Here is a 56,445-nt window from a genome sequence, read left to right as displayed (position 1 = left end):
TCTTTAAAGTTACATAGCCATTGTAGACCCAGAATAAATTAGCTGAGATGAAAAAAATAATGTTGTTTTCTGAAGTATATTCTTATATAAGTGCTCTCTGCATTCATCTGGAGTTTATACTAACTATGGCCCCAGTTAGGCCTTACTAAGGTCAGAAGGACTAGTGTATACCTACACAGAGTCTGGAGCTTTGATGAAGAAGTCTGATCAGATGTTATAAATTGAATCACACAGGGCCTATTATTATAGAGATTCTTCCAAATTTGCTCCTCCCCCATAGCCTGTCTGTCTGGACTTACAGTATCTTTCAATTAGCTTGCCAACATTTAAGTAAAATGGCCCATTTGTGGCTAGAATATGAGGACTAATATGCATGTCCAGCCCATTCCATTTCTAATTTGGCATCCTTCTCAGTGGAAAGCTGGGTTTCCTGTAAGAATGCTAATTTTAGCTTTTTTTCCATTTTGAGAAAAGGTCTTTTTCCTTTTAATAGGATTATTTATTCCTTTAACATTCCACAAGCACATTCTAAGTCCTGTATCCCTTATTAATTTCTACAGGCACTTGTTCAGCTGAAGATCATGCATTTGTATATAACAGGCTGACTGTTTTTGCCTGAACACCCTACCCTGTCAGAAGATATTGATCCTGTTGGGAAAGGTTAAGTCAGATCTGCTGATTTAGAGATTCATGTGACTTCTGAATTCACTGGAATATAAGGGCAGCAGGAATGGCTTCCTGGAGAGGAATGGAAAAATTTATACTTCCTGCAACTATTCTTAACTTTTTAAAGCAACACAATGCATAATTATGTGCTGTTTATAGCACTGATTCTAGGCTATGGCCAAGAAGTGCACATCACAACTCAGGAACTATTCCTTGATTTTGTGCCATGTGTCAGTCCTATACCCTATACTCCAGTATCTGGAGGGCTGCTGCAAGGTACACCAGCTTTCAACAACCTGCGGGGCAGCCAAGGTTGCCAATAGGTATAGAACCCCTGGCTACATTCCCAACATCTGGCATAGGAGTTGGGGTGATCCTCCAATGACCTGCTATATCAGTGCTCCAATATGTGCTACAGTAGAGTGCAAAGTTAGCATGCTGCTGGGGAGAACTTGTTCTCTGTTTTATGTGGGAGGTTTCACCTACACAAACATTTACTTTGCATGTCCTAGTAAATCACCATTTACTGATAATACAATGCCTTTCAAAATAAAATTATAAAAAGGCCAGCACAGATGGGTTGTAGACAGAAGTCAATACGGGTGAGTAGACAGTAACTGATTTCATATAGGGCCTTTATAACTAGAATAGTGCTAACTATATTCAATGTTATCTATGTGTTTCTCTTCTGACAAAGTATGAGATAAGCATATGGAACTGTGGGATCGTTAAGTGATTTAAGTTTCCTTATGTTCAACTTCACTGAAGTTACATGACTTAAAGATGGAAATGATCGCATTACATGACACTAGTAACCTATTTTATAAATTATTATCCCAATACAGTACAATAGCCTTGTAGGTTGCAAAATGGAAATCCAAAGGTTATTGTTCTCCTATTGTATCTCTCCAAAGCCTACCTAGAGTTTCTGAATGGAGACGTACTGTTGAGAATACCTTTACACTCTCCTGGGAAAAGAATAGTGAATATCTTGTTGAAGTAAAATATTTGTTGTTTCTGGAAATCAGGTGGCTATTTTTTTTGAGTGAAATACCTTCTTGTGAGGAAAACTATATAGTTATGGGTAGAATTTATTTTGATAATATATGTGTGGCTTCTGTTTGGGGGGCAGAGGCCCTTAAAATAAGTTATGAGTTCATATTAGTTCCTCAGTTACTTGGTAAAAAAGATCCAGAATATTTTAAGAAATGCTGAGAATAGTGGAATAGTTGCCTTGAAAGGGAAGCATGGAGAAAATATTTTTTATCAGGTTGCTAGTTGTTTTCTATATAAGAATATTTTTGCTGGTTATGGATCATTACATTAGACAGAAGTCAACAGAGATCCTTCAAATAATATGGCTATCATATTTCTGGAATAGCATCTAATTTACCATCACCATAACTGACTTGGGGAAGTTAAAAGTACTTCAGGTGATAGAAATTTCTACCATGACCTAAGATAAACAGGGCCTACTCTGAAAAGATTGGACCTTTTTTACTATTTAGAACACTGGCCCTGAAGCCATGACCATAATGTTATTCAGGATCTACTACTGTATATGATTTAATCATCCCTTCATGTTACATCTGTGGAGGGATCCGTATAACTGTATGGGCCAATAGCGGTAAGAACAACCACAACAGTGTATGTATAATAAGAGTGACATTTGTAGACAAAAACAAAGTTATCTTGGCCACTCATGGAGGTGGATCTTCTTAAGGCAAGCCAGGGAACTTCACTGCCTCTATTGGGCATCTTTGGGGCAAGAGTCACAGACCAGATTAGATGATTTTACAGGCCATAGGACACCAATGTCCTTCTATCTAGGCCAGTGTAGTGTCTTGGCTAGAAAACCAGTTAAGATCTCAGATAAATAGGGCCCTGGCAGACATTACATTTAAGATGAGACAAACCTGTTAATCATGCCATAAATAGTAACCCTGCTGCATGTTCAGGGAATTAATGGCATGTGGTGACATAACTTGGGGGGAAAGAGGGGGATGGGGCAGCTGCCTCAGGCACTGATTTGGAGGATGAAAAAAGCAGCTGCTGCTGGTAACCACACATTCATGTTTGCAACTGCAGCAGCAACTGGAAGTTGCTGCTTCTGCTTTGCCCTAGGCATGCAGCCACATCCCTACACTGCTGATTGCATAATGGAAAACCAGTCACAAAAATATTCCACAAAATATGCGTCATATTTTGTGGTTGGTTTCTATCATGCCTTAAATTGAATGTGTGGCAGGGAAATAGCCATGGCATGTGGGGCTTGGTTGGCAGCTCCCAGTGTCAGCTTTGCATGGAGCTGTACCCTGTTGTTTTCAGGGTGAGAACCTGGGGGAATCTCATGAGCTGAGCCAGGGTGCTGAGTCATGGGGAGCCGTGAGGCATTGTTCTTGTCTTGCCCCGCAGTTGTGGTGGGGGCTGAGGAGAAGGTTAGGTTCTGGTGCTGTTACAAAGAGCCCCGTGGTACTCTGCAACCTGGAAGGCTGACTGTCTTGCCCTGAAGTTTCCAGGGAGCTGTGGAGCAAGCACTTGACACATCACAGCAAAGGGGACCCTGGGATAGAGAAGTTCCAATGCCAGGGTTCCCATGTGCTGGGACATTTAAGAATTGTGTGTGCAGTTTCCTGACATCTGGGTACGTTGGGCTCTAGGTTCTGGAACTGGGGCTGATAATCAGCTGATGGTCGGTCTTACCCACAGGACTGCATCAGTCCTGAACTACCTCTGGTCCAATCAACTGACCGTTGGTCTTTGCCCCAGGACCAGGTTGGTTTATGCCAAACTGTGGCAGAATGGGATCTTGGAGTCATTATTGACTCCAGGATGAAAATGAGCCGCCAATGCGAGGAAGTGGTCAGTAAGGCTAACTGCATCTTGTTGTGCATCTACAGATGCATCACAAGCAGGTCCAGGTAGGTGATCATTCCCCTCTATGCGGCATTGGTTAGGCCACAGTTGGAATATTGTGTCCAGTTCTGGGCACCGAACTTCAAGAGGGATGTGGCTAGCACTGAGAGGGTCCAAAGGAGGGCCACTCGCATGGTCAAGGGGCAGCAGGGCAGGCCTTACGAAGAGAGGCTAAAGGGCCTGAACCTGTTCAGCCTCCACAAGAAAAGGCTGAGAGGGGATCTAGTGGCCATTTACAAACTCACCGGGGGGACCAGGGGAATTGGGGGAAGCTCTGTTCCCCTGGGCACCACCTGGGGTTACTAGGAATAATGGCCACAAATTCTTTCATAACAGTTAGGGCTGGAAGGGACCTTGGAAGATCTTCAAGTCCAGTCCTTTGCCCCAGGGGCAGGAAGACAGCAGGGGACGGGACATAGGATCACAGCAAGAAAAATATCCAAATGTCTCTTGAAGGCATTCAAGGTAGATGCTTGAACCCCCTCCGGCGGCAGTCTATTCCAGACCTTGGGGGCTTGGACAGTAAAGAAATTCTTCCTTATGTCCAGCCTGAAAAGGTCACGGAGGAGTTTGTGACTGTTCAACCTTGTCATCCCTTGGGGGGCTCTGGTGAACAAATGTTCCCCCAGATCCTAATGGTCATCCCTGATAAACCTATAGGCAGCCACCAGATCACCCCTGAGCCTGCGCTTTTCTAGGCTGAAGAGTCCCGTGGCTCTCAGCTTCTCATTGTAAGGTTTGTCTTCCTGACCTTTGATCATGCATATGGCTCTTTTCTAGACTCTCTCAAGCTTCTTCGCATCCTCTTTGAATTGTGGAGCCCCAAACTGGACGCAGTACTCCAGCTGCGGCCTCATCACGGCTGAGTACAACGGGAGAACGATGTCCTGGGATTTGCTTGAGAAGCATCTATGGATGCAAGCCAGCGTTTTGCTTGCTTTACTACCTGCAGCATCACATTGATGGAGAGAAAGTTCAGGCTGGATATCAGGAGACATTAGTTTACAGGCTCTACCAGGCTCTGGAATGGGCTCCCAAGTGAGGTAGTAGTCTCTCCTACCTTGGGGGTCTTCAAGAGGAGGCTGGACAGATATTTGGCTGGGTTGATATGACCCTGGCACCAATTCTTGCCTAGGGCAGAGGGTCAGGCCTGATGATCTGTTTAGGTCCCTTCCGACCCTAAGCACTGTGATTCTATGAAACTAAAGGCACCCGGTTTTCAACTCACTGGTGCAGGGGATGCCCAGGATCCTAAGCTCTTCCTGTACTGATAAGTTATAATGGTTCAATTTGGATCTTATCCCTGATGTCAGAATTGTGCATCCTGCCATGCACATCAGACATGTAACTGAGGGCACAAGTAATCTCAGATCAGAAATGTATAGGCCATGTGGCTGTGCTTCCAAATTAATACATAAGTCATGGTTTCATAGTTTCTAGGGTCGGAACGGACCTGAGTAGATCATCTAGTCTGACCCCCTGCCATGGCAGGAAAGATTACTGGGGTCAAATGACCCCAGCAAGGTGTTCGTCTAGCCTCCTCCTAAAGACCCCCAGCGTAGGAGCCTGCACCACTTCTCTTGGAAGTTGGTTCCAGATCCTAGCTGCCCTGACCGTGAAGTAGCGGCTCCTGATATCTAGCCTAAATCTACCCTCTGCCAGCTTGTGACCGTTATTCCTGGTCACTCCTGGCAGTGCTCAGGAGAACAAGGACTCCCCCATTGCCTGCTGGTCCCCCCTGACTAGTTTGTAACAGGCCACTAGATCCCCCCTGAGCCTTCTCTTCTGGAGGCTGAACAGGTTCAGGTCCCGTAGCCTCTCCTCATAGGGCCTGTCCTGCTGCCCCCTGATCATGTGAGTGGCCCTGCTCTGGACCCTCTCCATGTTGTCCACATCCCTCTTGAAGTGCGGCGCCCAGAACTGGACGCAGTACTCCAGCTGCGGCCTGACCGGTGTCACATAGAGGGAGAGGATCACCTCCCTGGACCTGCTTGAAATGCATCTGTGGATGCATGACAAGGTACGGTTGGCCTTCCTGACTGCATCCCCACGCTGCCGGCCTATGTTCATCTTCGAGTCAATGATGACTCCAAGATCCTTTTCCACCTGTGTACTGACAAGAAGGGAGTTCCCCAGCCTGTAGGTAATGTGCCGGTTGTTCCTCCCCAGGTGCATCACTTTGCACTTGTCAGTGTTGAATCCCATCCTAGTCTTATCCGCCCACCCCTGTAGCTTGTCTAGGTCTGATTGGAGCCTATTCCTCCCTTCTAGCTTGTCCATATCCCCCCACATCTTAGTGTCATCAGCAAATTTGAACAGGGTGCTTTTTACCCCCTTGTCCAAGCCCTTCACACTTTTGACCTTTGTGAACAGCTAGACACTGTTAGCATAATCTTATTTAATTATTAATGTTGTGGTACTGCAGAATTAGAGTAAATTAGAGTCAGTTAGAGTAAATCACTGTGCCCGACGCTTTTCAAACACCCACCTAACCAAGCGCACGTCCCTACTGGGGAGCACTGACGTTATTACTTAAGAATGTATGGGGCTTATACCCCCATTTCTTTGTATAGGCCAATATCTCTGGATAAGCTACATCTCCTCTACTTTATGAAAGACAATTTTTTACAAGTTTGCCCTCCCATGGGAAGAAACTTGGTCAAAAGAAGTTCTCTAAGCAGGTTTGATAAAATGCATTTATTTATTAAGAACATGAAATCTAACAGTATATCTTTAGTATCAGACACTATAGGAAGAGTGGCCAAACTGCATCCAGCTCCTGGGTAGTTTAGAAGTGATTCCAGAAGAACAAGAATTAATTAAATAAATTCTTTTTCACTGTTTCTGTCCATTTATATCCTATTTTTGATTTTCTTCGGTTTTTGCTTATTATTTGTTCTAGGAATTCGTTAAACAACAAATTATTCTATGAGCTGTGGTGCTGTGCACAGATTATTGACTCTGGGATATGGGTAGGGTGGCCATTTGTCTGGTTTTATAGAGGACAGCCCAGTTTTCTGCTACTCTGTCCTATTGATACAAAACCAGATGCCTTTATGATACGAAACTGGACAGCTTTATGTCCTCTATTTTCCTATGCAGATTTCCACCAGTCTGACATAAAGGTGTCTGGTTTCATATGATGAGGACAGAGTAGCAAAAAACTGGACTGTTCTCTATGAAACTGGATGAATGGCCACCCCAGATATGGATACCTTGAAAGTTCTTCATCTTGTTGCTCCTGGCCATGCCAGACATGTTCACCTATGTTGTCATGTTCAATTCACTAAGGTTCTCTACCTAGCAGCATTCATTTCTGCAACCATTTAACCATGTAGAACAACTTCCTACAACTACTATAAACAGTGAGCAAACATGCCTACTAAACATACTGGTAATTAGCTGCTTTCCCAAGACCACTTTTCCTTGGTGCTAAAGGAGTCTCTGTCAAGTGTGGCCTCGTCAAGGCTCTTCAGCCCTTCTTACAGTTTCTTCAGATTTACAGTATCTGGGGTGTCAGTGATTGCTGTGACAAAATCAGAGCCTTAATCATTATTCCTTGAAGTTCTGCTGACATCAACTTGTCTCTCCAAATGAAGAGTACAAGGGGAGAAATAAAATGGTGTTAGCTTCTCACCACAGCATACATCACCTTCCCACTTAGTCTAAATTAGAAATGTTTTAAAGTCACAATAGTTCATTCACAAAATTTGATTTGAAACAGTTTCATGTAAGAGACTTCAAAGGCAGAAAGGAGGGCCCACAATTTTGGACATCAACTTGGAGATTAGACTTCTTAGGATTCAGTTTCCTACCTCACCACAGATTTCTTTTGGGTCTTTTGTCAGATCATGTAATCTTTCTCTGCCTTACTTTCTCATCTCTATAATGGGGTTAAACTGTTGTTCCTACCTCACAAAGTAAATACTTTAAAGATGGCGAGGGATTCATGTCTATAGAAATAGGGGCCCTATAAATTCCTTAGATAAATCTTCACACAATTTTCAGCAGTGATTCATATTTATGACTGAGGCTGACTTTATAAAGTCTATTCTATATCTGTACTGTGGATTTTAGGTTTTGTGTTCCGTGTGTGTTGTTAACTCCTATGTTCATGTTTTAGTGAATCTATATGGTAACTGGGCTTCCAAATAACATAATTTTACTATAAAAATAAGTATTTTGTAATATACACCTATTTTTCTAGCTTTAAAAATGTGTTTCAACTATGCTGCATGTTGAAATATTGTACAATAGTATTAAAATATTTTGTGGCAACAAAACTTGGAGTTCAATAAATATGACATGGTGAAAAAACCACCAGGTCTTGATTGTAAGTTTTTACCTTGCAAGCTGTCACAGCTGAGCATTTCTCACTACCTTCACCACTGAACTTAATCCTGACCTGAAGGGCTCAATATCAGCTTGTCATAGCTGACAAAGTCCCACAATGATGTTGGCAGTTGTGCTAATATGTATATTTTTATTTGCAGCTTTAACGCTTTTTTTAGAAGTATCTTGCAAGGTGTAGTGATCCGTGAGCGCACTGCTTCAATCCATGAGCACACCATTTGTTGTTAAATTCTCACTGGGTCTGAAAAAGGAGCCTACCACATAGACTTAATTTAGAGTTAGGTTTTCTCTGAGATGGCCTCAAACAAAGGGCCAAAGGGCCATCACTATTCTGAAGACTGACCCCAGATTGAAGCAGGAAGGCAAAGCAGCAGGAAAATACTCCAAGATGAACATGGGCTGGCAGTGTGGAGAGGCAGTAAGGAAGGCCAACTGCACCTTGGCATGCATCCACAGATGCATCTCGAGCAGGTCCAAGGAGGTGATCCTCCCCCTCTATGCGGCACTGGTCAGGCTGCAGCTGGAGTACTGCATCCAGTTCTGGGCGCCGTACTTCAAGAGGGATGTCAACAGCATGGAGAGGGGTCAGGGGAGGGCCACTCATATGATCAGGGGACAACAGGGCAGGCCCTATGAGGACAGGCTACGGGACCTGAACCTGTTCAGCCTCCACAAGAGAAGGCTGAGGGGGATCTAGTGGCCTGTTATAAACCAGTCAGGGGGGATCAGCGGGCATTGGGGGAGTCACTGTTCCCCCGAGCAGCACCAGGAGTGACCAGGAATAACGGTCACAAGCTGGCAGAGGGTAGATTTAGGCTAGATATCAGGAGGCGCTACTTCACGGTCAGGGCGGCTAGGGTCTGGAACCAGCTTCCAAGAGAAGTGATGCAGGCTCCTACCCTGGGGGTCTTTAAGAGGAGGTTTGATGCACATCTTGCTGGGGTCATTTGACCCCAGTAATCTTTCCTGCCATGGCAGGGGGTCGGACTAGATGATCTGCTCAGGTCCCTTCCGACCCTACAAACTATGAAACTATGAAACTATGGAACCTGGCCTGGATTTACAAAGAGTGTACAGGCTGGTGGGGCCAACCTGACAATGCACCCTGCCCCCAGGCACCAGCTTTCCCAGCAGGGGCCAGGCCCCCACCCTTCTCCCAGGTTGGGAGGAAAGCTCCTTTGGAAGGTGTATATATGCTGAGGTCACTCTCGCCATGATTCAAAAATGTGTGAGTGGCTCTGAGTGATTCCGCCGCATCGGAGGTGCTCAGACAAGTCGAGGGAGTGTGCTCCTGGCTGAGGTGCGCAGGCCAAAGCCTCCTGAATGCTTGGGGGGTCAAAGATCCCATGCCAAAATATATATATTCCCCCCACTACTTTGCAAATGAACTCCACCTCTGAACGAATTCCAAAGCAGGCAATTGCTTTCAACCCGCCTCAGGTTGAATTTACCTCAACCCCCATCCCTGTCTTGCCTCGGGGAAGAGCTGCTGCCTGCCCTGCACCCTCTCCCTCCCCATGGAGATGCTGGCACAGTGAGGAGCAGAGCAGAGTGGCCCCCGCGCAGCTGAGCAGTAACTTACTGCCAGAACGGTGTCCCGCGCTGGCTCCAGTGCCTCCACCACACTCCACACCCAAAGTTTACAGGAAGCCGCAGCCCAGCTCCTCTCCAGGTGGGTGTGCGGCATTAAAAAGTTTGTGCGCAGCAAGATTTTTTTATTGTGCGTGGCCACTCATGTGTGCAGCTTAGAGAGAACTTTGGTATCTTGATAGTCCCATGAAATTTCTTTGTCCCTAATCTATGTATAAAAACACTAATTTAACCATTATAGAATGATAAAATGTTTTGTACACACACGGGTCAAGTAGTATTAGGTGACTGTTCTGATAACTCAAAACTGAGATCAGACCTTGCATGTTTATAAGTGACAATATTCACTAGAATGAAATTGCACCCAGGCATTAAGGATTTGTTTCCTAAAGCAATAATTACATTAGCAGCACATAACTTCTTAAGGAAAGAGAGCCTTGTAATTGAAGTACATGATCATAGGACAGGAGACCTAGACCAAGATAATCAAAGGAAACATGTTATTTCTACCTTTCTAGAGCCACCATAAGATATCAGAAATAACCTCATTTTCTGAAAGTCAGACACTAAAATGATGCATTTAAAACTAAGGTACCCAAATCACTAGTCTTTTTCTGAATATTTTGTCTCTAGGGGTTATTCCTAGCTCTGCTTCTGACATCTTGTTTGGTCACTCAGCTTCTCTGTGACTGGGTTTCCTCATTTATAAAATGAGGATTAAGAACACTGATGGTTGGAGACTGTAAGTTATTAAAGCTTGTAACCTGCTTTGAGAATACTAATGGAAGTATAAAGTGTTTTTTACTTATTAAATATACTAGTGTTTTCATTAAGTAAAAATTGTATTGCAGATCTTTGTGACTAGGACTTATCGCTGAAAAAACTACTGGTTGGCAAAAATCAATTTAGAAACAGATCTAGTTACACCATTTTATTAGAAACAGATCAGTGGAACACCATTTTATTTTGGCTTAAGCACCCCTTATTGATTAAGTTTGCATTGGCAAGTAATCAACTTTTAAACTGAAACTGGCGTGGCATACTGATTTAACCAGAACAGTATCTAACTTGATTTAGTTGGATATGGTGTATTTTTTTCATGTTGTTAATGCCTTAAACCCCTTATTGCAAAAGTGGTACATTTCAACAGAAAAAAAGTGCAATGGGAGTAGCAAAGTGGAACTGGCAAAAACTTCTCAATATTAAACTTGTGATGATTGTGATATTTCTTCAGTGTGTAGGTGTTAATGGTTCATATGGAAACCAAGTCCTATGGGAGTTTTTAAGGAATGAAGCAAAATTAAAATAACGTGAGAATGAGGCTCAGAGCAGTTCCATTATGGATAGAGTACAATTGTGAAATATTTGCATTATGCAATCTGGAGGCAGTAAACCTAACCTTTGTGGGAAGGAGGTAAAAGTGCCTCATGAGGGAGATCAGTGAACCCCTTCAGCCAATGTGAGGGCAACACTGACAGAGTTCAGAGTGACCCACTGCTAGCACTACCCTGCCCAGAGGAATATTTAGACCTTTAACTCTTACACTGTCAGTCAAATGAATGTGTAGAAGGGTGCACAATTAAATTTTCACTCTAGAATAGCAAAGCAAAAGAGAATAATGAGAATTAGGGATCAAATAAAATCTATCCTGTAGCTGCATGGAATAATATGGTGTTTCTTTAGAATCACTTTACTGCCAATCACAGGCTATTAAAAATACATATTTTAAAATAACATGTTATTCCAAAATAACACAGTCTGGGCATGTCTACATGCAAGCTTTAATGTGCATTAGCCTATTTTAACATGTATTGAAGTGTCACCAAAAAACCATGCTCTTTAGCTAATGTGCATTAAAACATGCTAATACGCTCTTTCCTAGTACCTCAGAATAGAGGGTGCCTATACATGCACAGCAGAGGAAGTCCAGCACCTCAGAGCAAACTCAATTAATCAAGTGTGCTGGAGCCTGACAATTGCCATGCTACAGCAGCCTCCTGCCTATTGTGTATCAGTGTCCCTGCACTTAAAAATGGTGGTGGGCATGCTTGAACTACCTTCAGAGCGTGTGTAAAAGTTCCTGGAGGTACTAAATTTAATGTGCATTACCTAAAATGCATTAATGAAAATGTAGATATGCCCACTGACTAACAATAATCTGAATTTTAAATAGCCAAGATATATTTAAATAAGCTGAATTGGGAAAAGTAAGTAAATCTACCCTTGTGGAGAAGAGTATTGCAGAAAGACGATTTTTCCACTCTACTTCTTTAGCTACAAGGCCTCCAAATAAAGACACCATTTTCAGGTTGTCTCTTCTACTTTTCAGATGGTCAGAGCAGAAGGTCTAGAATGGCAAAGTACTGGATAATATACAACCCAAGCTACAATATGCTTCCAGAGTTTTAACAGAGTGCTGCATCACAAATTTATTGCCTTAGCTTGCACTATATGCAACATCTTTGTGTAAAACCCTCTTTGCCCTTGCCCAAAAAAAATTACAGTATTATTATGGAAAGAAATGGGCTTGGCATTTGCCCAGAAAGTGCTCTGGTCTGTGATCATCCCAATACTCGGTTCATGGGCTGGTGCTAAAGTGTTTGTCTCTTGTATAAGAGTTTATTCCTGTCCATCTGTTGGGGTGTGCTTGTTTGTCAGATTATTTGGTTTAATTCCATTAAGGCTTCAAAGGTGAGACACAAAACCTTGATTTGGGCCCAATATTTAATAGGAGCCATTGAAGAAACAGCATTGGGATAATATATTTTCAGTAGCCTGTGCTGCCACACAAATGGTCTTCTGTGCTATGTAGTGTCTAAACAGCAACCTTCTTAAGGTCAGCAACTCCACACCTAAATAGGGCAAGTGAAAATAATCAAACCTACAGGTAATGAATTAGTGGCTCTGTATGGCAAATCCAAATCTAGTAAAAGATTATACAGTTTTCTTAGTATTTACAATGAAAAAAAAAGGAATCTGCATGGCTGTGGCTAATTGTATATCCAAAAGGGAATAGTTCAGGTGAACATAAAAGCTGAAAACTATCTTAATGATCTTTTAACCGGGTGTGGATTCAGGGTGGGGGTGCAGTGCTGCTGTTGTAGCCCTACCTCTTTGATTTCTGCTTCACCCAAACTTTAGAAACAAGTGCCTCAGAGGGACAGTGGTATTTCTATTCAGGCAGAGTTGGGGAGAGGTAAGATGACTCCATGGCTCATTATAAACTACCTAGTTCCTGATAATTGCTCTTCACTCTGCAGGTGTTAACAACTGTTTCTTCCTTTGAATGGTCTTGATGTTTGATTAATTAAACTATCCCTACTTCTGCAAATTTACCCATTCCTATTTCACCACCCTGAAGACTTTTTAAGTTTGACTTAATACCTTAACTCAATTTTAATCAGGTGAATTTTAATTACAATGACAGGCTGAGAGCCATGGGACTCTTTAGCTTGGAAAAGCGTAGGCTCAGGGGTGATCTGATGGCCACCTATAAGTTTATCAAGGGTGACCACCAGGATCTGGGGGCGCGTTTGTTCACCAGAGCGCCCCAAGGGATGACGAGGTCGAATGGTCACAAACTCCTGCAAGACCGTTTCAGGCTGGACATAAGGAAGAATTTCTTTACTGTCCGAGCCCCCAAGGTCTGGAACAGTGTGCCAGCGGAGGTGGTTCAAGCACCTACATTGAACACCTTCAAGAGTAAATTGGATGCTTATCTTGCTGGGATCCTATGACCCCAGTTGACTTCCTGCCCTTTGGGCAGGGGGCTGGACTCGATGATCTCCCGAGGTCCCTTCCAGCCCTAATGTCTATGAAATCTATGAAACTTTAACTCAGGTGTGGAAATGAATAACAGTGAAGGGTTGGATGCTCAAAAAGGTCAGATTTTATATTACAAATCTGAATGAGAGATGTACATTCAATGATTGTGACTACTGGAACAGATTACCCCAAGACAGGGTGCAATCTCCATCTCTGGAGGTTTACAAGACCCAGCTACACAAAGCTTTGTCCGGGATGATCTAGTGGGTGATGGTCCTACTTTGAGCAGGAGGTTGGACTAGATGACCTCCTGAGGTCCCTTCCAAACCTTAATTTTTACAAGTGCACTGATACATTGCTCTGATATTGAATCAGCAACGATATAAAGAAAACAGACTGTATCAGAAATCAGCCTGATGTGGCTGATAATTGGTGATAAATGCCTGTGCATGTGTGCAGTTGCAGCGCAGCATGTAGGCAGCAAGGAGCACAGCCTGGCAGCTTGGAGAGCTGGGTGCAGCTGGTAAGTCTGTTGTGGTGGAAGGGGAGGGGTGTGGGAAGAGGTGTGTGTGGGAGGGAAATCAAGGCCCCTGCAGTGCAGGAGGGAGTGGGGCTGGGGCAGAGGCTGGGCCAGGTACTGTCCTCCCAGGGTGGGGCACAGGATGGAGCCATGACTCATTGGTGGGTGCAGGAAGTGGGGGCCTGCTCCCACCGCTGTGCGCAACCTGGGAGGGTATGGGGGGGCTTGTGTCCCCACATCTGTGCAGGGTGCAGGTGGGGTGGGCTGCCACTGTGGGCTGGGGGCTGTGCCAGGCTTTTCCTGGTGCATGGGGGAGGTGGGATAGGGCTGTGCCTGGGGCAGGCAGCAGTAGCACTGCGAGGTGGGTGAATAGGGGAACTACGGCAAATTCTGGGGTGCCTCTAGTCCCCTCTCCTACAATGCCCCTCCAAGCACTGCTGCCACTGCCATCCTGAGTGCAGCCCAGTCCAGCCCAGCCCCCGCCGGGAAGAGCCCAGCCTGAACCCGGGCCACAGCTGCAGCCTGCCCTGCTCTGTCCCACACAGATCCTGGGGCACACCTCCCCTGTGCCCTCCCAGGGTGTGTGCGGCAGCGGGAGCCCCTCCTCATGCCCCCCAGCTGAGCCGTGGCTCTGTCCCTCACACTGCCCCACACCACTCCGCCTGGGCAGCCCCTGCCCCAGCCCCACCCCCTCCCTCACCTCAGGGGCCTTGATCTGCCCCCGCCACTTCCCTTTCCTCCCTCCCCCCGACAACAGACTTACCAGCTCTTCAAGCTGCCAGGATTTGTATCAGAAATTGGATTGGTATTGGAAGATATGCCTCCTTAAAAATTGACTATTGGTATTGGCCCCCAAAATCTCTATTGGTGCACCCCTATTCATTTTCTATCATTCTACAGGAGTAATGAAACCATATCTTTTGACTAATTTTGTCTAGTTCGTTATATTTCTTAATATGTAAGATGTAATCTAGCAAATTTGTACACATTCCAATAAACTTATATTTAGTTTTGATTTGATCTTAAACTGAATAATATAGCACTGGGCTCCTAGCATATTAATAAAGCTAGTTTCTCCTTAACTGAAGAAAAACATGTTGTGTTGATGTACCATGCTATTTACACCTCCCTTTTCAAACTCCTAGATCTGCCCATGGATCTGAGGTCAGAGACTTTCAGTGGAGGACAGTGATACAGAGGTGGTAAAAAATGTGGTTGTTTTAGGAAAGGAATGTTATTCTGTGGATGTCTATAATAGTGGGTGACTGAACCAGATGACCCCAGAGGTCACTTCCTGCCCTATGTTCATTTGGGTTTTTTAAAGTGTTTCCCTTTCCCTCCCATGCTGTTGAAGCAGTTGTTAGTTTGGGAATGATGAGAGGATGCGTTCATTTCCACAAGCACTATTACAGCTGCTGGTGGAGGAAACATAATGGATGAATGTTGCCTAATATCCTCAAGTTATTATTCATACTGTCATCTTGAAGATTCTGGGAAGCTCTAGCAAGGAGGTTATTTGGCCTACAACCCAAGCTCAAGAAACATGTCTTACATGAAGTGTGTGTCTTATGTCACAATGATATAAGTGAAGAAATCATTAGAAGTAGATCACAGCGGCTCATTCCAGTCAGGCCACCTAGTCAACCGGCTGTTTGCACTTGTTTATATTTTCAAAACTCTCTTTGCCAGGACAAGGGCTGAAAATTTCTTTTTAAAAAATCTCCTTAGTAAGGACTAATCCACATTCTGTTAACAGTGACATCTACTAGTTCATGAAGTGTCTCCTTTAGTACATAAATAAATCTGATTTTGTCCCAGATGAGATATTGGGACTATATTTGCATACACCCCCCCCCAGCTCCTTCCCTCTGCAACTTTTTTTATACTTTGGCATTACAGTTCAGAGAACATGATCTTAATTTTGTTTACATCTGTAAATAAGGAGTAAGTCCACTGAAGTCAATAACTTTACACCAAGTAGAATCAGTGTGAGATTAGGAGCAGTGTCAGCTTTACCTGTCAATCAATTTCTTGCTCTATCCCACAGCCTGACAAAGCTTCACCGTTGTTTCAGTTACAAAGCACTTCCTTTGTTTCAGTTAAATCAATAGGTATAGTCAGGGAAGTCAGGATTCCAGAATCAGGCCTTAAATGCAGCATCTGTATGTTAAAAGAACAATAAAATAAATGGTCGTTTTGAGGCTCTCTATATAGTCCTAAAAAATTAACTTAAAATAGAGGATGAAAAGGAAAGAGAACAAAATGCATGTTTCCTTCCAAACAAAGTGAACTGTGAACTGCAATTGCCCTTTTAAGAATCCTGAGTTCTTCTTGTTCTCCAGAAAACTTCTTCCAGCACAGGAATGATTACAGTCCTAGCTTCTCTCTCATCCAATCAAAGATTGCACTGGAAAGCACAGGCAGCATAAGGCTTTAATTTACAAGGGATCGTCTACATTTCTTCCAAAAAGAAAACAAAACAAAATAAAACCTTCCTCACAGTCAATACATATTGCATTTAGTTCAGACTACTCTATAAACATTATTAAGCAAAAATGTTGTGGGTACTGTGATGAAGAGATTTTCCAGAGTTAGCTTTAAATGTGCATAACATTTTTCCTTCTCTCTTTCTGAAGTATGGGATATAAAAAGCAGTATAATAATGTTTGACTTTCAGGAGTGCTAGGAAAAAGTTTGATCTTTATTCCTGACCTAAATTACATGATGAAGGACAGGATTACAATAGGTGTTACATGGCATGGGTAAACTCCCTTTGACTTGAAGGGACTGGAGTTGAATCTTCACTTTTTTTTTCAAACCAAAGAGAAATAAAAGATTATTTCCACAAACATGACAAATTCATGCATCCAACAGCTATGGTAAAATACACTGAGGCATCTAATAGATAATAGAGAACTAGTTTGCATCTATTGAATGCCTGTTAATAAATACTGTCTGTGACCCTTAATGGCTTTCTGATTGCTGCAGCTTTTTCTGGAGTGGTTTGGCTGTTGGCGGTACCATCACCTGGGCCTCATGTTTTCTGCTTTCGGTGATTATTTTGTTGTCAGGGACCGGGTGACAGTATCAGAGCATTTACCAGGTGCATTCTGGTTGTTTCAAAATTCAGAGAGTCAGGATCAAACTTAAGCTTTTAGATTTTTCCTTTCTCTGGTCCAAACAACCTCTTTGGAGTATTATGACATACATCATAGATGCAAATGGCTAGTACTTTTGCAGGTTTCCAAGCATCTTTTCTGTTTGAAGTCTCTTGTACTTTGCAGTGAGTGTGACTATTTGGGATCTCTTAATAGTGTATTTTCCATTCCGTTTTTCACATATAGATCTTCTGGACCTACCTCAGGGTTAACTAACTGTCTTTGGCTCAAGACAGTTGTCTTTTAACATGTTAACATGTTTGCTACATGTGGACTAAGGTTTTTGTCCTTCTCATAAGTCTATGACTAGTCTAATAAAGTATGGTGTACTGTGAGTATCCTACTATTATTAGATTATATTGCAATGCTAGGTGAAGAATCCCTAAAACAGCCAGGTTGTATTTTATCATGTTTTGCTTTTTGAATAGACTTTTCTACTAACCATTTGACATGAGTAAGAGCTTGATATGATTACAAGGGAAGTGTTTATGTCAGCAAGAATTGGCACTGAATTGTGGGGCACTATCTGCTAGGAGTTCATCTGGAATCCCATGGTGAGTAATTGCAGGTTTACAATAGGTTCACAGCATAGTGTTCTGTGATGCAAATTTCATACTTAGATGCTTTATCTTTGATGGCCGTATTTATGGATTCCCACAATAGGACATATCAAGATCAGTCCTTACACTATGGATGGACACAGGCTTATTTGCCATTTCTGACCTCATATACTGTTCTTTGTGTAGAACTCCATTACGTGAAGCAATTTAATCTCCATGATCCCAGTACATTTTAATGTTTATTTTCCATCCTGCTGTATTGTCCATTCAAAACTCTTTGCATCTGAAACTGAAAAATATTTAACTGGTTGTCAGGCACCACTAGTTTTTAACAGTAGTCAAGATTTATTCAGTTGTTTAACTTGTTTCATTTTATTATAGTGTTAGCATGTCTATCTACTGACGGCTGAATTCATTGAACTCTGACTCCATTAAACACTGTATCAAATTATTTGAGAGTACTTTGCTCTTGTTGGTCATGTCTACACAAGATGTTTACTGCACAATAAACTAATTAGTTGCACAGTAAACTTCTGGGCATCTACATGTGCGCCCCTATTAAGTTGGAGTAAACTAATTTACTCCACAGCAAGACAGTTCTTCTAATTACAAGGACTATCTTGCGAAGGAGTAAAAAACGTGTAAATACTATCCCAGCTGGCTGGGGCATGAGGGTACTGCAGTGCAGGGGCTGCCTGCCAGTTAGCCCTGCACTGAAGCACCCTCATTTCCCAGTGAGTCTCTCTGCAGCACACTGAGCCAAGGCGAACAGCCCCAGGTGGACAGCCTGACTCCTGGGGCCTCCTGGCAGCCGGGCTTATCCAACCCAGCTCAATATGCTGCTATCCCAGACGCACACTCTGGAATTAATTGTTTTGCATTAATTGCACGTGTAGACTTGCCACCAAGTCAATGCATTTGTATATGCATATGATAAACTCAGTGGAGAAGTTATATTTTATTTCAGCATTGATCAATCACTTATCTTCTTACATATACTGGCTATGGTTACTTTATAGTATCTATTTTTTGCCTTTACTTATTATTTTGTTACAGACAATCTGGGGAGCATTTCAAGGGTTAGTATCTACTTAATCATTCCTGTTACAAGTAACAAACATATATTTTGGGTGAAGGGTTGAACTGTCTTTTAAAAATCTGATTTCTCTACTGTTACATTTGTCAGTTTTTCTATTTCTTTCTCACAGGCTATAAACTATGCTTTCATTGTAAGGAAAGAAAAGTTTGTTAATGTGTGTTGTTTTTTAAATCCTTTTCCCTTTATCTCCCACTGGGCCTTGTACAAATGTAAACATATATGCCTACCCCTCAAAACACACTGTAACATAGATCAAACTCACCTTTATAGCGTAATAATGTGCAACACGTCTACATACTTGAAGATTTCATAATTAAAGGCCATTTTTAAAAAATGCTTTCATAAAACCAATAGCAAAATAATTATTTTAGTAATATTGTTGTTTAGGATAAGTGAGCTTTGTGTTCCTTAAAGAAATCGTAAGAATACTTTTGACTAGAGGTATACTGCTAGGGAGGAAGATGGGTAACTACTAAATATACCCATTTTAACATTTGTGCTAAATATCTAAATAGGATACAGGAAAGATTCAGCATAAACTCAGTTTGAAAACATTTTTTAACAGCAGAAGATTGAGGATGATTTAGCTCATGCAAAATTTCCTGAACTGAAATGTTTTGAGAAGAGGATTCTTGAGAGATACTATTAAGTCTTGATGAACTTTTCCAGCCTGGGGAAAGGCAACTGATGTGGGAGGCTGTGCTATTTCTAATCATGCTTTTGCTCCTATAGTCATTATCTGCTGTATATATTGCCGCTAACTTTGTTTGAATGTGGGACAGCACTGCTGGGAGAAAAAAAAATGTGGCCTAAATATTAAGTCAAAATTATCTATAACCACCACAGGTAAAATATGCTACCTGCAGCTCCACATAACTGCACAGATTGAAGGATCCATATGTCTCACTAATACTTTTTTTTTGTTAATAATTGTCACCTGAAACACTTATAAACATCTTAGAGTAGTCCCTTTCCAAGTATCTCTTGTGCACAAAGTAAAACTGGCCATAGCACACTGAGTCATCAAGAAATTAAGAAAAGAGAGGCCATGTACTAAGAAGTCAGAGCAACAGACGAGGAGTCAGGATACCTGGTTTATGTTCTACAGGGCCACTGAGTTTGAAAGCTGGTCTGAGTCTATCCCAATTGTGCAGGTGGTCCAATAAAAGATATCACCCATGAAGATCCTTACCTCTCCTGCATAGTATGGACTATCATGGCTACAACATAGCTCCAACACTTGACTTTATTTTGGCATCCACACACGAGGATTTTAATTGCCAGTGCATAGAGGTGTGCTGAGGCATGGGAGTTTGTAAAACGTGCTGCAGTTCCCCTCGTTAAAAGATTTGACAAAAATATAATTTATTATGATTATTACTAAATTCTAGTGAGTAGAGCTAGTTCCTCACCCAGCCTTCCTTATGTGGGGGGAGAACTTTGCAAATGCATTTTGAAAGAACCAACAGGATTTCCACTGCAATTACCCTCTTCATTCTTCAGAAAGTAGTGAATGTTTTTGAGAAACCATTTTGAAATACTCAAGATACTTGTAAGTAAGGTGGTATTCATCTTAAACTGATCCAAAGTTGCTACCTATTGTAAAGAAACAAAACTGTTGTAAATAGTACTTTAATATTTCAGGTTATTACTGTGGTCTTGGCTTCTATTTACACATTTGTCTAATATCATTAACTTAACATTGTAAAGAAAACAATGTCCTTTTCAATAAACTTATGGGTTGTTTTATTGTGCTCCCGTTAGATCAGCACTAGACTCGTTTCTATGCCATTTCTATCCCCCCTGTCACAAACAAGATGAGTACAAAAATCTTTAGTTAATATTCATGTTTTTTTACTGTACGCTCCATTTTTTGTATTCATCTTTTGGAAACCAGTCAGTAATATTGTCTTCCTCCCCAGGCCTCTTTCTCTCCCACCCCTATGATTGTATCCTTTTCTATTTGGCCAATATTGATTTCCCCCTCCCCATCCCCTGCTGTGTTGTGAATAGAGCTGAAATTAACACAGCTGCCTTTCTTTAAAGGGCTGCTGTCACATTTGATGGCCCTAAAATGTAACATACATTAACAATTCAGGGTTTTTAAAACTGTCCTAATCACAGGGAATCCATTATTTCCCCCCAACCCCCAAACAGCTACAACACTCCTAGAATCTTAATTTCTCCGGTGGCCCCGACATCACTGAGTCTTCAGTCTGTTACCACCTTCTTTTTTGGGGTTTTTTTTTTTTTGGGGGGGGGGGCTTGATTTGATTTACTTTCATCTTTGTTGCTTGTTGTGGTGAGGAAGCTGAGTGCCAACATGTGCTGCACTTCACCAGAGCCGGCTGGCAAAGCAGAGGAAGAAGACTGCGGATGAGCATTATACACCCAGGGGGTAGATCTCGTGTCTGGCCTGTGTGCTTAGCAAACAGGAGCCCGGCAGCCTACAGCACGGCTGGGGGTTTCCCTTTTTCTCTTCGGTTACTGAAGCCGGTGGGCCAAATTCATCTGACGTGCGAAGGGCGCCAGGGAGGGCTCCGAGCCCTTCTGTTTTTTTGAAGCCCTGAGACAAGTAGCTGGTGAAGGGGACAGTGGTTTTCTTGCTTGGGTTTGGAGTTTGGCTCCTGGTGTTCAGCGGTGTGCTGAGTCCGGGGTTTTGTGCCGGGACCTCGGGCGGCTGGCACCAGGGGAGCCCCCTCGCGGGAAGCGGGCGGTCGTGTTCAGTGGCAGAGCCTCGCCTGGCTCCCGCCTCGCTCGGCGGAAACCCGAGGAGGACCGCGCTGCCCCGCTCTCGCCAGGATCCCTGCCAGCTTACGGGGCTCTTCTCCCTCCGCATTCAAAGCGGACCTCAGCGAGCCCGGACTCCTCCGCGGCAAGCCTCCACCCCCCCTGCCGCCTTTGTCCCTCGGCGAGGCGGCCCCGGGCGCCCCGTCCTCGCCGTGCGCCCGGCAGCGGAGTGCGGCGTTGGGCGACGCTCCCTTACGCAGGCCACTCCGGCGTCGGTTTCAAGGCCCCTCCCTCCCGGTGAAAGGCAGACTGCGGGGCGCCTGGAAACCGGTCCGAGGGAGCGAGGCGAGGGGGAGAGGGCTTGAGGGATTGACACAAATGGTCAGGCGGCGGCGGCGGCGCAGGAGGCGGCGGCGGTAGCGGCAGCAGCAGCAGCAGCAGCTGCCCGGGCTGCCGCTCGCGAGGGGGAGCAGCGCGGTGCCTCCCTCCGGGCTCCGGCGGCCCCAGCGCGGCGGGCAGCGGCGCCCGTGCCCCCCGCCCTGCCCTGCCCTGTCCCGCCCTGCCCTGCCCTTCATGAGGCTGCGAGCGGCAGGCGGCGGCGGGCGCCCGCGGAGCCATGGCTGAGCGCGGGCAAGTCCGCTCCGCGCGGCGGCTGCTGCTGGCGCTGGCGCTGGCGGTGGCGGCGCGGGGCCAGGCGCCGGCGCAGCAGCAGTACAACGGCGAGCGCGGCATCTCCATCCCGGACCACGGCTACTGCCAGCCCATCTCCATCCCGCTCTGCACGGACATCGCCTACAACCAGACCATCATGCCCAACCTGCTGGGCCACACCAACCAGGAGGACGCGGGGCTGGAGGTGCACCAGTTCTACCCGCTGGTCAAGGTGCAGTGCTCGGCCGAGCTCAAGTTCTTCCTGTGCTCCATGTACGCGCCCGTGTGCACGGTGCTGGAGCAGGCGCTGCCGCCCTGCCGCTCCCTGTGCGAGCGGGCGCGCCAGGGCTGCGAGGCGCTCATGAACAAGTTCGGCTTCCAGTGGCCCGACACGCTGCGCTGCGAGAAGTTCCCGGTGCACGGCGCGGGCGAGCTGTGCGTGGGGCAGAACACGTCGGAGCGCGGCACCCCCACGCCCTCGCTGCTGCCCGAGCTCTGGACCAGCAACCCCCAGCAGCGCGGCGCGGGCGGCGGCGCGGGAGCGCCGGGGGCCGGGGCCGGGGCTGCGGCCGCGGGGGGCGGCAAGTTCTCCTGCCCGCGGGCCCTCAAGGTGCCCGCCTACCTCAACTACCGCTTCCTGGGCGAGAAGGACTGCGGCGCCCCCTGCGAGCCCGGCCGCCTCTACGGCCTCATGTACTTCGGGCCCGAGGAGCTGCGTTTCGCCCGCACCTGGATCGGCATCTGGTCGGTGCTGTGCTGCGCCTCCACGCTCTTCACCGTGCTCACCTACCTGGTGGACATGAAGCGCTTCAGCTACCCCGAGCGGCCCATCATCTTCCTGTCGGGCTGCTACACGGCCGTGGCCGTGGCCTACATCGCCGGCTTCCTGCTGGAGGAGCGCGTGGTGTGCAACGAGCGCTTCGCTGAGGACGGCTCGCGCACGGTGGCGCAGGGCACCAAGCGGGAGGGCTGCACCATCCTCTTCATGATGCTTTACTTCTTCGGCATGGCCAGCTCCATCTGGTGGGTCATCCTCTCGCTCACCTGGTTCCTGGCAGCTGGCATGAAGTGGGGCCACGAGGCCATCGAGGCCAACTCGCAGTACTTCCACCTGGCCGCCTGGGCTGTGCCTGCCATCAAGACCATCACCATCCTGGCCTTGGGGCAGGTGGACGGCGACGTGCTCAGCGGTGTCTGCTTTGTGGGCATCAATAACGTGGATGCCCTGCGCGGCTTCGTCCTGGCCCCCTTGTTCGTCTACCTGTTCATCGGCACCTCCTTCCTGCTGGCTGGCTTTGTGTCGCTCTTCCGCATCCGGACCATCATGAAGCATGATGGCACCAAGACAGAGAAGCTGGAGAAGCTGATGGTGAGGATTGGGATCTTCAGTGTCCTCTACACGGTGCCTGCCACCATCGTCATCGCCTGCTATTTTTATGAGCAAGCCTTTAGGGAACAGTGGGAAAGGAGCTGGGTCACCCAGAGCTGTAAGAGCTATGCCATTCCCTGCCCCAACAACCACAGCAGCCACCACCCGCCCATGAGTCCTGACTTCACTGTCTTCATGATCAAGTATCTCATGACCTTAATCGTGGGCATCACCTCAGGCTTCTGGATCTGGTCTGGCAAAACGCTCAATTCCTGGAGGAAGTTCTATACTAGACTCACCAACAGCAAGCAGGGGGAAACCACCGTGTGAAGCCCAGCCCCACCCGGCTGAGGGAAACCTTGTGCCTCAAAGGTGGGTGAGGGACCTGTATCCAGCTTGCCATGTGGCCACCATCCTAGCTGGGATGGGGGGAAATGCTTGCACAACAGTCAGACTTTCTGGACTGCTAACGGCATTTCCAGCCTACAGGGAACTGAGAGAAGAGAGGCAGGTGGGGAAACCCCTAAGCTGGGACAGACTCTCTCTTTCTCTTTCTCCCTCTCTCTCTTTTTCTGTCTCCTGTTGGAACTGAACATACTGTGTCCTTTGGGGAGAGGGTTGTAAATAGTCTCTGTAAGATTTTGTAAGTATATTTGTACTGTATTTAAATTGCAAAGATCTCTCACTTTTTTTAATTATTTAGGACATTTTAAAGCCATTTACAGATCCCCCCCCCACACCCCCAAATCTACACACACTTTAAAAAAAAAATGGTATTGGATTTTATTTTCTAGTGCAGGATTGAATTCTTTTTTTAAAAAAAAATCCCTCTCTTCGCCCCCAAACAGGTTGGCTGATTTGCTTGGAGTTTTAGTTGCATGAACAGCAGGGCCTGCACTGAGGTTGCTGCAGCTGTGCAAAGGCCCCTCCAGACCCAGGCAACATCCTGATCCCAACCTGCTACCTAGGTATGGGGAGGTGGAGAAGATCACCTGTCATGATCCTGCCCCACATGCAGGGGGACAGTTGTCTATCTCTTATCAATTGTGTCCTGAGGGAAGAGAGGAGAAAGCAGCGATTTGCTGCTTTTCTACCAGCTCTGCATGGTAGAAGAGAGGATGAGAGCAGAGGAGCTGATCCCTGCTGCCCATGAATAACTGTATGGTCTCCTTGTCTTGCTGACTCCCCAAAGACATTCAGTACCAGTCACCCAACTGTCAGGGGAAGGGGCGGGAGAAGTGGGAGGACCATTTTGGTTCTGTCCCAAACCATGCCTCACCTCTGGGGCCACAGCAGCAGAATAAACAACTTTCTGCCAAGGTTTTGGATTAGGTGTGTTTGGAGTGGGGAGGGGGTTGGCTGCCTTCTGTTTTGGGGGGGTGGGGTTTCTCTCTTTTAAAAAAAAATTATTTAACTGTAGCTAAAGGAGAATTGTGGCTTTTTAATGGTCAAGATCAGAGGTCTTAACGCCACCTGAACCTGTAGCAGGTCTGGCTTAAAAATGAGGACATGGACATTAAACTTTCCCTATAAAGTTATATTTTAACCCCCACCCCCCCAAAAGGTAAAAGCAAGAGGTGACTGGTCTGGGTGATCTGTTGGCTGTCACCGTCACAAAAAGTTTAGCATTGTGTGGAAGAAAGAGGCTGAGAATAGTTCTACTCTTGATTCTAATTGTGTGCTCAGTTTTAGCCATCTGCTTCGGCAGTGGGTAAGCTTGTGTATGTTTATGATAATATTATTCTGGTAATGAAACCGCTGAGGGAGAACTACCTGGAATGCTTTGTTGAGATGCTGATATTTGCTTAGATTAACAGACAGCTCAATATAAACAGGATCAGGAAATATGAGCTGAGTAAAAATAGTTCTATCAGAATGAAATGCAGCATTCAGATTTTTAAGAATTAAAACTATAAATTGACTTTCCAGTTTCAAAATGTTTAAAAACATTAACTCTCCCTCGAATTCTGGTTTGTTATGTGTTTGTTGTTATGAAGGAAGGAAGGAAGGATGCTTTAGATTACTCGGAGGGAAAAATGGTTAAACAATCTGGTGGGCTATGAGACCTTAAGGGACCTCTACCTTTTTTTAGCACAGTAATTACACTGCATACTGTGGAGGTAAGAAGGCATGCGTGCAATATGTCTACTATCTCATATTGCTCCTGGATAAGTGTGAGGGGACAGGGTTAAACGGGTTTAAACAAGATGCATCAAATATAACTCTTGACAGATTCATTTTAATATTTAGTCCTCTGTATGAAAAACAGCAGAATGCTACATGCTACACTCCTGACTGTATTGTTATAACTTTTTATATAACAAGCACCTGTATTAGGTTCATAAATGTTATCTATGGCTCCCATACCCTGAAATGCAAAGTTATTTGAATTCGGTATGCATTTATTTCTGTTCATTATCACAAGATCATCTATATTTATAGAGGAATAGAAATTTATATATATTAAATACCATATTTTTAATTTCTCTGAAATAAATTGAGGTTTTGTACAAAACCATCTTGTCCTTTTGCATATTCCTGACAGTGATTCAGTGTATGTAGTATGAAAGCAACACACACACATTTACAGAACATATGGTTTTTTTAACCGGGTTTACGGTACAAGACTATTCAGTTTAGGAATGCATTATGCAGTTTGATTTTTATGTCTATGCCAGTTCAGATTAATCCTTCAAAAGAAGTAATGTAAACTATTTAAGATGCATGATAGGATATGGTTGGTGGTCTGAAATCCAAGAAGAGATCTGCTGTGTGGCAAATATACCTGCTATGTTGCAATTTTTTTTCTTTTGCAAAGGAAAGGTTAAATTGGAAAAACGCCTTCAATATTGCTGTGGGGGAAAAGGAATGTTTCTTGATGCCTAATCATATTTCAGTTATGTTTCTAAAATATGAGCAGAATTCTTTTTTTTCAGAAAAATTAAGAAAGGAAATATTTTTGTTTTGCCTGAAATTTTTAAATTTTTTACTAACCCAGGTTATTTCATATGTTAATGGAAAATATGTCAATTAGATTTATGATAAACTATATACATGCTACAGTTTCTTACCAAAATATACTTTCTCACCCAAAGTATCTTTTTTGAGGCATGGTTTTGGAATAATTCTGAGTTTTTGATTTTTCATGTTTTCTAGGATGGCAAACTAGTATTGTGTTCCATTATATCAAATTCATTATAAATAAGGGATATATAGATACTTTTTGCCTGATTTCCCCCTCCCCAACAAAATAACATGTAATATGAAGGAAGCAAGACTTGGAAAATTATAGGAAAAATTTGACCTCATTTAGACCTAAAGATATGAGAATAGAATTTAAGCATGTTTCCTTTAATTTTAACAAGTATACTCTTCATTTTCTTAAACATGGCCTATATGCAATTCGAGTCTCTATTCTACCAATTAAAATTATACTGTTCAGTGTTCTGCCTTAATGGTCTAACCCAGAAACCATTCAACTTCACTTACAGTGCAGTGATTTAAGCCATTTTAACTAAAGCTGCATTTATTTATCTGTGATCTGTAGAAATTAGTGACAATGCAATTGTAATTTCTAGCTGAAATTAGAATTTTACTAATTCACATATTTAATGTGTACCTAAAATGGGTCTCACTACTTCTCAGATTTAATTGTTTAATTGTAGCACAGATGTTTTCACGTTTCATCATTCTTTGACAAAACATTCTGTAGTGTGTGCTTTAATTATTAGAACTCAAATTGTTTACCTAATACAAATGAGCAAGGCCCATTTTATTTATGCATTCCTGTTTTTGTTCTTCATCTGCATGCTCATTTGCAAAATTCAGTTATTCACAGTGGCCAGTCATTAGTGTTTTATTCATACTTTGGATATTTCAACTGTACTTATTGTCTGAAGTATTTAAGACTTCATAAAAAGTAATGTGTAATCTAGATTAAAGAGATATGAAGGTGCCTTTTGCATGAGCATATTAAAATAATAGCTAATACTGCACTGTAGTATAAAAACAAACACATCTGCTGTTCCATGGCTCTAGGGAATTCAGATAGGATTTCTGACGATACATTTTGTATAATTGGCATGTGATATTTATGAGGGGACCATATCGGGCAATAGAACAGTGTTGCAAAATTCTTATTTGTGCTTCAAAAAGAAGAAGATATAACAAATGCTTTGGTATGACAAAGTTTGATAACAAAATTTAACAGTATTTGTAAATGGCATTCTGTAATCAATAGCAATGCTTTTTCTTTTGGAAAGTAGCTGATTTAAAATGACAAGGCCCACACAAATGCACATATTCCTCTATATAGGGCAATATCACAATAACCCAGAAAACTGGGGATTACATCTTTTGCACATTGCAGTACCTAAGTTAAACCATTTCCTGTTTTCCTATCAAATCTAAGGACTTCTAACATGTTCATGTAAATTTTTCCCATAGTTATCAGTATAGGGTTAAGTTTAAAACAAATCAGTAAAAGGTTAATTTTAAAAGCTGCATTCATGTAGGCCTGAATTCTCTTGTAACACTGGGTTGTGCACTTCCGTTGTCTCTGTCATGATACCTGCTGCTGGGTGCAATTACAAGTTTCCTTCTCCAGATAAATGGCAATTGACATCTTTGACTTCTGGTTTAAATGTGCATTGGTGATTTTTTTCCCCCCCCTTGTATATTCCACATATTGAGAAGCTAACTCTGAAAGAGGCTGTTTTCTGCACTATCTACTCCTTTTTGAAAATAAATCCTGGCATATGCCACTCCTCCTGTCCTTAAATGGCAACATGAGGTACTTGCTCATACTGAGTAATAGTTTACTTTCCAGGGAAGCTCACTTGTCCTCTTGGAATATGGCACCATCTGCTATAAAAAAAATCTATATCTGTATCTGTCCATAAATATGATATCTACAGCACAGTTTTATCCAAGACTGTGTAAGCCTGCTCATCTTGAACTACCATACTTTTTAACTAACTTCATGCTGTTTGAAAGAGCTCTTACATTACTGATGGCTCTGTCTAAGAATGTTTGAACTTGAGAACATAACTTTCCCTTCACAATATTGTATGGGACCTGAAATAGATACTTGAAGACTTCAATTCGTCTGAAGAAGTATTAAAAGTCTAAAAAAAGTAAGCTAGAAAAGTAGAGAAACGAAGGTGTGGCTATCATTTCATCCTTAACTCACCCTCTAGTGTTCAGATACTGTAACTGCAGTATGCTTAGTAGGTAACATCACTTAATATGCTAAGACTGCTGTGATGATAGCTGGTGATTGCTGATCAATGCACGCTGATGCAATGCATTGGCATGATATAGTCTTGACTATGAATATCTTCACTTTGGGGTTTTAAAACTATTAATTTTGTACCGTTTATTATTTGTACCCACAGCTCCAATTAGGATTAGAACCCCATTGAGCTGAATACCATGCAAGCACAGAAAGACCCTCCGCTTCTTAGAGATTACAGTGTAAAACCATGCCTTGCCTGCCTATGATCCTTGTGAAGATACTTGTGCACATTTCTTTCAGGAACTTGTTCTTCTCCCCTGGAACCATCTCACAGGCAAAGTTCATCAGTCAAGTTTATGCGTAAATGATCTAAATAAAAGAAAGGACAGAAATCTTTCTCTCTCAAAGACTGTCCCTTCCTATCTTACAAGTGTTTACAGTACAGAAGTGTGACTACAGTAAAACATTTTTTGATGTTCTTTATCAGTTTAAGTATGCTAACATTTGTTTTATAAATGGATAAACAAATGTAAGAAACAAAGCTAGTGACTTAATGGATAGAGATTCCTCCCCCCCCCCCCGCCCACCTCTCCAGACTGCTTTCTTTTTAAAGCTGAGCTAAATTTGGGGAAATTAAATGAGCTTTCAGAATGTCTAATACTTTGTGGGATTGAGCCCTTGATGTTTTATCTTTATGCACAAGATGCCTTGGGTTATCCCAACAACTGTATCATATCAGCCTAGATAACACTGACAGGAATGTCTTGTAGGTAAACAAAGAACAAATTCTTCCATCCTTAATTGCATTTATCTACAACAAACATTCATATTTTATACTCACTTGGAGCCCTGTCAGTTGGTGAAGCTATGTTAACTTGTAACCTGATAACTTTTAAATGAAGGTTTGAATAGCAAAACTTTAAAAGGAAGAGCAAGCTAGATTTGTGTCTTGCCCACAAGAAAGATTTGAAGAGACCAGTAAAACAAGTCTTAAGCAATATAACTCTATAGGTGTTAATTCTTAGCTAAAAGAAGACTAAAAGCAAAAACATTTTGAGAGTTTGATTGTAAGGACTGTTTTTTAAAAAGTACTTAGGGATTTTAGAAAAATGTTCTGATTCTGAAACATTGAGTTGCTTGTGAATTAGATCTCCACATGGTTAAATGTAATTTCCAGTGCAACCACATCAGAGAATCTTCCTCCACAGAGGGTCTAGCCCTTTTTTTCATTCAAATCAGCAGTATTAACTTGCTTATCCTGAGACTAAACAAATAAACTATGTATTCTTGTCCTCCAGTCAGACAGCTTTTAAGAAGACTCACGTGCAAATAAATACCAGCAGAGAAGAATAGAATGCTGATGATTCAGTCACAGATGAGTCTTGGCATTTTTCAACCCATTTCAAGGTTTGGTTGCAGTGAGAGGAAGTGAAAAAATAATACAACTGCTATTATGTTTGAGTTTCTAAAGCACTACTGCAATTGGAATATAATTAAAAATCACTCTCCATATTAAGAATTTCACTTTTATGTAACGACTGAATATAGTAAAATAGTACACTGTTAACAAATACACAAACTATTTAATGGTGTAAAACTTAAAAATAACTGTTGTAGACATTTTACCTATCTGATTGCCCTTGTCAGTTGTGCTGAAATTAACTGCCTAGTGAATAGTTTCATTGATAATAAACTGCAAGGGCAAACAAGGCTCTATCTCTGTATACTTTGATAGTATTGTAAATTATGTAATCTTTTTTCTTGTTACCATGATGTCATTATGCTCATTAGTGATTGCAAATAGTCTGTCAGTTCTAGCACAGATTTATTCACGCACATTACCTTATTGCATTTTAGATTTCAGATGTTGCACATATTGTAGGATGTCTTGATGACGGTCATAGAACAAGTCCAAGAGACCCTAAACTGATATGCCTTTATATTGTTGCAGGTATTATCTTTAAAAAGAAAATATAACATCCTAACTATATATTGTACCTATTTGCATCTTAAATTGCAATGGCATATACACTAGTCACAGTACTGTGCCTTAGTGAGAGTGATATTAGGATTTGGAGGATAAGATTAGGATTTAAAATGACCTTGATAAACTAAAAAACTAGTATGGAATTAATTGCATGAAACTGAGTAAGGGACAGGGATGGAATAATCAAATGCTCAGATACAAACTGGGAAATGATAGCTGTACTACAGAAAAGGATTGGGGGTTACAGTGAATCACAAGCATAATAGGAGCCAATGGTGTTGTATTGCTAATGGTAATAGCCTACTGCATTGTATTAACAGGAGTGCCACATGCAAATCAGGGCAAGTGATTGGCCTGTATGAACTTAAAAAGCAGAGTCAATATATCTGAGGAGTTTATGTACAGGTTTAGACAGACAAGATCAGATCTGTCCTCCCTGACAACTTTCATATGATTGATTCATTGAGTGCTTCTACATCCTGGGGAATGGAAGATTTATAACCTCTAAAGGAGGGTATACCAATATTCCTGGAACAGTTTAGGGATGTGCTTTTGACAGAAACTACTCTGGAGGTATAGTGATCTAGCACATGTCACTGCCTGTCCTAGTTACATACTGTTTTTTTTTCCTCACCCACATAGGAAGGAGGGTATCCTGGCTGCTTTCATGCTCTGCGTTCCATTAAGAGAAGTCACAGCTGGCCTGTCTTGTAGACCAAGGGTGGCCAGCCTGGGGAAACACCATGTATCTGGGTCCATGAAGGCAGTTTTCCTTAAGAGCCCGGGGGACAATTGTTCTGGTGTGCTTTTCCCTAGCTTGTCGCTGCAGCCATATGGCTCCCTAGCTTGCTCCTGAGGTGAAAGTTGGGGCATCTGAACCCCAAGTCTCTGGGCTTAGGCCTGCAGTAGGATGCCTGCCAAACAACGTTGGAAATATCTGAAGCCCCTGGTGGGGGTGGAGGATGTTTGCCAGTTGTAGGGTCACTTATAGTTCTGGACTGACTCATGGATTTGGACTTGATTTGGTTGATTTGGCTTAGAACATGAAAAATTTCTTTAAAAAAAAAGGGTGGCCAACCTGTGGCACAGGCAGCCTCCCTGTGTGGCATGCAATAGGTCAGGGAGGGGACAGGTAGCAGATAGTGCAGAAAGCAGAGGAGGAGAATGGGTGGGGAGCACAGAATAGTGAGTAGAAAGCAGAGCAGCAGATTGGGCAAAGGAAGGAAATCAGAGTGGCTTTTTGGAAAAGTGGGGCTAATTGCTAGCATGCCCACCAAAAAGCTTGGCCCCCACTGCTGCTTTGGAGGAGCAATATTTCTAGAATAGCTTATGGCTGCTTCTTGTGGTTAATTACATGAATGTGAGAGAGGATGGCAATCTTTATTTTCATTTGGGCAGAGAAATTGCCAGGGCCAGCTCTGGAGGAAGCTGCAATCAGCTTGTGCCACCACAGCATATTTGGCAGACTTTTGGTTGCTAATGGCCCCTTGGGAAACTTACTGCTGTTAGTTGTACCCACTAACCCCTATTATCTGTAGTTAAAGTTTCACTATTATAACCATTGGAAGAGTGTGATCCATCAGATGCCAATACAAGGCTGAAGAAGTAGACTAGTCTTACTGTGAGGTCATTAAAGCACTTTGAAAATGGGTTGAGGAAAGGAGACTTTTTGGCAGCTCCATTTGAACCAGCATGAAAAATAAGTGACTTAATCTGGAAATGAAATGTTCTGACAGCTCCTGCCACTCGCATCTTCTTAGTTTTAAATACAAGCACAAATACTTTCCTAAAACAACTGATCTTGAGTTAATACTAATTAAAGTAGAGGGATCAAATCAGCATTATCCACTTGCTCAGAATCAAAAAAGACTTATAAAGAGCTGATATATCAGTAATACTGGCATGATTTAAGAGCAAAAAGAAACATCAACTTCTACCTGATTTTGCTTTGGGAAACATGAGAATTTTATTTATTTATTTATATCATACAGCAGTATAAAAGCACCTAAAATAACATGACTATGAGTAGGCTTCTCAAAATACTAATTTAGGTGTGCAAGTCTCATTGATGAGTAATCGGTTTCATGATCCTAAGTTGCAAAAATGGTTTTGAAAAATTTCACTATATGCTCTTTCCAGTGTGAACTGAACAAATTTGCTTCTGGTCTGCCCCTGGACCAGCGGGCCACAGGGGTGGGGATCTCCCCCAGTCCTGGTGCTGCTCAGTTCCCGGCTCCCTCCAGGAGCCAAGCAGCTCTAGGACAGGGTAGTTCTCTGCCCCAGCCTGTCCTGGCACTGCTCACTTTCTGCCTCTCCACAGGAGCTGGGAGCTGAGCAGTACCGGGACTGGGGAGCTCTCTACTTTCCTGCACTGTCAGGGGCTGGTCAGAAGCTGTCCTGCTTCTGGGGCTGCTCCCAGCCAGTCCCTGGCTGGGCAGGGAAATCCTCAAGTAGCCCAGGACTGGTCAGGAACTGTCCTGCTGGGCATGGGCCTTCTCCTCAGGTGCACAGGGCTGGGACAGCTCTGCAGTGGCAGCTGTCTCCTGGCCCCATGCACATCAGGGCCCCTCCCAATGTCCATGGGGCTAAGAGACAGCTGAAGCTGCAGCCAGCAAAGCTGCCCTGGCCCCATGTGCATCAGGGTCCTTCTCCCTGCCAGCCCCTGGGTTAGCCCTCTGGGGGAGCCTGGAGCTCCCCCTGGTTGCTGCAGGAGACCAGAGCAGGGTGGGAGCAGCCCTGTACCAGGCTGCTTCCTTTGGGAAGGCGTTCTGTACAGTTTCCTGAACAGGCTCCCAGGGAAGGCTTACTGCACAGTAAAATACTGCATGTGCTATTAGTGCTATAAAGGCTTGATGCGCAATAAAATACTGCACAGTAAGCCTTTATAGCATTAATAGCACGTATGGATGTGCCCTTAGAATAGAGAAACTAAAGTGGGCCTTTACCTTTTATCCTTCAGAACAAGGGCCTAGCTGATCCAATCCACTTCTGTTCATGGAAGGAGAGAGTACCATCTGACCAATATGAAAAGAGCAGCTGCTTTTTGAAGTATCTTGGGCTGCTCCTGAAGAAGTCCTCATAGTAGCTAATATAGTTTAATACAGAATTAATTCCTCCACTGTGCCTGTTGTCCCAAGTAGGGCAAGGGTCAGTTAAAGATCAGAGTTTGTGGTTGAGCTTGCTCTGGCTGCATGACAACCATAAGATTTCAGTCTGGTTCCCCATGTCACATTCAGTCTGGTATTAGAAATCCCTCTCTTCAGAGGTGAACAGGAGGCAAACTCTGAAGTGAACTTTGCTGCTTTCCAGCTCACATTTTCTATGAAGAGTAGATAACTGAGCCTGCTGTGATTTAAGATCTTTGACATCAGGAGTGATGCTCTGGCCCCACTGAAGATAGTAGCAGAATTCCCACTGACTTCAGCGGGTAATGATCTCAGGCTCAAGATATACTAAAAATAGTATTTTTAAGTTTTTAAAAAATAGGTAGGGTCAAGGGTAACTTACATACCTCTCTTGTGAAAACAAATCCCAAGTCTAGTTAATTTAATTAAGCCCTAAAAGCCTCTCTAATGTTCTTTGGGTCCAATTTATTCAGAATATGTGGTTGTCTTTCACTGGCAGACCATTTATCTAAACATCTGGGAATCTTCAGTACTACTGTCCTCCTACTTCCAAACAGAAAAAGGAGTTCAGCATTAGTATCTCTGAGACTATCAGCCTTAGGAAGAACATATTAAACTTGTGTCTGAAGCACTAACCATAATTTATTTATCTGAATTCACAGCCTTCCTAAGGTAAGCTGTCAAACCTAATTGATATGGGGCTACTTTTGTTCCTATACTGACCAATGACTAGAATGCAAAGAAGGGTCCCTCTGTCATTATGTATTGTTCCAGCTCTCTGTAAAAACAAAACAAAAAAAAGCCACATTTAATACTCAGAATATGAAAAGCTACTTTTCTTCCAGCAGGTCTGGAAATAACCTTCTGTTGCAGTCATTAACAAAACCGGTTGCTTCCATTAAGCCAATTTGGGAAGTGGGTGAGGTTGAGCTAATAAAGGCAACATGACTCGTGGAATTAATGCTTCAGGTTGACACCCATTTGAAATATTCATAAAGAATGACTCAGCTTGCCAGTGTGACACCAATGGTGTGACTTGGCCCTGACAAACATTCAAGATACTGAGCCTTAGTGCAGGTTCATATGAAGGGCCCACTCTTGTCACTGAACTCAAAAGGAGCTTTGCTGCTAATTTCAAGGGGAGCAGAATGAGCTGCAATCTGAATGGAAGTATGTCCAGTGGGAAATCTTTTGCAAAATTAAAAAAAAGAGAAAAAAGCCAAAAAAATACTGTTGTATGTTGCCTCCCTCTGCTGCTTGACATTCTTGAATGGAACTGGAATGTAGAAACCAGGAATAATTATTGGGATTGTTAAGGTCCTGAATTTGTTTGTTCACAAATGCCCTCAGTGTCCATTGGCTTTGAAAGGCATCATGAATAATTGACATTTCCAGGTGCTCATCAGGATGAGGGTATTTATAAATGTTTTTCTTAAGAGTGTAGAACCCTGCCAAAAAGATTTGATTGAGCAATCATGGTTAGTAAGTATTATTAAAAAATGACATAAACAACAATGAAAACTGAAAATGGTATCATTAGCAGTGGTTATCTAACCCTATAATGATGTAACAGTAATCTCCCTCAATTATCTGTCGGAAGGAAAGAAGTTTGTGCATGAGTTTATATGGAAAAGAACCATTTATTATTCTTCATGTTTTAGGTTGTCATTTCTTTTGCAAAGTGCCATTTTTCACTCTTCATAACTCAGCTGTCTTTCAGTTTCACAGTGTAAATAATGAGGAGTCATTTCTGTTTATGTCTTGTAATCTAATTTTTTTTTAAATCATTAATTTATGAATTCTATGGTCATGGTTCTACAGACTGCAGTAATTCAGGAGGCTGCAGAAGGGGTGCTGTGAGTGGAAGGGAGCGGGGTGCATGGGTTGCTAAAGCAGAGGCGGGGATGACCACGGATTCCAAGAGCTGAGGAGCGGGGTGTACCAATCTTACCTATGATGGGAAGCCCTAAACAGTGCTGGCTGTGCTGCTGCCACCACACACTCTTTTTTGGAGTTTTTGGCATGAGTATGTTTCTGGAGCATGGACTCCATAGGGTTTGGGGAAGAAAGAGATCATTCCAGTTTGATACTTGTGTATCTGTTTCCTTTATGCCTTTGCTGGGAGTGGAGGTGATTTCTTATGAAGAAAGGCCCATATAATAAAAATGGATATCATACAACCAACTATTATCACTTGACAGCAAATGTTAAACAGATTAAACCTTTGGCTTAGAATGGGAAATGTCTTGACTAATCTTTTGATCGGTGACTGAACCTACAGCTGGGGGTGAGAAATCCCTTGTATGTTCTTTTTGTGGTTTCTTATATTGGGAGGTCAGTGATCCAGGTTCAGTTTTCTATTTCAGTGCTTTAGACCTAAGCTTTCCACACTCTAAGTATGTGGAATAATCATCAAGCTATTGGCTATTTTGGATTCTCTCTCTCTCATTTTTCATGAAAAATGTCAAGCTACCCTGTGTTCCTCCTGATACCGAAAAAAAGAAAAAGAAAAAAAAGAAATGCTGTTTTCCTGGGGTGGAAGGCCAATTTCCCTCCTATCTCCAGTTTCAACACCTGACAGCTTAGACCTTTGGTTCATCTCTGTGTCTATGCACTCTATTCTAATTTTATCCCAGTGTCAACAGGAAGTCATAGATACTTGTGAAAGTTATGGAGATAAGCTATACATTTTCAGATAGTAAGTGACTGAAAGAACAAGCAAAAGATTTGGAGTCTTTAAATTAATACTAAATGTCTTTCCAAAGGATAAATTCTTGTACCACCACAAATTATTGTGTTTGATGCAGGAATTACTGGTGACATTCTCAGGCTTATTGTAGGCAGAAGGTCACATTAGATAACTCTAAATGTCCCTGCTGGTATTAAACTCTATCTATGAATTGCAGCTGCACTAATTTATCTGGGCCTCCAAATGCATTACCTGACGATTGGGAATTATCCCCGAAGTTTTTGCTTCTAACATGAGTGCCATTCCAGAATGTATAGCTGTACAGTTGTATAATGTACACTAACATCACTAGTGTTACCATGACAGGAGACTACACTATCACAAGGCTCAGGAAAGTAACAAAACAACACATTTCATTCAAGCAATGTTTCTCTCTTGGAATGCTGAGCGTCAAGAGGTAAGTTTGTCTGTCACACAAATACTGTGACAATTCGTTAAGAAAGAAATGTGCTCTTCCAACATGCTTCTGCTTGAAAAGAATGATCTTAAACAGCCATTAAAAATCATTGGCAAGCTCTACTGCATAACAAAATTCTTCATCCTTGCGTGTATTTCCTAGACCATTTTTTTATTGCAACTATCCTAATAGCTACTGAAATGCCCAGTTCAAGTTAACAATCTAGCCAGTAAGCTGCAGGGTCCTATTTTTTTTATTCATTGAAAAACACTGACAAAACTGCAAACATATGTTTTTGCTGCTAAAGCTTAGTCTTATCACAGTTGGAAAATGTGGAAAATCAATTACATGCTTTGAATTACTCCCTTTACTGTTATAAAAGAATTTCTTCATTCTTTTAGGGTAGTGTACACTTCGTAACATCTACCACTAACAGGCTGTTAGGACTTTCTGCTAAATGAATACACTACAAGTAAACTAAACAGAAAGCCTGTGGAATGCTAAACATCTACTTTCTCTTCTGTTGTGGCTGTGCTGCAGCTTGGGAACTCTCAGCCTTGTTGCTACAACATCTGGACAACATTTGGGGCTGTCTCTTAAGTACACGGGTGTGCACCTCCGGTGAATTTTAACTTTCAACATCTCTCTGCCTCTAATCTATATTTAATGTTTCATGACTAGTAGTCAAAGAAACTTCAACTAAATATCAGGTTGGAATGAAAATGATCCTTGGGAAAACATTCATTTTCAGCATTCGCCAGCAAAGTATCTGCGACAGAGATGTTCCCTGGAGATTTGTAGCCCATTCTCTTGCAGTAATAATAATTAAGACTCATGATTACTGTGCCCACATAATCAAAGATCGCTTCATAAAATGTACTTCCTAAGGGGAAGAATTCTCTGTTCCTAACTGGATGTCAGTCATAGGGATCAGCACCCCCAGGGATCCTGAGTCTTTTGCTTGCCCTTTTCATTACAGTGTTGTTAGCATTGTGTTACTTCATATTCTTCTCAATGCAAATGAGTAGGTAATCATGTGTAAATCGTGCCCTCCAGAAGGCACATGTGGTGAGTTTTTTTCCCCAAATCTACCACAGGGATTTCTCACATGGAACATAATTACATCTCTGCCATATGGGCTCATTTATATTCTATTACAGGTTAAGCTAATACGACTCAGAAATATGCTAAAAATACCTCAAAGTATTATGAGCACTGTCAAAACACTTGTCATTTCTTGCTCGCCTGTTTGATTGCTAGTGACTTTATATTTATTTAGGAATCTGTAGAGCCAAGAAACTCTCGAAAAAGCAAAATAAGGTCAGTGCTGTGGTGTCCAGTTTGCAATCAGGATAGTAATTCTCTCCAATGCTGTGCTCCTCAGATTTGTGGCATATGATGATAAAAATGAAAAATCTCTAAGACATATTTACCTGAAGCACTGCCTTTGTAGATATTAGGTTTCCCTGGAGGAGCAGAATACAGGTTTCAGATGTGTAGTTTTGTCATTATCAGACTCTATCATGTCTCTGTTTGATGCAATTACTTTGTCTTGAAAAAGAAATATCTACAGTTTATACAGAGTAAAAATACAACTAACATATTTGTTCACCTCAGAAAAGCTTTTTCAGAAGCAATGGTAAATTGTCACTTCTTAAAAGCACTGTGTTAATATAGGACTAGGTCAGTAGTAAATACTTAAATAATGTAATATAGAAAAATTTAAGTATTATTTTTTAAAATCACGTTCTATCTCATCTATTTCTTTCTGAAAACATTTTCTCACTGATTTCTAAAAATTATGTCACAGATGTACAGGGGTGAAATGGTAGTCCACTGAAGTCAACATTAGTAGGTCCAGTATTTCACTGCTAATTTTATCTTTATCATTGAAAGTTAGTAGCATGAATCTGAGCTCATATACTAGCTTCATTCCACTCTGATTTCAACAGTGTTATACCACTACATGTAAAAACGTTAATGCATTAATTTCCAGCAGCTGTGCACTGATGCAACCTCTGAAACCAAGTACAAGTGGAAGCCATCACCATCATACAAACACCTCCCTAGCCTGCATGCAGATGTTACAGAAATGAAAAAAACATGCTTTACGCTGAGCCCAGTGCATGCCCAGATGAGGCCATGGATTAGTTGGATCTGGCTCACCTGCCAGCTATATAGAGTGGGTGCTCTAGTGGGGCTTTTTGGGTGCTCTTATCTAATAGCTGATTAAATCAGCTTTAGCTAAAAGCACCAACAAACCGTGCTGAAATGCCTGATCTATACAGACACTGCAGAGCTGGGTTGAAGTAACACGCTGCTTCTTCCAGTAAAGTGCAGTTTTAGAGGGGGGGCAGTGTTTAATGACTGCAAGCAGCCAAAGTTTCTAGGCTCTGACAGAGACTGAAACTCAATATGTTCTCTCCATTTTAAAAACTGAATACTGACTTCATTTTCAAGCTTCTTGGATTTTTACAGAGGGCTAGCTAGATATTTATAGTCCTTCACAAATATTTGGGTGGGGAAACAAACAGCCACACCTAAATGATGCCCTAGGCTTTCAAGATTTCATAAATAAGGCAGGAGAGGAAGTGGCAGACTGTTGTGCAAATTTAGGAGGAGTAAGTCAAAGAATGGTGGAGGACTAGATTGGGCTCTTTACTTTCTCCTTCACCCAAAGCCTTGCAAAACCAGTGTTTGGCTTTAGTTGCTAAAGAGATATGCCCTGAGAACTGTGGAGAGGATGTGAGTACAGCAAGTGATTGAGGGTTGCCAAGGACTGTAAGGTAGGTTGCGGCTGACATTTTGTAAAGTGTTTAGAGGTTCTCCCCAAGCGAAAAGTTCTATATGGATGTAAAATAGTATTACTAGAACTAGTCAAATACTTGACAACATTTTGATGTTTTCTTGGTTTTTAAAATAGGGTGGTCAATGTTTTCTAAAAATTCAGTTCAACAACAAAAACTAGTTGTGAAAACCTTTTTGCATTTTTCAACTAGTGCTTCTTACTACTGACTTGAGGTTTCCTTTCCAGGACCTCCACTCAGCATAGAACTTAGGCAGCTAGCTGACATTGGTCACATCTACACCCACACTTTACTGTGGAGTAGACTAATTAGCTGTGAAGTAAAGCATCACCATCTACATGTGTTGGGGACAGTACTATTTTACACAAGGGTAATTTACTGCGATTAAATACACCTGTAGACATTGACCACAGGCATAAATGTCAGCCCAGGCAGCCAGGGGCCAGACTCATTCCTGGTACCTAGCCACATAGCTCTGCACTTTCAGCACCCTTGTGCTTCAGACAACCCCTCTGCTGCCCAACGCTGCCACCTGGAGCCTGAGGCTGATCCCCCATGATCCCTGCCAGTCTGGGCCTGTTTTACCTCGGCTCAAACTGCTGCTTTCCAAGGTGCATGTGTAGATACTGTGCCTGGGAGTAGTTTACCCTGGTTTAGAGTGTTTCAGAGTTTATTGTTTTGTATTAATTGCTCATATAGATACATCCATTAAGTACAATAACAATCTCTTGAAGTAAAATACCTAAGTATTTTGTTGAATCCTGACCTGTGATTGAGCAATAGACTCAGACATATACCTGCAGTGCAAGCACCTTCAACTCCCATTCACTTCAAATGATTCCTGAACATACAGCTGTGGGAGTTCAGAATGCCTGGCACCTTGAGGAATTAGCTGAAGCTCTAGGTTTTTTTGGTCAGAGTAGAGCATTCAAGCAGTGATTAACTCTAGACATGAAGAGTTTTCAGCTTTGTCCTTTCTAAAATAAATGGACTTTTCAGGTCGGATACATACTTCTTATCTAAGAAAAATATTATTCCAGTCCTGTCTTTTCTTGCAGACAGCAGCCGAATTGATGGCTAAGCAAATTTTGTCATAAAGAAGACATTAAGAAAAATAGGCTGTCTTCTGAAAAATTTCTGCTCCAGAAAAGCAGTTACTGGAAAACAGGGAAACAAAGAAAAACAAATCTCTGAATTGCTTTGCTGAAGCTATTTGATTTTTTTTATTCAGTTCCAAATATATTTGATAATAGAAAAAGTTGATATGATTTCTTCTGCAGTCTATCAGCCCGAAGCTGAAGTATTCCCAACCAGCTCCCAGATAGCAAATCCGAGCTTAGGTGTGCAAATGCCAGTTGTGATATGTTTATATTTGGCAGAAGTAAATTCTGTGCCCTTGTGTGAAAATTTGCCACTCAATAGTTACATTAATATTTTTGAATGATTCACCTATGAGAGACATATCTGAGCTCATAAATACCTTGGATCTTCTTCATTTGTTGTTGTCACGCAGTTGTTGTCATTTTAATTCTTATTGCTACATAAATCTAAAAGCCTTTGCTGTGTAATGATAATATCAAGCTATGTGAAATACCATGTAAACAATTACAATTTATGTAATTGGTTTGGCTAATACAGGACATCTGGTTTTCAAGCTGGTATAGATGATCTCTGCTTTAGTTCCTATACAAATCAGTTCAGAATATCATGTTCACTGTCTATTAAATGTCAGATGGGTTAATAATACTGCAGGACTTAACAATGATGCTGGACTTAACATAATCATAAACCAGAGGAACTTTGAAATATGAGAGGACACCTTTGGGTTTAGTTCCCCATTTCACTTCTGTTTATTTTAAAATAATATTGTCTCAAAGCAGGGCTGTCCAGCTTCTAAGCAGCCAAGGGCTGCATGCTGCCTGGGCTGCATCAGTGTGAACCATGAACTTCTAGGCCACATGCCCACCCTAGCTTCATCCTCAACTCCCCACCTTGGGCTTCCCCACAGCACCATACCATACAGGCACCCAGGGGTGCAGGCTCCCCAGCTACCATGGGTTGTGCTGCGTTGTTTTTCCATGCACCACCCCTTGGCACAGGAGCAAAAAGTGCAAGCCAAAGGAGGGGTGGTGGGGCTGGAAACTCCAGCTGCTCCTGTAGCCAAATTGATGGTGGGAGTGGCATATGGGTGGGATCACAGGCTGCCATTTGGACAGCCCTGTCCTAAAAAAAAGCATATTGCCTAACAGTGGAAGGCCTACTCATTTTGGTGAGTACTTACCTACAGGAATAATTCCACTGAAACTAATAATAAAAGATCCATGGTGTGCACAGGGATACAGTCTGCTGGAGAGTACTTTGATACTTTATCTCAGTGGTGTTCATCCTCTAACCCCACAGATGGGATCTGGCCCATGGACTGGCACCACAGCACTCATCCAGCCTGTGGGGACAGATAGGTTTACTACCACTGCTTTATCTGTGTTTGCAATAGCTACCTGAGGGATATGGACATCCAGATCCCAGTAGAAACTTAGCAATGGTTTCTGATTCTGATTTCTGATTTATAGTGGTATAAATCAGGAATGGTTAAATCACTGGAGTTTGTGACAGGCTTCATAACCACAATACCAGCCTATGGGTGTGACCTGTGGCTGGTAACCATAGGTAAGCTCAAAAGGTGAAAATCCTGTGGAGGCTTGGAGGTTTTTACCTCAGATAGTGAACATCAAGGGTACCAGCGTCTGGTCCCACTTCTTGGGGTTCCCCTGTATGCATTACTTAGCATCAGCTTTAAGGTGCAGTTGAACTGCTCATCCAACCTGTTAGTCTAGGGATGATAGACTGACATCTTGAGGTGCTTTATCCAGAGTACCTTTCAAACTCCCATTGCCCTGGCCATAAAATTTGTGCCTTGATCTGTCAGAATTTCTTTAGGTATCCCCACCCTTGCTATCCATTTAAGCAGTTCATCTATGATCTTTGGGGCCATCATTGAGCAGAATGGTATGCCTTCTGGGAAATGGATTGCGTAGAACATACTGATAACCTGTGCTGCTCTTTGGAAAGGGGCCAGTGATATCCATAGTGATTCATTCAAATGGCTTTTCCACAATGGGCATGGGAATCATGGGAGCTATGGGGGGTATATATCAATTATGGACACCTGGCACACTGAGAATGTTTCACAGTAGTGCTGGACCTCCTTATAATCCTCCGGTGAAAAGAACTGCTGCAACAGGTGGGCCTCCTTTTGGCCCTGCCTAGGTGGCTGCTCATGGGCCCGTTGTGTGCCGTCTGACTAGGAGGGCCCTGTAATATTGTGGCACTAGGAATTGGGATCTCCTGTCCTGGCCCTTTCCCCTTAGCAATAAAGTACAAGAGGTCATTTTTTACCCCAAAATGTGAGACCTGGGTGGCCCGGGCTGGTCATAGCTGTTTGTCATTATACCACGCTAAGCCTTCATCATACGTATGCTGGAATGCAGGGTTGTTAAGCTGGTCTACCTGAAATGGTCAAGAGCCAATGACGTCCTTCAGGTTGAGGGGGTCCCACACATCTTCTGTGAATCCATCTAGCAGTCCTGTATCTTTGTCCTGAGTAATCTGTGTGAGGGTGGTCTACAGCACCTCTGCTAAGTACAGCCAGTTGCAGCCAAGTAGCACGCGGAACGTAGGTCACGTGAGATTCCGATGGGTATTTTTGTAAGTCCTACCAAGAACTATAACTGGCAACTGACATCGTTCATAGGTCTGCTGCCTGCCGTGCACGCAGACCAGTGTTTTGCCTGTGGTTGGAGTGCCTGCCTGTGCGGGTAAGGGAGTCATATGGACTAGGGTCTGCACACATCCAGTGTCTACCATGGCTATAAGAGTGCACCCCCCAATCTAGGTGTCCATGATGGGCCTAGCATGGTACAGTTTGGGGCAAGCATAACTGAAGCTACAATCCATATTTTCAATCCCACTCTTGCCCACCCTTGGCTCCGTATAGCAGTGTGGGAACCCCTGGCCTGTGCTATGATGAGGGAATCTGGTGGGGAGCACCAGGTTAGGTGTCCAATGGTGTCACACCAGTTATACCTGTAGTCATGGGAGGCCATCCCTGGCTTGGTGTCCTGTCCTGTCTTACCAGATGGTCTGCAGCCCTTGGCCATGGGCTGGTTCCTCAACTGTTCCCCCATAAGCCTCAGCAATCTAGACAACCTAGACAAGGGATGAGGCCTGATGTTGCCACACCCACTTCTGGGCCTTTTCATCTAAGTCCCAGATGAACTGCTTAAGAATGACCATCTCAAACAGCATTTTGATATCTTTTAACCTCAATATCTTTTAACAATTGTGCCAACAGCCGGGGTCACTGATGATTTTTGATCTTTTTTGGCTTGGAGCTGTTGCCAGTAATGCTCCAGGGATATCTCCAGTCAGTACAATATGGCATCTTTGACTGTTTGATAGTCCATGACCTCTGTGTGCAAGAGCATGCAGGATGTGGCTTAGGCCCAGCCTGTTAGGAGTGGCCCCAGCTGAGTGGCCCACCAGCCCATGTCCCAGCTTGCCACCATGTCCAGGCATTCAAACAATTGTAGGTAGCCTTCAGGGTCATCCTCTTTGACCATCCTGGGCATATGGAAACGCTTTGGTGCCTGCCTCCAGCCACTTGGGCTTTGGCTAGCTGCTCTTCCAAGTCTTGCTGCTAGGAGAACAAGGTGCCATGGGCCTCCATGTCCCAGAACTTCACTTGTGTGAGCTTCTGTAACAGCTGCAGGATCATCCCCTGTATTGCTGCCAAGTTTCGTCTGGCCTCATAGCTTCCGTCTCATCCATGGCTGATCAGTTCATGGTTCACAGTCACCGGTAACCACCATTTGCCTTGTTTTCCCAGCCAATGCACCAGTGTGATAGGCTCATGACCTATGGGTGTGTCCCACCTCCTGGGCCATGTTGCACCTAGGTCTATTTACCTGCCATAACTTGTTGTTATACTTGGTTTTACCCCCCAGAAATGATGCTCAGTGGTTCCTGTAGGGACCCAGGGCAACTCTGTTGGCATATCTTCTGTGGGCCTCCTCCTCCCCAATAACCCACCCCTTTCTGCTTGGGTGTTTAGAATCAGCCTGGATGATGTGGTGACGAGGCCTTCTCTTGCGTTAAGGCCCGGTGATGATGATAGCTGCAGGGGGTCTGGCTGCGGTTCTGTAGGTTTGTGACAATTACAACATAATGGTAATTCAACTAAAATAGCTCAGATGACACAGTGGGCGGGGCAGTGATGCTCCTGTGTTGAGTGCTTTCCTTCAGTGTGTGGGTGTCCAAATGCCCAGCACACCCTTCTCCCACAGACTATTAAGTTAGTGATGCCCCTGGTCTGGATTCTACCCAGCTAGTTATGCTAATGCTGTGACACATGCCACACTGGTCCTGCATTATACTCATGGTTCCACAAATCCCTCATTGGGGCACTCTGGGTTAATGGACACTTGGCTGGGACTCCGTGCAAGGGGGACTCTGTGTCAGGTTTTCTCCTTGGTAGGCTCTGGCGGTGCCCAGTGGGCTGCCCTCTCTCAGTTCTAGCTTAACTGCATATTCCTGTGGGGGTCATTGTGGATACTGGAGAGTGGTGTTGGGCCTGGGCTGCGTGGCCCACTATCTGTGGAAATCAAGCTGGCACCTGGTCAGATCCCCAGTGCCCCATGGCTGATCAGGGCTTCCAGGGTTTTTCCAGGGAACCTAGACATGGGAAGAACAACCAGCTTCTTGCCAGCTATGTAGCACACATCTGGGTCCTCCCCAGATGCTTCAACAGCAGGATAGGCATGTGTTGCCCCTCTGGGTGTGCTGGCCCTGAAAAGATGTGCCAGGTCCTTTCCAGCCACAGGGAGAGCTTCCAGCTCTGTTGCTGGCACTCCCATGTGTTCCACCCCCAGCTCCACTTCTGGGCTTGCTTTAAGCCTGGAGTCTTTGGGTGCTGGACCAACTGGTGGAGCTCCTTGTGGCTACATAGTGCCAGCCAGCTTACCTGCAAATGGGCCATGTGGTTGCCAGCACCGTGGTGAGTAGGGCTGGAGCCTGTCACAGAGTTGTTCAACTTTAAAACTGATATGAAATCAAATCTGAGTCAATTGATTTCACTGGAGTAAGCTCCTTCAGTACTCCTATTCAAGGTGTACATAAGAGAGACAAGATTTTTTCGTATTATCTTTTACAAGTTGGACTAAGTGTTTTATTGCACTAAGTGGGAGAATTGTTAGACAAGCTTTCAGGTATTGAATGCCCTTCCTCAGGTCACTTTATACGTAACATTAATTTTAAGCTGCACAAATATCATCCATTGCAAATATTAACGTAATTAAACAAGCATTTAGAAAATAAGAGTATTCATCATGTTTACCTTGGGTCCAACTTTGGATAGTATAATACGTATCTTGTAAAATGTCATAGGCTTCTACTACACTTATGTTTATAATTGCAGTGTGCTCCTTTTAAAGTTGATGGTTATTAACACACTTCATTGTAATCTTCCGTATATAAGTCTATAATGAATATTGCTGCATATATATTTCAGTATAAACTGTTTAGGTGCATTTCAAAAAACAGTTATAATAACAAAGTTTCTTGATAAGGAAACTACTGTTAGGCAATGTGAATGTCAAAGATATATTGCTAAAATTGTATGGCATAAAGCGCATATTGTATGGCAAAGATCACTGTCAGAGACAGGATGGAAATAAAACCAGAATCATCATGGTAGCACAACAGCAGAGTTGTGATCTGGAGCTTGCAACTACCTGAGGGCAGTTCTGTGTTTGGAGACTGAATTCCTGCTTTTCTTGGTGGGTGAAAAGTAGGATTTTTTCCTCCTCTGGCCATATTTAGAATCAATGTTAAAATATGCAATGCTACTAACCTCCTTTGGGAGGAGAGAACACCGGGCAGAGTTGGTGTTTAAAATAAATATTTTAAAGAAAATTCCTCTCAAATGAGGAGTTGTTCTGTGATTTCAGCATTCAGGTTTTGTAGTAGAGGAAGGATCTTCTGGTGATTTCCCAGGAATGGGAGACAGATGATCTGAATTTTGTGTATGGTAAGAATAAAGACCTCAAGTATGACCTCTCACACATCACATAACTTCTCTTTACTTCAGATTTTGTAGAACAATGGTTATGAAATATAACTAACATTTGTAAGGTTCTTTGAGACCCTCTGGGGAAGGATGCGACAGAAATGCAAAGTGATACCGTAATATTAGTGCATATATTTATATAATATATGCACAGAAAATATATGTGACAATAAACACACATAAAATATTATATTACATTTAAAATAACTGTTAGTATTAAGATTCCAAATGAAGCACTCAGATGTTAGGAAAGGCTCCCTTGTGACTGGCATAATGATAAAGTGCTTATGCTTTTAAATTACATGTGCATGTGCTGTTTTTAACACCAATCCTAGTACAAAGGGGACAGATTCTTGTGTTTTCTTCTCATAGCTCAAGGTGTGAACATAAGGCCGTCCTTATTTCCTGTACACTATTCTAAAGATGGAATTACTTTTCTCATATACTACTGTTGTAGTAAAGTCCTTCACAATTATTATGGTAGTGTAAGAGTGATGTTGTAACTATGATGGTCCATAAATTATGCAAGAGGCAAGGATTTCTTAGGGTGATATCTTTTATTGGACCAACTGTACAGCTGGGATAGAATTAGACAAGCTTCAGAATGCAAGACATCTGTCTTCAAGTCTGACCAGAACAAGCCAAGCCCAGAATAGTCTATATCTCTCACAATTATTAATGACTTATGTTAACAATGCCACTATTTGCTGAGGGGAAGGTCATATCCCAGTTTTACAGATCGGGAAGCAAAGCACAGAGAGATGAAGTTCAAAATGATTCCCTGATTTTGGGTGTTCAATTTCAGCTTAACTGTTCAGAGTACTTGCCACTGGCTGTGTCTACATGAGACACTGTAATGTAAAGTAGCATAGTTTATTGCACAGTAAGCATACATTTCTACATGCACACATGCTTATTGTGCAGTAAATTTTGCTACTCATGAGTAAATTTGCTACTTGCATTTGCAGGACAACAAGTTATTGCTCAGTAACGCACATGTAGATATCAACTGGGAGCAGATTTGCCACTGGGACCCAGTCTGAGTTTAGCCCCAGGGCCCTGTGGTTAGGAGCCTTTCCTGCCCACTTCTCTGGCAGCCTCACAGGCATTTTGAGCCCTGGGTCTCAGCATCAGGGAGCCTATGGGGACTCATGGCATCTGTTGCTTCTGCTCAGGTCACAAGCTACCTGTGCCAGCTTGTCTGCACCCTGGCGCTGCTGCCTGGCACCACAGTGCCATGTGGCTGCCAGGCCCATGCCATAGAGTCCTTCAGGGTACTAAAGGTTCCTGCCAGGTCTGCCAGCACTGGACCTAGCTTTAGGCAGCTCGTGGCCACTAGGACCAGTGCCAGCTACCTGCAGCCAACCTCAAGCAGCCTGCCTGGACTCTGCAGGTGCTGCAGGCATCGCCTCACCATGAAGCTCCTAGTCCTGTGCTGTGCCTCTGCATTGGGTGCTGTAGGCAGCTTCCAAGGCCTGGCAGCACAGGGAAGGCCAGATGGAGGCCCAGAAAATCAGCATGGGCGCCCCAGTAGTTTCATCGCTGATGCCATATGCCTCGACCCCAGGCCCCAACTACTCACAGGAGGAGACTGGTGACCTCACGGTGCTGTGGAGCAAGGTGGACATGCAGCGTCAGTTCGTGCAGAGTGGGAGCTCCAATGCTTACATCTATGAGGGGCTATCAGGCTGGATACGGGAGTGTCGGCAGGACCACTTGACATGGCTTGAAAGGTCAAGGCCTTGGAGGCACAGTGGGTACCAACACAGATCACAGTTGTTGGTCAGGGCATGCCCACAAGTCCATACCCTTTCGGCAGCAAGTGGACACCATCCTTGAGCCCCAGGACCCAGACCGTAGTCATGCTATGTACAGCAGCATGGGCAGCCTGCCTGAGCCACTGCTCTGGCCTGGCACCTGCGGTGATGTATCACTGGGGGAGCCAGTGATGGTTCTTTGGGAAGCTCACAGCCTGTCCCACTGAGCTTCCTGCCCCCAGCTTCCACCAGTAGCTCAGGGAGCCTGGGCCAGCACCTGGCCTGACAGCTCTGCAGCCTCAGCCCCAGCCATGAGACATGGCCAGCCCGGTCATCATTGGTTGCCAGCCATGGCAACAGGTGCTTCCAGGAGCCAGGCATGTCTGGCCTGGGAACAAGGCAGGGAAGACAGGCTGCCAGGGGCCAGTATCTAGCAGGCCCCTGGGGAGTGAGTGGGGATGGATGGCTCAGCGGGTAGCTGCCTGGGCCCAGACCTGCCTGGTTGACTGTCCATGAACTGTGGGTACCTGTGCATGCCCAATCCCCAATCTGAGGGTGCGCAGTGCATAGGCCCCTGGTACAGAACACCTTATCTCAGAAATGTTGCAAACTCTCACAAACTGCTTCTTTCTCTTGGCTCTGCAGGCCCTGCAGCTACACACAGGGGAGAAGCTACAGTTGGCATCTAGAATGTGGCTTCAGGGTTACCAACCCAGAGCAGGGACCCTGCAGATGTGCCACCTCTACAGGAGGAGGACCCAGGATTGCACCCTCCTCCTGGACCAACTGGTGACAGCCGTGAAGGACCAGCAGGTAGGTGGAAGGCATTGCCTGGTGGGACAGGTGGTGGCTGGCGGTTGTGGCTTGCAAGGATGCATGGGATTGGTGAGAGGAGGTGTGGGTGGACCAGGAGTTCAGGGTACAGGTCCTGGCCTTGGAGCGTTAGCATGTGGAGGCCCTGTAGGAGCAGGGCGCAGTTGTTGCCAAGGCAGTGCAGGCCATGGAGGATGACCACCTGGTGCTGAACACAGTCTTAGCCCCTTTTGTGCTGCCTGCTGCCATACCCCTGATTCTAGCACCACCTGGCCCCTGGCAGCCACCCACTGCCCAGTAGCAGGCCCCCCCATTGGCTCAGGTGGAGGTCTAGCACCCCCTAAACCAGCCAGGAGCCTCTGCCCCAGCCCTCGCCCTAAGTCCATCACCACTCAGCCCCCTTGCCTGGGCCCAGCCCCATTGCTCACCTCAGTTCCATGCAGGTGCAGAACCAGAGCTGCCTGCAGTGGAGCCAAGACCATGTGCCAGCTCTGCTGGCCCTAGCCACCAGATGCCAAAGGGGGGGTTGCCCATGCTAAGGGACCAGTGGCCGCTCTGGTCCTGAGCGAGTTCCCCTGTCTTCCAGCTTTGCTACTGTGGGCGCACCCATGGGGGAATGGCCAGAGACCAGGGTGCTGGCTACCTGTCCCCAGGCTCCATACCCACCCCATGGACCCCTACCCCAGGAGGGCACACACACAAATCAAATTGTAAATAGTTTGCACAGAGAAGAGCACGTTTTATTGTTGGTGGGTGGGGTGGGTGGTGGAGAGGCTCTAGTGTTGGGAAAGGAGGGGGGTCTATTTGTTGTGAAGGCAATAAAGTATTTTTCTGAGAGCTGTCTGCAGTGATTGTGGTGCTGGGGATGTGGGGTGCAGGGGTCTGTGGGCAGAAGCTACAGCTGGGAGTGCAGGAGGAAGTGGTTGGCCAGCTCCTCTCATACCCAGTGCCCTGGGTCCCAGTGGTGGGTGTGCGTCTTGCCCAGGGCCTCAGTGGGAGTGGGGGGCTGCTGCTGTCCTCCTCCACCCACTTCAGCTCCACTACCCATACCTTCCAGGAGAGCTCTGACCAGCCTTGCAGGTTTTATACAGCACACAGTCTGTGATGATGACCCAGGGGATGTTGTCCTTGGTGAACTTGAGGATGCACCAGTGTCCCATGAGGTGGCCAAAGGTTGAAGTGGGTCTGGTGGGAGTCCAGCTGGCTGGTGTAGGGCTGCATGAGTCAAGGGAGTACAGGGTAGGCAGGGTTCCCGATGAGGAAGGGCAATACGACTATGGTGGCCACCTGGAGGTCTGGCACTCACTGGTGCAAAGCACCTACTCTGCATGAGAGCTGGCATGGTGGAGTTCTGGAAGACATAGGCATTGTGGGCACTGCCTGCCCAGTTGGTGCTCACATTGGTAAAAAGGCTGCAGTGGTCAAAGATGGTCTGGAGCACAATTGAATGAAAGTCCCTCCTGCTGTAGTAGGGGCAGTTGCCATGGGGCAGGTAGGTGACAGGGATGTGGGTCCTGTCCAGGGCCCCAATCCACTGAGGGAATCCCAAGGCATGGAACCACTTCCAAGGGGTTGTGCATGCAGAACACCATGTGCCCCAGCATATCCTGGAGGGCACCACCCATCTCCAGGATGGCCTCCCCAGCAATGGCCTTACTCACACCAAAGAGGTGGCTCATGTAGTAGAGGTTGGTAGGCATGGCCAGCTTCAGCAGGGCAAGGCCCAGCTGGGTGTCTGTGGGGAGGAGCTGCCACATGGTGATGTCATGCTTCTCCAGGTGCAGTCACAGCTGGTCCAGGAAATCCAGAAAGGTGGCCCTCCAGCCACTGCTCATTCCAGGTTGCCTGGATGATGTGCAGCTCCCAGTCCTGGTTGGCCTGGTGGGCCCAGAGAGGATGGGGATAGAGGCCCAGGAGGGCATAGATGGCCCCAGTGGTGGCATCCAGAATCCTGTTATTGACATCCCTAGTGCCTAGCAGGATGGGGTCTAGGTGGGAGGTGCACGGCAGCAGCTCCTCTGGAACAGCCCAGTGCTGCTGAGCAGGTGGTCACTGCACATGGAGGATGCCAAAAGGGCCCAGTGAGCCATGGGCCAACTGGTGGTTAGCTTGGTGGGTGAGTAGCGTCAGTGTGGTGGCCAGCAGGAGCTTGGGGTGCTGGGCATTGCTGCCAGGAGCAGGGGTTGGAGCAGCTATGGCATGGGGAGGCAAAGACTGCAACAAGACAGCTGCCACATGCTGCCCCTGTGCTCTGCATGCTGCTCTTGGCCAGAAATGCAGCTGACCAGGGAGCAGGGAGTGGGGCAGCCTTTTCAACATGGTCTCTGCCTGCGGGCATCTGTGACCAGAGCCTCCAGTTTCCCCTGGTGGAGGTAGGGGCTCATTGAAGGGCCCCAGGAAATAGGAGCAGTTTGCTGCCATGAACAGCAAATCTGCTCCCACTTCCCTGCACATGTAGATGCCTGCCTAGAAGCATTTACTCATCAGTAGTTTACTTACAAGTAAACTAGTCCTGCATCAAATGCGCATGTAGCCACACCTACTGAGTAGTACTTTTTATGCTCAAGGTATGACTCCTATTGACTTCAGTTGCAGCTGTGAATGCTCAGCCTTTTTGCAAATTAGACTTCAGGTCAGGTATGAAGAATGAAGAAAACAGTGACTGCTTGTGAAAAGTCTGACTTAACTGATTTGTCTAGAGTCCCACAGGATCACTATGGCAGAGACAAGGGTAGAATCCACTTTTTTTGGGCAGACTGAAGCATGAAACTATTCTCTCTTCCTGCAGTCACTACACACTTCCCAAATTCTGCAAACAATGAAGTAGGGCCCCTATAGACAGCAGCTTCCTTTACTCCATAACTCTCGTTTGTACTGTAGAGCAAGATCATCAATACACTAAATGATCCTGTGCAAAAAATAATAAGAGATCATACAGTGAAGGACTGTTGCATAGGTAGATTTAATTCTGGCATTTCTGAACCTTTGAGAGCTTGACTTTTTAGCGTTAATGTTCTTTTTGAATATTTTTGTATAATTTCCTAACTTTTTTTAAAAAAGGAAAAGGAAAAATATCCCAGGAATTCTACTATGTGGCACCATAATAATATTCACATACATTGATAACAGAGCTGAAACCTTTGGATCCACTGTACAGAGCACTGCCATTTGATGGAAGAACTAATAGCAAAAGTAAGTTTTCATCCACTAGGTAGATAAGCACTAAAAGGGAATGGGACACTTTGCCAATGAGCTTCAAAGATATTTCATGACAGCAGAGGGATGGTGAGGCTCAGGAATCTCTGGCCTCTTCCAGGTTTTGGAAGGGAATATTCTCTGATGTACATTTCTGTCCCTCTTTCCCTCAAGGAAACTCCCAGTTTCCTCAACATTTTTCCAATCTCCAGTCCCAGTTTCTCCTCAGGCTTTGGCCCTGTAGCTCTGGCAGCTGGGGGCCCCTCTGGCAGTGCTGGGAGGTGGGGAGTTATGGGTAGGGGATGAGGGGCACCAGCAGAGCTGAATGGGCCTGTGGGGGTGGGGAGCAAGGGGCACAAGGAGGCCTAGGGGGCTGTGGGTGGGGAGTGAGGGGCACCAGCAGGAGTGGCCTGGACCTGCACCCTGATGTGCTAAGGGGGCAGGGGGAGCTCTGATTTTCCATGATAAAACATCCAAATCAAATACCAAAAATTTATAGGTACTTAGAATTTATTTTACATAATAATTGAGGCACTGGTAGGCTTCCAAATTGCTTTAAAATTGTAAATATATCAATAAAACATTGTGTTCAGTTAATACCTATATATAAATATTATATATATAGTGGCATTTCATTTTACTCTTAGATTTTGGTTTTTTTATTAGAAAATTTGCAATTTTTTATCAGAGAATTTGCATTTTTTTTTATCAGGGAAAACCAGGATCCCTGCTAGTCAGGCAGCAGGAAAACTGTCTATCTCCATTTTCCCTCCATCTAAATGGATCTCTGGATGACAAAGACTTGGCACAACCAGGCCTATGATATCGTTTCCCTATTCCATTGCAATCTAGCCCAGGGTGCCCAGCTTCTAAATGGATGAGGCTGGTATGCCATGTGTGCTGTGCTAACAGAGGTTGCATGCCACATGGGCTGTACCAGTGCTAGCCACAGGCCACAGGAACTGGGTGGGATTGGGGCCACTTATTAATCCCTCAAGCCCACAAATTTTTACCTGTAGTCTGTGGGCTGCCAGTTGGATAATCCTGATCAAGGCAATGTCACTGAAGAAAGAGAGATATAGCAAGAGTACTGGCTGTCAGAATGGACTTATGAAGGCTACTGCAGCTGAGTATGAGTGAGGGTTCTGTAATTTTCACTGAATGCCAGATTGGCCTTGTGATCAATCAAGAAATAGAAAAAAAGTGGCATACTAACTTTTTTCTCTCCTTTCCTCAATGCTTGTCTGACTGTTACAGCAAGTCTAGCTCAGCCAGACTCAAGGATCTGGCCCAACATCTGAGCATATCTCTCAGTTGCTTAAAACAGATGTAATTTTAGTTTAGATGTCTCTTGCATTGTATGGTATCTTCCCTATAATTTAAAATATTTCCTTTGAGGAAAAAAGAAACTTAGAAATGGTCAGCCTGGTTAGTACAGTAACATAGGAATTGTAATATCAGATCAGGTTCGTGGTCCATGCAGTCCAATCTCCAACCACAGATTTCAGACCACAGAAACCAGATGCCCCCGAGGAATAACCTGCTTGAGGGAAAATTATTTCCATTGCCTTCAGTCACTGATTGCACCTTGAAGCATCAAGGTCCTTTTATGTCATTTTTTTAATCCAATCTATTGAAACTGAGGATGTTTTTATTGACCATATGAATATCAAATACTTGGTTTTAGTTCTTTTCAGATCTTGGCCTCCAGATGAATCAAGAAAGCTTGCTGAAGAGTAAAGATTCCTGTAAAATAACAGAATAAAATACAGTATCAGGGTAGAAAGGAGCTACATTTGGTACAGGGACAGCTGTGACCAACACAGGAAGCTGGTATTTTCTGTCTTCACAGTGATTCAGACCTTTGGTATCCAAGGCCATGTGTAGATTAAATGAGGGTCATGTGTGCAGAACGCTTTAAAGTGGGTTAAATGCTTCTGCACCACTTTAACGGAGTTGTGTTTGAACACGTCGGTGGAGTATTGCACAGTAATTCCAGCCGCTGTAGCAAATTTGGCAGTGTAATGCACCTTAAATGACTTGGGGCGCAGCTGCAGGGTGAAATACTGGGCTCTATGCAGCTCGGGGCTCCGCAGGAAGCCCATGCAGGCAGCATGGCAGCAGCCCAGGAAGGCAGACTCCACCCAAGAAAAGTGGCACGCCTCATCTTTTTTTTCCCTTGGAGCCTACCTGCCTGCCTGAGCTGTGCAGGAGCCCAGTGCTTCCCTCCGTGGCTATGGTGCTCCCTGGGACAGCCTGAGCTGGGTGCCTGTGGGTGGGTGTCGCCTGTCGGGGTGGCCACCGTAGCCATAGAGGGAAGCACCAGCCCCAGCCCAGGGACCCAGACCAGCTCACCCTCCCCTCCCCTCCTCTCCCCACTGCCAGAGAGGCAGGTAAGTTTGGGTGTGTACACGACACGAGGGTTTAAAGGGCCCTAAATTGAAGTGGTGTTTTTTAAAATCCATCGCTTCAGTTTAGGGCCCCTGTTTCATCTACACACGTCTCAAGGTGCTATTTAAGTAAACATAATATCTTTTTGTACTTCTCTGGCAGTTTCCAAGCATTTGTTAAGCCTTACTTACCTCTTGTCCTGTAAGAAAATATTGCCCTCATTCCCAGAGAGGGAAACTGAGGTACATAGAGGATGTGGGGCTGCCTGAGGTTATACAGGAAATTGGTGAGATAGCAGACAACAGAACACAGGTCTGATTTACATTTCCATACTTACCCACAAGATCATTCTCCTTGTTGAGGGGAAGTAATCAGAGCTTAGAGAACATTAGAAGGTAAATCAGGGAATCGAAATTGAAAGAAAAGGAAACATCTAGTGAAGAAGTTTGATAATCCTATGAAGCTCATGATAATAAGCTTAATATCTTCTCCCTGCAGTTGTAACTAAAAAACAGGGATCATCAGCCTGAATCCAAATTACATTAATACTTAGTTTTCTGCCCAGAGGACATTTCCCCTCATCTTTTCAAGGGTTTTTGTTTTTTGTTTTTATCTTTGATTGGCTCCTATAAATCATGTTTTTGTCCTGGCTTCAAATGCTGTATTTTGGGGAAGCCCATTTGCAAAGTTGCCTGAGGATAAATTCAACTTTTGCCTTAGTGCAGGGGTGGGCAATTATATAGGCCAGTGGGCCACATAGGGAGTTTTGTTGAGGTATCATGGGCCAGGTTAACCCCCTCCCCCCAACAACAACTCACCAAAACTCCCTATGTGGGATGGGGCCACAGGCAGGCTGGGACCAGTGTTCAGGAGTGGGAGGGGTAGGTAGGTAAGGCCATAATCACAAGGCAGGGTTGTGAGGTAGGGAGAGTGCCGGGCTAGGGCGTGAGGCTGAGGGCAGAGCCATGATCTGCTGCTTGCATATTCTGTGATGGGTGGGGGTTCCACAGGTAGGGGCATGCTGGGAACAGATTGTAGCTCTGCTCTGGCCCAACCCCACACTGTCACCACCCCGAGATTGAAGGGTCTCAATGGAGACTGGCTGGGAGCCACGTGTGCAGGGTTCTCTGATCATGTCTGTCCAGCAGAGCACGCTTCCCATTCAGTTCCCAAATGGTCTCCATGGAGACCCTGGCATCTTGGGGCAGTAATAGCACAGGGCTGGGCAGGGCCCCCATTTTGTGGGCAGGAACATGTGCTGAGTGCATTGTGGGTCTGCCCCAGCCCCAGCCCTGCATTGTTGCTGCCCTCTGGGCTCTCCTTGGATTTACCCTGTCTTAAATTATGGCTTGAGAATGCTTTAAATGGTGAAAATCATCATGTGTATAGGCATCTGCTGTATTTGGTTTTAAATAGTGCTTGATCATGGTATATCAAGGACAGGTCAGGCCAGTATTCTTAGGACAGATCAGTAAAGAAGTTATGCAA

At 44.3% G+C, this 56,445-nt stretch overlaps 1 protein-coding gene across 1 annotated transcript; it reads left to right on the top strand.

Annotated features, from left to right (window-relative positions):
* The first annotated feature begins 20,895 nt into the window (after nucleotides 1-20,895).
* On the top strand, nucleotides 20,896-49,347 carry FZD1 (frizzled class receptor 1). Its single transcript, XM_090047091.1, has 2 exons — nucleotides 20,896-23,749; nucleotides 49,204-49,347. The coding sequence occupies exon 1, from the start codon at nucleotides 21,974-21,976 to the stop codon at nucleotides 23,705-23,707; it is 1,734 nt and encodes a 577-aa protein (XP_089903217.1). The 5' UTR covers nucleotides 20,896-21,973; the 3' UTR covers nucleotides 23,708-23,749; nucleotides 49,204-49,347.
* The last annotated feature ends 7,098 nt before the right edge of the window (nucleotides 49,348-56,445 follow it).

Source organism: Crocodylus siamensis, chromosome 5 (assembly GCF_052110815.1).
Source record: "Crocodylus siamensis isolate JL-2025a chromosome 5, ASM5211081v1, whole genome shotgun sequence".
In the NCBI taxonomy this organism is placed as follows: Eukaryota; Metazoa; Chordata; order Crocodylia; family Crocodylidae; genus Crocodylus; species Crocodylus siamensis.
Note: the sequence above shows the minus strand (reverse complement) of the source record. Positions and strands in the feature narration are given on the sequence as shown.

Coding starts and splice junctions, on each gene's coding strand:
- FZD1 (XM_090047091.1), top strand. CDS start 21,974: ATGGCTGAGCGCGGGCAAGTCCGCTCCGCGCGGCGGCTGCTGCTGGCG.